The 72,089-nt window shown below is 40.2% G+C and overlaps 4 protein-coding genes across 9 annotated transcripts in view; all 4 read right to left on the bottom strand.

The window, feature by feature from the left end:
• Positions 1–18,069: 18,069 nt before the first annotated feature.
• On the bottom strand, positions 18,070–45,922 carry LOC144058719 (BTB/POZ domain-containing protein KCTD12-like). 2 transcript variants are annotated; one of them, XM_077577180.1, is made up of 3 exons: positions 43,261–45,922; positions 20,108–20,740; positions 18,070–18,517 (listed from the first exon to the last, which is right to left on the bottom strand). In XM_077577180.1, the coding sequence occupies exons 1-2, from the start codon at positions 44,111–44,113 to the stop codon at positions 20,145–20,147; spliced, it is 1,449 nt and encodes a 482-aa protein (XP_077433306.1). In that variant the 5' UTR covers positions 44,114–45,922; the 3' UTR covers positions 18,070–18,517; positions 20,108–20,144. The 2 variants fall into 2 exon arrangements, with proteins under 2 accessions (XP_077433306.1, XP_077433307.1); XM_077577181.1 differs by having other exon boundaries at positions 18,070–18,387.
• A 2,789-nt stretch (positions 45,923–48,711) lies between these two features.
• Positions 48,712–55,969, bottom strand: znf711 (zinc finger protein 711). 2 transcript variants are annotated; one of them, XM_077577178.1, is made up of 8 exons: positions 55,794–55,969; positions 54,757–54,835; positions 54,548–54,657; positions 53,468–54,295; positions 53,245–53,391; positions 52,985–53,170; positions 52,727–52,861; positions 48,712–51,332 (listed from the first exon to the last, which is right to left on the bottom strand). In XM_077577178.1, exons 3-8 carry the CDS (start codon positions 54,624–54,626, stop codon positions 50,152–50,154), a joined length of 2,556 nt encoding a protein of 851 aa, XP_077433304.1. In that variant the 5' UTR covers positions 54,627–54,657; positions 54,757–54,835; positions 55,794–55,969; the 3' UTR covers positions 48,712–50,151. The 2 variants fall into 2 exon arrangements, with proteins under 2 accessions (XP_077433304.1, XP_077433305.1); XM_077577179.1 differs by having other exon boundaries at positions 54,757–54,778.
• Positions 55,970–56,315: 346 nt separating this feature from the next.
• LOC144059183 (SLAIN motif-containing protein-like) lies at positions 56,316–69,930 on the bottom strand. 4 transcript variants are annotated; one of them, XM_077578117.1, is made up of 9 exons: positions 69,675–69,930; positions 68,654–69,378; positions 66,051–66,187; positions 63,700–63,822; positions 61,587–61,727; positions 59,525–59,854; positions 59,274–59,429; positions 57,666–57,951; positions 56,316–57,236 (listed from the first exon to the last, which is right to left on the bottom strand). In XM_077578117.1, exons 2-9 carry the CDS (start codon positions 69,280–69,282, stop codon positions 57,182–57,184), a joined length of 1,857 nt encoding a protein of 618 aa, XP_077434243.1. In that variant the 5' UTR covers positions 69,283–69,378; positions 69,675–69,930; the 3' UTR covers positions 56,316–57,181. The 4 variants fall into 4 exon arrangements, with proteins under 4 accessions (XP_077434243.1, XP_077434242.1, XP_077434244.1 ...); XM_077578116.1 differs by having other exon boundaries at positions 68,654–69,288; XM_077578118.1 differs by having other exon boundaries at positions 59,274–59,426; positions 68,654–69,288.
• A 2,000-nt stretch (positions 69,931–71,930) lies between these two features.
• The window catches only part of LOC144059308 (uncharacterized), a 10,699-nt gene continuing 10,540 nt past the window's right edge, over positions 71,931–72,089 (bottom strand). The window contains exon 13 of the mRNA XM_077578301.1: positions 71,931–72,089. This exon is cut by the window's right edge and continues 453 nt beyond it. The gene's annotated coding sequence lies outside the window, so the exon portion shown is untranslated.

Genomic DNA, 72,089 nt, shown 5'->3' with positions numbered 1-72,089 from the left:
TGAAAGAAGACCAAGGCTAGAGAGTATCAAGACCGAGACAAAACCAAGACTTTTGAAGCTTGAGGACGAGACAAGACCAAGACCGTTGGAGGTCGAGTCTGAGACAAGACCAAGGCTAGAGAGTATCAAGACCAAGAAAAAAACTGAGGAGACAGAGACAAGACTAATACTTAAGAGTATCAAGAGGAGACCAAGACTTTTGGAGTCTCAAGACTGGTTTCCAGACCAAGACCAATCTCGAGAACTACAACACCAGCTTGGATTTCAAATGGCCATGAAGTTGTGGTTGATAGTACACGTCCTGTTATTATCTCTTGCTAAGAAATCATTTTGGTAGCTTCAATTGAATGCTATTTCTGGGCGCTGAGAGGTCCTCCACTGCAGGTCTGAAAGTTTTTAGGGCCAGCATGAATGATTTGTGGCCCCAGCAGTACTGGCAGTAAACCTTAGTTTCGAAATATAAAAATGGCAGAAAATGAAAGTGGGATTTGGGCTGTCAGAGGACCCCCTCGCTGCAGGTTTTGAATGTTTCAAGAAAGCCGTTGACCTGAGAAAAAATGGCCAAACATAAAAACGGCAGAAATTGGTGCTTTTATTTGCCCCTCAGAGGTCCACCCTTAGAGGCTTTGGAAGGTTTTAAAACCCTGCTGCATGATTTAGGTTGTTGGCAGATACTTCTGTACTCCAGTCACTGACCTGAAAGAGTGGTCAAACATAAAAATAGCAGAAAATTGACCACCTCCTACCCCAAAGTGAGAATGGACGCTCTTTCGGTGTCTGTTGTTTGATTGAACCGGCAAACGTTACCCTTGACTGAGCAGGTGTTGCGGTAAACAGTTGGTTAGCAAATAGCTTAATGGAAACCTTAATGTGTGTGTCCATACATCTGTGAATTGATTCAGCGTCATTGGCAGTGAGTGCACTGTGCTGCCTTGATGAATCACTGTAATTTGGACAGCCCGCTGAGGGGCTGATTCCATCGACTATTAGATGGCAGTTGTGCATTGATTACCAAAGCAGATAATTGCCTGGGCGAAGATGGAAATCTGTGCTGATCTGGGCATGTTGTCATCTTTCAAAGCAAAGATAAATTTTGCATCCTCCCCGTCCCTATGTGAAAAGTCTGACATTGCCAAAAGACAAGCCGAAGCAGACCGAATCAATTCCCGCAGTAGGTTAATTGTTTGACTGCATCTGCTTCTTTCTGCACATTGGGGGTTGGTTTGTATTGATTTACTAATCGAGTAAGATTTAAATTTCCCTATATGTCTGAGGTGCTGTTGACAGTCTGAGGTTTGGAAATCAAATGAATTAATTAGGGTCAACCCAAAACTAATCCCACGGGAGAAATGTGTTATTAAAAGGAGTGAAATTATCCGACAGGCATTTTGAAATATAGATTGAATGATTTGAGATGAAGGACGCATACACTTCGTAAAATAAACACCTGTAGGCTCTTCCCATTACTGTATTTCATTTCTTTAAGTGGTAACCTTGTGTTGCTATTAATCGCTAAATGGGTCGTCCACTTGGAACAAACAAGAAGCTCTCAAAATCGATACTCTGCTTTCTCCCCTCAGGAAAACAAAAGATAGGTTGTCATTATAATGACTTCAATTGAAAGCACATTTATTCAGACACAAAAATGCTGAACCCATTTGAAATAATGAACAATGTTGACTGATTTTGCAAGGCCTGCCTGCAGAAGATTGTGTTCTATTGCTATAAAAACAAGGAACCTACCAAAAGAAAGATTACGGTATCTTCTTTCATCAGGAAAAAATGTATATTTGTATGTTTCCGTTCTGCAGCAATTAGCATTAGAATATAGCTAAGTTTCATCATTATTCACAAAACTGTTGAAAACACTGGCAAAAATAGCTTGATGCAACATTGCCCTGGCTGATCTCTTATTCTCTGCTGCCACCTGCTGGACGTTTTTTTTGTAATAACTACCGTTGCTTTAAGCGACCTCTTTAGGTCAGAAGCTGCATCAAAGCCTTTTGTATGCCGCAGCATTAAAAAAAACACATTTAAAACAAAAAAACGTATAAATACGTTTTTGGTAGTGAAGGACACACATTTGTACGTTTTTGGGATTGAATGAGGTAATTGTTGCTTGGTCCGCTTTGCAGGTGAGTAATCTATATCCTGCCACCACCATAACTTTATCAATAAAACATTATAACACAATTCGTAATGATCACAATTGGTCAAATTAAATGTTGTTCTTCTATTACAAATAAATTTTTCATTCCACTAGCGTCAATACTAAAACTCGTACTGAAAAGACGTGTGTGTGTGTGTGTGTGGGGGGGGGGGGGGGGGTGTTGCAGAAGAAAAGAATTAGCTTTTTTTCCCCTCTTTCAGCCCCGCATTAATTGCTTGTATTCATCCAGTGAGAGTTCCAGTGCGACAGTCTGATTAAATCTGAATAACTCCAGCATGTTCTGTTAGTGGTGGTTTTAATTAAATTCTGTCTGTTCATTGAAATAGCTGTGGCTGCAGGGGCGTGCGCTCCCCCCCCCATTCCCGCCACCCCCCCCCCCATTCCCGCCACCCCCCCCCCCCCAAAACTCACCTTGATGTGCCACAGGCCATAATAGAGACTTCAACAAGAGTCTCGGAGAAGAATACAGTAAGACCACAAGCACTTCAAAGCCACGTGAGAAAGTCTACATAATGGATGACACGCGGGCGGTCGGCTCTGAAGACCGTTGTTGCGCTCTCAATTCATTTAGAAGCAATTGGTGGGGAGAGACTTTTGAGAGACAGCTAACAGCATGTGGGCTGAGAATATGGTGATCATGCTAAAACAAAAATGCAATATCTGATGTGGAAAAAAAAACTCTCAAAGAAAGGTGGGTGATGACAAAAACCTGTTGTGTTTTGTGTTGAGCCGCCCGATATGAACCCTCACAAATAATTTTTTTTTTTTTTCAATATAAAGTACGATAGCAGAACTGCCTGGTGACGGAGTAGCCACTTCTAGACAAGGAACGAAACCTCCAACATTTGTTTTTTTGGAAATTGGAAGACAAAGTTAGATTGGGTTGGTTTTAGAATAAATTAGCGAAAAATAATGGCTCGCCTGCTAGCGGATTACAGCGTGTTAGCCATTCCACCGTCACAACAGCACATCTGTGCCATTCATCTGAATAAAAAAAAAGACAAGCAAGTGATCATTGCTGACATATAACATGGAAATAGATTGTAAGCAAAACATCAGCTACTAAAAGAACCTCGTTCTACAGAATTAGCATGCTAGCCTGTCGGCTACACAGCTACCATATTGCTAATGCTATATCAATATCCAGTCCCTTCAATGACCATTTTACCTAATTTTGAATCTCCACAATGTCTATTTTTGAGTCAATGTACCTGCTGAAATGTAAATGACGGCCATCCATGCATTTTACCCTTAATAGCATCTCCATTTTGACAAACAATTCATACATTCAAACTAGCTGCGATACCGATTAGGAGGCTAAAATCATTATTCAACCATTTATCCTGGATTGCAATCGCGTTGCTTTGGTCAAATGACAAAGAAAGGTTTGTGTCCTAGTGGTGCCTTTGGAGAACACTGCAGCTTTTGCCACCCAGAAGAACGCGTGACTAACTGGTGAAGTGTCCTTTATTTGCACTTGAGAACAGAAAACAGTAAATCTGATATAAGCAGTCCCAAAGACTGCTGTGGGTATTTCTGTCTAAGCGTGCTAGCGAAGCTCTTTTGTAGTTTTGAGTTTGAGTTCATTTTTACATCTCAAAAGCAAGCGTAGGAAAGGATTCACCAAAAAAAAGTTTGCTAGGAAACCCTTCTGCCTGCGTTAGCATCTCAGCACGTTTTCTGCCTTTTAAACACTTTCCACATGGTTTCTGTTTATAACTTAAATGCATTTGAAGTTGTGTTTATGCTGCAGTCTTTGAACCTTGAGGGAGATGAGCAGACAAGACACACACGCAGGGTACGAGAATTTACTGTATACTTGTAAGGTCAAGGTGCGTTCAAGGACCTTCCCAGCTGCACACAAAGCAGTAGAGGAGACCAGAGAAGTAACCTGACATGGCTTCTATTGTTCCGTGTAAAAAAATATCGGCTTCCTTCCAAAAAAGACGCTTAAGGGGGCGCGCTCGTCTAAACAATGTCCCCGTTGTTCATGTCAGTGTGTTTTGTTAGTTATTGTCTGCCGCCTGTGTCCCTGAATGCGCAACATTTGCGATTCTGCTTCTTTATTTACTTCTCCCAAATGAGGCTTTTCCCTCCGTGTGCTAAATAAGTCAGGAATCACAGTGAGGGCTTTGTAAAGCTGGCTGGTAACATTATATTGAATTAATAATAATAGCAAAAGAAGCTGTTGGATGAGATCATGACAGCAGAAACAGCATGTAGGTCTCTGATATAGTGAAATAAATTATTTTAGTTCTGTGACAGATATCACTGGGGATTCTCTGTAAGAAATTAGAGTACAGTTCATTTTCTTACGTTTGGATTGTATCTGAAATATTTGGGCCACACTATCCCGGGTTACATAAAAAATGCATGAACTTTGCTTCTGGGAAGATTCAAATTTGCCTTCCGAAAAAATATCAACAAGAATGGCATTGTTTTAATGAGCACACAATTATCTGCTGACAGAAGCAATAATCATCAACTGGCTATGGAATGTTTCCGATTACTCTTAAAAGTGGAAGTACTGTATTGTAGTCTGCCTATTGTGTTTGTTGGTGCTTGAAATGTGGGTGTGCACTTAAGGAAATGCTAAAACTAATAACATCTGTGTGATGCAGTCAAGGATCATCATCATCATGTTGTTGCCGCTCAATGAGACACAAGGTCTACAAGCTAACAAGGAACTTCCTGGTAGGGTTTAATGAAATCAGTACTGACTAATTGTGAGGTCAAGCTGTATCTGTTCTTTGCTCGGAGCAAATGCAGTACACAGTTGAATATAAACATGACTTTTTTTTACATGAAAGGTTGTGGCACAGGCCAAAGAAGAAACCATCTTTTATGTGGATGGAGTGATTCCAGGGATTTTTCAAGTGTCTGGCCTATGCAGCAGTCTGTGTCAGAAAAGTTCCAGGATTGTTGTCATTAACTCATTCACTCCCAGCCATTTTCACTGAAGCAACCCTGCTGTTTTACTGGATTTTGGCTCATTTTACAAGGCCCACATATTATTGTGTTCTGTTGCTAGGTTCTATAGCTAGGTTTCATCATTATTCACAAATCTGTTTAAAACTGTGGGTAAATGAGCTTTGTTTCAACATGGCCCTGGTTGATCTCTTATACTCTGCTGTCACCTGCTGGCTGTTTTTGTAATAACTACCATTGCTTCAACCATTCTCTTCAGTTCTGAGGCTGCATCAAAGCCTTCTGTATGCTCTAGCATAAAAAAACAAAACAAAAAAAAACCATAAATATGTCTTGGGTAGCATGGTAATGTTTAAAATAGAATGCACGTATTTGGGAGCAAATGAGTTTTGAAGATGTATGTAAAATCCAAACGTACATATTTTCCTTTCCTCTTCAAAGTAAGTCCAATTCTCATCTTCTCTGCCATGTCTTCATGGAGGGATTTTCCCCCAATCCTCCGCATCGACATCATCACGGCCATCTTGATGTCATCCAGTTCTTCAAAATGGGTTCACTTGATGCCCTCCTTGAGCTTGGGGAAAAAGCTGATTTTTTATTTTTTTTATAAAAAAAATAATAACAATCACACTGACTCATATGCTCGCTTTCACACTTACGGACAAGTTTTAGACTCAAATTTGAATACAGTGCACTAATGTTTCCTATTATAACCGAACCAGTCACCAACCTGGCAACACTGACGCTGGAGATTAAATAGGAACACGTGCAAAGCTACATTGACTCGCTCCTGCGCATGTTGACAGCAGATGGTCATGTCAGCATGTCAGCAGGGCATTTATTGCTGCGGAGAAAACATTTGCAACATTTTCGGCAATTTTCCACCGCGGAAAGCCCAGACGAGCAACTGTGGGAAACAACACCGTCAAATGAGCTACTATGAGGGCTATTACATCGCTCCTGTGAGTTTGGACCATTGTTACAAGCTCTTATAAATATATAATTCTCCTGCAGGAGGCTCACAGCCTGTTTGAAATTTGCTTCTATATTTGGTGCGCGATAATTCCCATGCACGGCAACGGACGCAAGCAATCACACAGCAGCTACTGCAAAACAGCAACAAAGGAAATGGTCTCCACATACAGACACGTGAAGCTAGGATATATCTTTCATGAATTGGATCTTGAGACATTTGCTACAGGAACCTGTTTTAATAATATGCCAAAGCACAACGACTAAGAATGATCCATCCATTAGCTACACCGCTTACCTTGTGCTGGGTCACAAGGTGCAGGAGCTGGGCAAGTAATAAGGTACAGAACAGTGCTCTGCTCTATATCCCTTACTTAATATCCAATATGTTCAAGGGTTGACAAGGCACATGGAAGGGGGCAGAATAGAACCTTTTCCACACACGCGCACACCCAGCATGGACACAAATGTGAAGGCTTTAAGAGGAAGTCAAGTGGAGTGACCTTAATGAAAAACTAGAAATGCGCGTGTGTGCCCCCGAGAGAGCGTATCGGAGGAGCAGTGAAAGCGAGTGCATGATTTTAAATCAGCAAAAGCGAGAGAGAGAGAGAGAGAGAGAATGGCGAAAGGGTGCAGCGGAGAGAAAATGGTGCAGAATTAGGAGATTAAAGTAGCGACGGGATTAGGCTCCAGGTTTTAATGATGTAAATGGAACAACTGTGACACATCATCGTGGCCTTGCTCTCCTCTCCACCGTCTCTCCTTCGAGCACATTTTCCGCTGATTGTACCCAGGCGACCTTTGGCGCACACTTGTTTTTAACATTCACAATTTCAAATATAGAAATGCTGTGTGCTGGGAGTAGAAAAACCTCGAAAACATGCAGGACTCAGGCCCTCGATGACCGGAGTCTGACACCTGTGCCTTAGAGGGTCGTGGGTGTGTTGGAGTCAGGCAGTAGGCGGGGTACACACCTTGAACTGGTTGCCAACCAATGGCAGACCCATCAGTGACAAGAGTATAAATGTGTCATAAAACAGGATAGTTTGCTCGACAATATTAGTTTGCATGGCTGTAGTTTCTGTATCAGGGTGACCTCCGGGGGTCAAAGTCAAAATACAGTGTTGAACCTGTTCATGAGTTTTTTCTAATGGCATGAATTTGTTGTTACGTTAACATGGTCAGGAGACTCTAAAAATATAACGCACTATATTGAGTTAGTTTAAAGTTAAAACCAGCCTGCAACATCAAAACGATTGTAAAACCTCAAAACCATTGTAATGAGCAAAGTAATGTAGAACAACAATACAACAATTTGATAGACTGTTATTTTACAGATATGTGGCGTTTGGATGCATATTACATTTACTCATTTGAATCGATTGTGCTTTTCCTTGACACTATTATCTCAAACATGAACATCTTTTTTTTAGTCAACAGAATAGTAATAGAGTCCTAATGATTAGATCATATGTTTCATCAGTCAGTCATGACACGATGTCACAGAGGTAAACATCATTTGAATACGTTGCGTGCATGGCAGGGCGGTTGTTTAATAGAGGATTTTTTTTAAATGCCTTACTTGACCCACTACACACCGGCAAGAGTAACACCTTTTTATTCATTTTTTTGTGATTGTAAAATAGGGTGAGACAATATGCCCATCTTTATGCTGGGTTTCGTTTTGGGTAACTGGCTCACTAAAACTGCAGAGGTTCTTCAGGAGCTTCTCTGCGAACCCAACGATGAGAGGAGCGAGCCTATTCAAGACAAACAAACTGATGATCCAGAAGATACACCTGGGCTAACAACTTCAAGTTCTTACATGCAAACAATAACTGGCGATGCAGTACGCACGGATCAAACCTTCATAGATCAACTGGATTCAGTAACATTGATATTAACAAGTATCCTGAGAAGGATTACATCTGAAGATGATTTACGTCCTGCTCCTGCTTTGCTTGATTCAGTTCCTCCTTGTGCAGCTTTAATGAGTAGCAATGAAAACTCTGCGAGCGTACCTCATAGTCCTCTTGGCAACGATACACAAGGTAAAGCAACCTTCATCATTTCCGACATGACTGACGATTTTAATCCCTCTGGAGATTTAGAAGCCTTATGTGTACACTCAGTGCCAGCTGTACCGAGCATGGCGGTAATAGACGGAAATGTGGACTCACAGTCAGGGCCGAAATATAAACAGGATTCAACAACTTGTGCCATGTCAAACATTCTAACAGAGATACATTGTGGGAGTAGCTTAGAACCCAACACCCTAACTACAGGCCCTTCTTCTGAACAACATGCTTTGACAACCCCCATGTGCCACAGTATATTCAATGATGCCAGTCTCACATGTGGAGATGACCGCGCAAGTGACCTTTCACATTTAGAAGCGACAGTTGCTACAAACTGTGAAACCGAGGCAGCGCCTTGCGATCCTACTTCCGGAGATGTACGGGATACAATTGAGACTGAATTCACTGACGGTTGCTATTTTCCAAGTGATACTGACAATGAAGACCCTTGTGATCCCCATACTAAAGACACATCAAGTCAACCAGATGATCTTAAAAGTACATGTTGTCTAGAAATTACAGGTGTACCGGATCTAATTGCGGATACTGTAATGGCACTAAAAAGTACTCATCCTATTCACGCTCATGAATCGACAACTCGCAACATATCAAGCATGCTTTATGAAGTTGATCCTATTGTTGGAACGGAAACCGCAAGTCCTCAGACTGTTTTGGAATTAGGTCTCACTTTTCAGGACAACCCTGATTCAAGAAGCAGTCCCACATCCGGTAAGTTGGAATGGCTCACGTCTACCATAGGTTTAGAAAATGTTTTTGAAAGCATGGAAGTTATAGGCAGAGCCGATGAGACCATGAATGAATCTAGTGGCCCCACTTCAAAAGAACCAGTGGATTCGTTTACCTCCGATATATCAACTACAGTAATTAATTTCAGTGATGGTTTAAAACCTTCACAAGAGCCAGATGCTGCACTGATTGTCAAAGACAACATGTTTGGAGTCCATTTTGGTTCTACTTCTGAAAAGCAACATGATCTACCAACCAGTCCCACATCAAACATGTTAGATTCAATCACATCCACCAGTGGTTCAGATTCATCAGATGCTGATGAGGACATGGACGGAGCTGACAAAGCAATGTCGGAACTTGCGTCTAAAGAACAATATTTAACTCCAGATGTTGAAATAAAAGCGGAAGATCATGACTCTTTCGAAGATGATTGTGGTCCTATTTGCAGAGACCAACATGATTCAATGAGTCCCATATCAAGTCAATTGGATTACATCATGTCCACCAGTGGTTTAAAACCAAGTAATGTGAAAAATTCAGAATCTTTGGAAACTAATTGTGGTCATACTTGCCAAGATCAACCTAGTTCAACAATATCCAAAGCAAGTAAGTTGGATAGGATCACGTCCACCAGTGGTTTAGAAGTGACTGAGGCTTTTGAACCCAAGGAAGTTATAGGAAGAGCTAATTATACCATGGATGAACCTAGTGACCCCACTTCAAGAGAACAAGAAGATTCAATCATGTCTCCTACTTCACCTACACTCAACAATTTCGATGATGGTTTAAAACCAACAGAGGAGCTACCCACCCCAGATCTTTCAGTAATTGCCAAAGATGACACTTTGGGAGTACATTCTGGACCTTGCCAAGCGCAACATGATTCCCCAACCAGTCCCATATCAAATATGTTGCACTGGATAACATCCACCAATGAATTTGAATCGGAGGGTGCTTTTGAAAACATGGGCAATGAGACCACAGTCGATCGAAGTATGGATCCTATGTCAACAACATTTACCAATTTTAAATCTGTACACATGCTACCAAATGCAGATGGTGCAACAATTAGGAGAGACGCTTTGGACATGTATTTTCGTCCAATTTGCAATGAGCGAAATGATTCACCAACCAGTTCCATGTCAAGTATGTTGGATTGGATTGTCTTGACACAAGAACTAGAGGATTCGGTTACCTCCCCTACATTAAGCACATTCGACAATTTCATTGGCAGTTTAAAAAGCTCCCACGACCTACCGACTCCAGCGTTTGCAATAATGGCCAAGGATGATGAAACTGATTCCGATTGTACTTGCCAAGAGTACCATGATTCACCAATCAGTCCCATACCAAGTATGTTGGATTGGATTACACCCACCAGTGGGATACAGTCAGTTGCTGTTGAAAACATTGCAGATATAGGGAGAGCTGTGGAAATCGTGGTAGAACCAAGTGCCTCACACTCCGATTCCATCGGTGGTTTGCAACTTGAACCTGTACTACCAACACCAGATCCTGCAATAGTACTCAAAGTTGAAGACTCTTGGGAAACTGATTCTGGTCCTACTTTCCAAGACCAACTTGATTCAGCAATAAGTCACATATCAAGTGTGTTGGATTGGATCACGTCTACCAGTTTAGAATCAGAAATTGCTTTTGAGAGCAAGAGGGTTGGTGGAGAAGCAGACTCAAGGTTTTCTTCTTTCAAAGAACCAGAGGATTCAAGTACCTCCCCTGTAACATCTACAATTACACATTTAGTTGGTGATTTAAAATCTGCGCTAGTTCTACCAACTCCAGAGTTTGAAGTAATAGCAAATGATAACGACACAATGGGAATAGAATGTGCTCATACTTTCCAAGAGCAGCATGATTCAACAATCAGTCCTATTCAAAGTATGTTTGATCGGATCACATTCAATAGTGGTTTGGAATCAACAGTTACTTTTGCTGACTCTACCTGCCAAGAACACGATGAAGTATCAAGAATCAGTCCTATATCAAGTGTGTTGGATTTGCCACAAACCTCAACAGTTGCAGCTGAAGACAACACTGTGGAAATCGATTCTGGTCCTACTTGCCAAGCGCTACAAGATTCACAAGTCAATCTCATATCCAGTTTGTCAGACTGGATCACATCTCCTAGGAGTTTAGACTCAGCAGCTGCTGCTGCAAGCATGGAGGTTATGATTAGAGATAATGAGGCCCAGGCAAAGTTTAGTGACCCTTCTTTTGAACAAAAACAGGATTCATCTCCCCCTGTTAGATTAGTAAACAATGAAAACAATTCAATTGATGATTTAAAAGATAAACTTGTGCAAGCAACCTCAGATGTTGAAGAAATAAAAATAGACAAAGATTTGGAAGTCCCTTCTAGTCATACTCGCTATGGGCAACAGGATTCACCAACCTGGGTCAAATCACATGTGCCTGATGAGATTAGCTATAGCGTTGGAGTCAAAACAGTAACAGTATGCCCAAATCCACTTGATCCATTTATGGCATCTGAGGCAATACCTACTTCTGATGTACGGCAGGTTTCAATAGCTAATACCTTTTCAAGTACACTTGACAAGATGAATTCAACTGAAACTTTACGAAAGCTGACTGAACTACCAACTCCCGGCATTTTATGCTTAGCAGCATTAGCCGGAAAAGCTCTGGCAGCAGCTAGTAAGCCTACTTCTAAAGGTTCACATTATTTGACAACATATACTATGTCCTGTACGATCGGCGAAACAAATCTAAATGAGGTAGAAAAATCTTCAAATGTACTGCAAAATCCAATGGTTGGTCCTGGTACCCAAAAGCAACATGATTCAATAATGTGGCCTATATCAAGTATTCTAGATGAAATCCATCTCGAAGATGATTTGGAATCTGCATTTTTACCAACTTTTCAGTACCTGGAAGTGTTACCTAGAGGCAAGAACACCCTTGAGCCTATTAGCAAAGGTTCACAGCTTTTGAACCATTTATATATGCCAAGTGCGCTTTCTGATTCAGAAGACGCAGATCTGGAAAAAACACCATGTGTTCCATGTATTGCCCTGCAAACTCAAGATGATGACACTTTGGAAGAAACTCTTGGTCCTCCTTTCCAAGAACAATTTGATTCAGTTACTGTTCCTTCAAGAGTGCTTGCCGAGATCACAACCAATGATGGATTAGAACCTGCTGCTGTTTTAGAAGATGAGACAAGGACAGTAACTAGTGGACCTTCTTTCAGGGATTCACATAATTCAAACGACTTCCAAATGTCAAGTAAGCTCTCTGAAACCTGTCCCTCTGATGGTTTACAAGCTACACATAAGTTTTCATGCATTAAGTTGGCTAAATATGATCGATTGAAAGAACCGTCTATTGTTAACTCTCAAGATCTTCATGATGACATAAAAAGTGTATTTCATGAAATCCCTTTAAGCGATATTTTAGAAGCTGGATCAATGCAGGCAACACTAGACGGTGGATGCATTGCAGTAATGAGTGAAGATAATGTCTCATTGGGAATGTTGTCTTGTTCTCATTTCCCAGAACAACCTGATTCATTTACTGTGGCTTCAAGTGCGCTTGATGAGATGAAATCCACAGATGGCTTCAAATCTGCAGCTGTTTCGCCATCTGCAATTCTTCATTACGTTGAAGACAGAAATGGAGACGATGACGCAGTGAGAGGAACTAGTGGACTTTGTTCCAGTGATTCTCAAAATCCAAATGACTTTCGGATTCCTAATGCCGTTTTTGAGACGTACGCCGCCGACGACACATTGGAAAAACTATTGTCTCTTAATTCCCAAGATTTACAGAATTCAACCTGGCCTACCTCAGGTGAGCTGGATGAGATCAAATCCACCGACAGGTTAGAATCTACAGCTGTCTTACTCCATGGAAGTCCTCAGTGCATGGAAGGCAACCCTGGAGATGATGAGGCAGTGGCAGAAGACGGAGAACTTTGCTTCAGGGATCCACAAAATTCAAATGACTTCCCCATTTTAAATGCACTTTCTGAGACATCCACGACTGACGGTTTAAAAAAGGCACATCAGCAAACAATCCAAGATATTCCATGCTTTGAGTTATTGCCTGAATATGAAGTAGAAGAAGAACTGTCTCCTCTTAATTCACAAGAGCTCCACGATTTAACAAGTTCATTTCATGAGATCAACACAAAGAATGATTTGGAAGGTACATTTATGACACCACCGACCAATGCTCCATGCATTGCAATAACGGATAAAGAAGATGTCACTTTGGAAAAGTTTTCTAATTCTCCTTTGCAAGAACCACATGATTCCGAAACCTGGATTGCACACAGAGTGCTTGATGAGATCACAGCCAAAGATGGTTTAGAATCGGCAGCTTTTTTACCAGACGCAAATTCTGAAAATATGGAACGCGGACTTTCTAAAACCAATGACACCGATGGTTTAGAAATGGCACATATGCTACCAAGCCAAGATGTTCCCTGCATTTCAAGACTACCTACATATGGTACATTTGAAGAACTGTCTACTGTTAAAGCTCAAACAACTTTCAACACATCAAATGGACTTTCTGAGACCAACACTACGGACCGTTTCGAAAATGCGCGCCAGCAAACAACCCAAGCTATCCCACGCTTTGATGTATTGGCTAAATATAACGATGTATTCGAAGAACTGTCTCCTCTTACTTCACAAGAGCTCCATGACATAAGCTCGTTTCATGAAATCGATTCCAATGATGACTTAGAAGCTGAATTTATGAAACTATGGAACAATGTTCCGTGCATTGCAATAATGGATCAAGAGGATGTCGCCCCGGAAACGTTTTCTAGTTCTCATTTCCAAGAGTCGCATGATTCAGAAACCTGGACTACACCAAGAGTGCTTAATGAGATCACAGCCAACGATGGATTCGAATCGGCATCTTTTTTACCATATGGAAATTCTGAATACATGGAAACTGGACTTTCGAAAACCAATGCCTCTGATGGTTTAGAAACTACGCATATGTCACCAATCCAAGATGCTCCCTCCATTTCAAGACCACCTAAATATGATGGCATATTTGAAGAACGATCTCCTGTAAAAGACCCGCAGGACTCAACAACTTGCAACATACCAAGTACATTTCATGATATTGAATTTGTTCAGGGTTTCAAAGCTGAATTTTTGCAACCAGCTCCAGAGTTTCCATGGTTTCCAGAAATGGATAAAGACGACACTCCGGAAACATTTTTTTGTTTCCCTTACCAAGAAGAACATTGTTTTGAAACCTGGTCTACTCCAGTGCTTGATGACATCAAATCTGCAGCTTTTTTCCCGCATGCAAATATTCAACGCATGGAAGCCATATCTGAGCATGACCCTGCCACAGCTACTAGTGGACCTTCTTCCAGAGAACCATATCATTCAAATGGCTTCCAAATTCCAAGTACACTCTGTGAGACCAATCCCACTGATTTAGAACCTGCACATGTGCTACCAACTCAACATATTCAATGAATTTAAGAATTGTAAGAACACGTCTTCTCTTAATTTCCAAGATCCACATTTCAACTTTCAACATATCAAGTACATGCCATGAGATCGATTCCAGTGACGACTGATTCATTCAACCAAGTTTCATGCATTCCAGTAATGAATGATGAAGCGACGTCTTTGGAAATTCTTTTCAAAGACATCGCACTTCCCAAGATGAATATGATGAAAAATCTCGCCCATACAACTGCTGGATCTCATCATACCACTTGAATATTATATGTCATTGAACAATCAACTTAGTAGTATTTTGGGTGTCCGTGTATAATTACTCATTATATCTTACTGTACCATTTACTAGTCAAACTTGCTGCAACAAGCTCTTATCATGAAAATATAGCTGTATGTGTACTAACCATTTTGTCAAATTAAATATTTCACTGTTTTGCATCTTGGGAAGCAACACAATTAATTTCACACAAAAACACATGTAGAAAAGTTTAGGTTGTTTTTGGAAGCAGTGCTATCAACTCATTCACTGCCATTGACGGCTATAGACGTCAAAAATTCATTTGAACTATTTCTATTAGTTTTAAAAATTTTCCAACTTTTGTTAACAAAAGTATGCGAACCTAGAATTCTTTTTTTTTGTATTAGAACAGAAATACAATTTGTGATTCATCGTGAGTTAACTAGTGAAGTCCTGCGATTTAATTAGGTTTAAAAATTGTAATCGCCTGACGCCCCTAATTTAAAAAAAAAATAAATCTTTAAAAAAAAACATTATTAAAAATTAAAAGATTTTTTTTAAAGAAAATATTATTAAAAATTAGGGTCATCAAGCGATTAGAATTTGTAATCGTAATTAATCGCATAAGATCACTAGTTAACTTACGATTAATCACAAATTTTATATCTTCTAAATGTACAAAAAAAATCTAGGTTTTCATACTCTTGTTGATAAAAATGGGGGGGATGCTAAACGAATAAAAAAAAGTTAAAATGAATTTTTGACGTCTATAGCTGTCAATGGCAGTGAATGAGTTAATAGAGATTTCTTCAGGATTTCATTTTTCATTGGGAAACTGGATACGTTAGGGTGGCCAAAAATCATCTTTGGCCGGATATGTCCACTTTAAAAGAAAAAGAAAAAGTACAGTTTCCATTGTTTTTCATTCTTTTGGATATCAAAATATGGTCATTCGAGGATAAGCACTAATGTTCAGTCATAAAGCAATAAAAAAAATCAAGATCTGACCAATCCAGTGACATTCTGGCTAACCAAAACATGAATGTGAGACTAATCAGCTTGAATCCATCAGGTGATCCAGATTTGCAGTTTGATCTCCCGTACTTAAAAATGTGCCCCCTCTTACTACTTTACCTCTTTAATTCAAAGGACATTTTAAACATTCTCTTTGTTGAAATGTAGAGGCAGCAGAAAACTTTTCATCATGCCCGTAAGTCTAAAGGCCAACATCAGAAGGTTGAAGCCAACAAAAAAGAATTCACAAGTGGTGTCATAGTGAGAGCGCCGAATGCAAATCAATTCAGTTTTGGACAGTAGCATGCAGCTTCTGCCACAGTTAACTACAATTTGAATAATAGCAACCCCCACCGCCCCCCTCCCCAATCCTCTTGCATGCATTCTAATGGGCTTTGATGAAACTGGAGAGTCTAGACAGGGTGCTGGCGCATCCCCAAGCCAATGCTGTGAGATTAGGAATGCGAGAAAAGGAGCTGATGAAGCAATACTTTATTGACCTGCCAAGTACAAACTTTTCAATGGATTTCTTTGCAATCAGCAGCCAGTTAGAGCTGGATGGAGTGTTGAAGGGAGTTTGAAGTGTGCATCACGTAGAAAAAGGTTGATCCCATCTTGCGGTTTGTAAGAGGAATAGCCTGCTTTTTTAGTGACTTTAGCCTAACTAAGCTTCTGGTAATCCTCAAAGCAAGACCACATATCTGTTGCACTTTAGCTGTTGAACGCTTCTATTTACATAGGAGATATTAAAAGCCCCCCCGTTCAAATTGTAGGCTTTTGAGATCTAAAAAAAAAATGAGATCAAGATAAATCATTTCAAAACACCATAAGGAAAACCAAAATAAAAAAATCATAGCTGAAAAAAAAACGAATCTTTTTAGAATGATAATTGCAGCAAATTACAGTTATTTTATATTGAAAAATGTCTTTTGTTTTGTGTATTTTTCAATGTCACACATTTTAAGTATTGCCTACCTCTCTTGTCTGTCAGACTGTGGGACGGTCAAATGTCCTGGGCTCGTCGCCCCCAAACATATGAAGAAGATGAGAAATTGTTGTGTGTACTCAACAGCCAGTAGCCTCCGTGAACCACTTTTCTTCCATTGATGGTTGAAGTCATGGGACACAGAGACAAGCACAAAATATGAATTTCTGGCATTTTAGTCACCCCTACCCACAACTATTAAAAAACAACAACAAAACACACACATCAAAATACTAGCTTGCTATTTGACGTATCAAAATAGATTTAGAATACAGTGGACTCTGCTGTCAACCACAGAAATGTAAACACAAACCATAAAGTTGAACACTACATCCAACAACAACGCTGCATTTTCTCTGGCAAAACAAATACCACCAAACTATTATAGCAGTAGAAATGATGCTAACACCAGCTTACCTGTTAGCTTAGCTTAGCTCCGGACACTGCAGGACTATAATTCACAAATTGCGCTGTGGATATCCATTTTCTGCTTCGCTCAGTCCCTCTTAAATTATATTTGTCTGATAACAGTGGCCATCAGTCACGTCAAGAAGAAGAAAAAGACAAATGACCCGTTTTGCCTTATTTTTGTTGCTAGCATGATACATGAGTGGAGAGAGAGGATGGAAATCTCACATCACACCACCTAACAAAAACGTCACAGAAATTATCAATTATATACTGAAATAATAAATATATTATCTTAGTTTACTCACACATTAACTTTTTATGTTCAGTAAAAGTAAAAAAAAAAAATCTATTAAATGAATGTCAACAGGTGCGCTTGATAGTTGTACGTTTTGCCACCTAGTGAAAGAACATGGAATTGTCACTACACGTCACTGGCATCGATAGATAGATAGATGAACAAATATATATTATTCATAGTAAATAATAACTTTTGGTTTGATTTAAGTGAAATTGGGTACTTATTATTTATAGTAAATAATAACTTATGGTTTGATTTGAGTGAAATCGGGTATTTTTTTCACGCTGCTGCACAGAATCACTACAATGCAGTCAACTATATAGCAGTGATTTAGCTCATGCTATTATTTATTCAACATCTTTATCCATTTAACTTATTATACTAACGACAGTTAAAAATATTAGCAGATACAGTACTAGTCTGCAGGTGTTAGATATAACTGTCCTAGTGTTTAATGGAATATAATGTAAACTATAAATAATTGTCATTGGAAAATGCGGCTAGCTAGGAGGATACAAATGAAATTATCGTGACAAGGTGAAAGGAAAAGCAGCCCTCACGCACACACCTGCTCATTCCCCACTGAAGGCGGCTGAATAGTTTATGCATTGGTTCACACAGTTATGTCATTATTATTCCCCACTCTGGCCCCGCTAAGAACCCATTTTGCTTCGCGGTACACTGCATTCTCTGGCTGAACGCTCCCCCATTGCGAGCTGGAAGATAATGTAATCACAAAAATGGACAAAAAAACGGCTCAGCCTTTTTAATCACAAGCATTGGAGACGGAAAAAGCTTTGAACTCGACAGTGGCGGCTTCGACATTTTGGATGATTATCAACAGGAAGTTCAGCACTCGAAAAAATGTACTTTTATCGTTTTTATCCTGCAGGCGTGCGCATTTCTTAAATGTTGAATGTGAGTCATCCTCGGAGGAAATGTGATGATTTGGTTGGTCACGTCCAGGCTCTTCAATCTTCTTGTTTTCTTTCTTAGAAAGTCTGTGAAAGTATTTTTGCAGATGCTGGACTTAAAAGTGTGCGGTTTTCATGTTCTTGATGTACGCCGTCTTCCTTGGACATATCAAAAACATGCATCAGTTTCATTGACGACTCCAAATTGTTCAAAGGTTCCGACGCCGGGTTGCAACCTTGTCCAGGAACCTGCTCTAAACCACTCAACATTTTTCCACGTTCACGCTTGAAAAACAAAACAGAGTTTTAAAATAGATCTTAGTTGGTTGTTACACCAAAATAATTCATGACATGGCGTGCATGTAAATGTCTAAATAAGAAAACTGGTTATACTGTAGCTCCTTTTGGACTCTATCCGCTCTCACAGTAGCAATTAAAAATGTATGCTATCATTTTTCCGCCCAATAACAAATCAAAATTTCAAGATAAGATGTCATTTTACAGGTAGAAGCTAGTATTTTTTTTCCCCAGTAAAATTACTGAAATAATGATGAACGATGTGTGAAACCATGGCTTTAGCTTCTGACATTTTAATGGGGTGCGTAAACAGTTACTAATATAATTTAATATTTTTGGGACAAATTAACTCATTCACTGCCATTGACGGCTATACACGTAAAAAAATCATTTGAACTGTTTCTATTAGTTTAACATGTTTTCCACTTTTGTTAACAAGAGTATGAAAACCCAGAAAAAATTATTGTACATTAAGAACAGATATACAATTTGTGATTAATCGTGAGTTAACTATTGAAGTCATGCAATTATTTACAATTTTAAAAAATTATTGCCTGACGCGCTAAAAAAAAAAGAAGAGAAAAGATTATTAAAAACTAGGGCCGTCAGGTGATTAAAATTTTTAATCGTAATTAATCGCATGACTTCACGAGTTAACTCACGATTAATCATACATTTTATATCTGTTCTAAATGTACAATAAAAAAATTCTAGGTTTTCATACTCTTGTTAACAAAAGTGGAAAAAAAATGTTAAACTAATAAGATAAGATCCACTGATTGTCACACCCACCTAAGTGGGGCGAAATCCGTTCTCCGCATTTGACCCATCCCCTGAGTGAGCGGTGAGCAGCAGCAGCAGATGCGCTCGGGAATCATGTGGTGATCTAACCTCCCAATTCCTACCCTTAATGCTGAGTGTCAAGCAGAGCGGCAATGGGTCCCATTTTTATAGTCTTTGGTATGACCCGGCCGGGAATTGAACCCACGACCTCCCAGTCTTAGGGCGGACACTGTACCACTCAGCCACTGAGCTGGTAATAGAAATAGTTCAAATGAATTTTTGACGTCTATAGCCGTCAATGGCAGTGAATGAGTTAAATTGGATCATGTTTCTGCAGCACTCCTGTCGATCACTCCAGTGCGTCAGGACAGATGAATTTTTTTTTTTAAATATGTGTGGAAATATGTCAAATTATTTACATAATAAAATATGTTATCCTCATGTTTTAATGTAATTAATTTAGTTACAATGAATTATCCAATTTATATGAAAAAATCATAATACAGTATTTATAAACTTGTATTCACATTAGATTAAGTAGCGTTTCTTTGCTGTTTTCCATCTAAAATTTCATTAACATTCGCTTTTCATTTAATTCCAAAAATATTTCTGTTTGGTCGTCCCTTTTTCAAATTTCTAGCATTTCCATTCAGTTTTATTTGTGCATTTCTTGAAAATTTGAATGAAAATGGGCGAATGGAAATCTGTAATTAAACAACTGACGTAAACTTACCAAACAGCGGTCACCAAAAAAGTGGATGCAAGCACCATGAAAATATTGCGGACTTTACTAACCGGCAGTAGAAAACGGCCATGTTGAAACGGACGCACGCTACGCGTTGTACTTCTTGAGCAAGTCATTTTGCCAGTGCCTCTTGCGGTCTGGAAACACTTTGGGCATGCGGATCTTTTTGAAGTCATCGATGCATTTCTTTAGATCCTCCTCCAGCATTTTTCTCTCCTCCTCATCCTCGGTCACCACCGAAGGAGGCCCTCCATTCTCTCGCGGGAGAAGCCGGGGCAGCGTCTTAAGGTGGAGGTTGGTCGGGCGCTGGGGGCTCCCGGCGGGAGGCGTGGTCGAGGGAGGACTGGGGGTAGGCGACGGTTTGGGTGACGGCAGCGGCTGGGTCGGGACAATGGGGGGCGGAGGGGGGAGTTCGGGGCTTCTTGGGGGAAGTGATGGAGGAGAAGGCAGTGGAGGGGTGAGGGGAGGAGGTGGGGAGTCGAGGGGTCGTGGTTCGGGTATATCCGGCGTTGGGATGCTGCTACTTTCTGGGAGGCTTTGGGTTCGACCGCCGTTGCTGATGCCGCCGTTGTTGCTGCTGGGCTCCACCGAGGCCGATTCAGCCTGAGGTTTGGATGTGGCTGCTTCAGGGAGAAGGCGGAAATCGGCAGTCGTGTTGGCCTTGGGGATCACTGATGAACCACCTGAAAAAGAAGAAAGCAAAGTTGTTTCACTTCATGCTCGTTTTGGGCCTCTTATTATTCATCAAAAAGTTGCCGAATAAATTAATGCATTCACTCACAGCCATTTTCACTGAAGCAACCCCCTTCGCTCCCGGCTGTTTTACTGCATTTTGACTGATTTTGCAAGGCCCACAGAATATTCTGTTCTATTGCTATAAAAAAGATTAGAGTCTCTTCTTTCTTCAGGTAAAAAAAGTATAATTCTATCTGTTTCCGTTTTGCAGCAATTAGCATTAGTCACAAATCTGGGGAAAAGAGCTTTTTTTGCAACATGGCCCTAGTTGGTCTCTTATACTCTGCTGCCACCTGCTGGCCATCTTGGAAATAACTACCATTGCTTCAAGCGTTCTCTTACGTTTAGAAGCTACATCTAATGCTCTAGCATAAATAAATAAAAAATCATTAAAAACGTATAATTACGTTTTTGGCATCATGGTATTTTTAAAAAACAGAATGTATTTATACGTTTTTGTGAGCAAATGAGTTAAAACTAACGATAATTATTAGGGCCCGACCGATATGGATTTTTTAGGCTGATGACAATTTTCGGCAGAAAAAAATAATATAAAAAAACTATATAACACATAAAATATTATTTTCTCTCCAATGCAAAATAACAAAAATAAAACTAACTTTAATGACAACTCCAAACTTTTATATCCCTGGTCACCAGCTTGGACAATAAACGACATCAACTTCCTTCCAAATCCCTTTTCCTTTTCTTTCTTTTTTTTTTTTTTAATTTGTGCAATTTGTGTGCGGTACAAGACAAAAAACACCCTTTAAGCCTATAATATTCAAGTTGTACCAATTATGACTGCCTCGTTTTTCATTAAAATACCGCAATGAAAATAAGATAACATTGTATAAGAAATTACAACGCGGGGAGATAATAACTGAAATTATCCGTCCATGCAGCAAGATTATAGATAATGAATGCGTTTTGCCTTGTTATAAATCAAATAATAAAAACATAATAATTGTTATTGTTTTGTTTGCCTAATCGAAGCACATCATGTGGCTGGAAAATAAAAGAGATATTTTGTCTCTCAGTGAGGGGGAAAAAGGAAGACTAGCAGGGAAAAATAACTCACCGGGGGAGAAAACTGAAGCAAGACAAAGGAAATGGAGGACCGCTGCTTGTGTGTGCGTTCACTATTCCACGGCGAGGTGCGAAAACCTCTCGCGGGAGCCGAATGAGACATTTTTCACGATTTGTCATCTTTGTGTGAATAATTGCATGTTGTGTATTTTTTCCAAGTCACACTTCATTTCCGGTAATCAGGTCATGTTTTCATTTTCGGAAACATTGAAAATAAACAGTAACGATTGCTGGTAAAAAATATTCTTAAAATAACCCAGACCAAGGTCCTTCCATGTCAAACTTGTTGACAGTGATGACACAACACAAAATCTAAAAATTTAGTTCAATCGGAGCAGGCTCTGTATGCTCTAGCATTAAAAAAAACGGCTTAATTTTTTTTACGTAAAAATACGTCTTTGGGACCATGGCAATATTTAAAATAGAACGTATTTATACGTTTTTGGCAGCAAATGAGCTAATCGCATGACTTCCCAAACCGATTTTTATATCTGTTCAAAATGTACAACAAAATGTACAATATTTTTTTAATATCAATTTCATACTCTTGTTAACAAAAGTGTGGGAAAAAGGTTAAACTAATAAAAATATGGCTTCATCTTTTAGTCATTGATAGTCATTTCCTAATAATTCATAAAAATGAGTTAAAATTAAAAAGATATAATGTACTGTAAAAATAATAATAATAAACGAGTGAGATATTATTTTGTGTTGGGGTCATTTTTCTGCCACTAGATGGCATAATTGCATTTGTAAGACATTGGTGACAACTAAGTGCATTTTTCTTTTCATATTAAGAGCTATATAATCGTTACAAGGAAGTAACATTTTTAAAATTGTAAAATACAACTTGACCCCAGTCAACACAAATACATGCATTATTATTATTATTATAATAAATTTTGACTTGGACGTTTTTTGCTGCGTTGCGACTGGAGTTCGTTCCCCCAGTACAGGCTTCCCAAGTAAGGTGTGTTTAAAAAAAAAAAATCTACGGCGTTGAAGAAACTTTAAATTAACTCACACATTTTGACAGCCCCTAATAAAAATGCATCAATTTTGTTGCTTATCTGATATTCCACAAATCAGAACGCGTAACCGACATGAGTCAAATCTCAGATATTGTGTGAGCGATTACTTGAATTTTTCAATTCCAACTAAGGCTTCATTTTGTTCCCGTCATACATGGAAGGGACAGAATATTCCATTCCACTGCAATAATAACCATATTGTAAAACCAATGCCTCTCTGTCAGTGTCACTCGAACCCTGAGCTTTATCGACACAACTCTTGCGGGTGAATGTCATTACATTGCGCAGGTATGTGTTTGTATATTTCTCGTGCCCCCCCCCCCCCCTCCCTACATCATGCTAAATGATAACGACAGCGGCGCATGCATACTGCGCATTCAGTCACATGATATTAAATCACATGTGCAATTTTTTATTTTTTTTTGTATGTGGGTAAAAAAAAAAAATAAATAAATAAATAAATAATAATAATAATAAAAAAATAATAATAAAAAAAAAAAAAAAAAAAAAAGGAGAGCAATGATGATGACATGTCAAATCGGTAAAATTACCGAATGAACAATACTGAGCTCTCCAGAAAAAAATAATAATAATAAAAAATCACACGTGCTAGCTGTGGAAGTCTATGAAAATCCACGAAGTGCTAATCTGAAATCGCGAGCCACTAGATGCCTCCACCAAAAGTGTGAAATGACACACGCTCACCTTCGGCTTCTCCGCCAACGTCAACATACGACAAAGTGCGGTCCCGCCTTATGTGTTTTGTGCAATTACGCGTGGGCACGTGCGGGAAGTTAGCATGCGAGGCCTGAGTCTGAGTCTGTGTCTTTTGTACTCTTAACCATGTCCAGGCATTTAAAAAAGTGGGACGGATAAAGACAAGACGGAAAAGGAAGGCGGAGCTGGCAGGAGCGTGTTCTCCACCCGCTGCTTCGGTGTGCGCGGCGCATTCCAAATCTGCTGTAATGAATACATGTGTTTGAGGATGCCTGGCCGTGGGAGTACGGGGGCTTAGCAGTGTCGGAGGAATAATCCACTGGGGGGGGATGGGCTCCATGATTTCCTCCATCGCTAAGCCTTGTGGAGGAGAACAGCGAAAGAGAGCACTCAACCTTTTTTTTTTTTTTTTTTCCTCTCCTATAGGCCACTTCTCCCGGGGATGTATGCAAAAGCCAAAGTAGTTTCTCACACATCCACTCTGGCGCTCTCCCATCTGTGCAATGTGACACACGGCTCGGCTGCCATCATTATTGCTATTAGCAGCGCCGACGTGTCAGCGCGGCTGACATTTAGCACCTTGATGTCACTGAACGTCCTCCAGAAGGTTTGTTAGGTTGTTCAGCCTGACTGAATGGAGATGTTTGACTCAAATAGGGCTGTAATCTTTTGATTAATCGGAAGAAATAAACGCGGTAGCCGCAATTAAAATTAAACACGTTTAGGTGGAGTAAATCAGAAATATAAAGATTTATTTGAAGCATTTGTAAGTACTTTTGAGGTTTGTTTTTATAGTGGAACCAATGTTCGTTATGTGCGTGTTGTATGGGGACGCTAAAGATTTTGACTTTGATCCTTCCTCGGGTCTCCTGACAACCTCACGACTCTAGCTGGAAGTATTCGGTTTAGGTGAACGGTGTGGGATTTTTAATAGGTTTTAGGTGAACTAATGAACACACACTCACACGCACGCACACACCCACATACAAAATAAAAATGTATTTTAATTATTTATTTATTTTAATAAAAAAGAGAGCAATGATGATGACATGTCAAATCGGTAAAATTACCGAATGAACAATACTGAGCTCTAAAAAAAAAAAAAAAAAAAAAAAGATTGACGCATTGCTACGTCATTCCTTCTAAGACTAGCGAAAGCCAACCAGAAGAGCTGCTGTTGTGGCTGTTGGAAGAAGCTAAAAAGCTACGGCCAATGAGGTAACATATTAGCAATCTTATGCACTCTTTATATTAGCATGGCTTTTGGAAGTAGTGTACTATCGTTAGCTCGCTAGAACGCTAGCGCTAGTCCATTAGCATGCAATCATCGTTAACGTGTTAGCAGGCTTATTTAGTGGATGTTAACAGGCCTATATGGCAAATGGAAGTTATTTTGGGATTGATTATATCTTTATGTTCTCTATAAGAATTATCCATCCGTCATCTGTCGCTTATTTGGGGTCGGGTCGCGGTGATATTCAGTCTTTCACGGCAAAATACTTTACTTTGCAGTATTTATTAATAATTTGCTCAGCCGAAAATGTGCCTTTTTTTTTTTTGGTCAATATTAAAAAAACAGAACATCTCAACTAGGGGTGTGAATTGCCTGGCGGTTCGATTCGTATCACGATTCATAGGTCACGATTCGATTCGATTAATCCCGATACGAATCTTTAAATTGATTATTGCGATTTTTTTTTAAAACTCTAATTTAGAAAATACTAATCGGTAAACTTGTACATGTTCACTGTAAGATTTGTATGAAAATGTATTTATTTATCAGAAATTTCAGGTTGCAGTCTGTTGCATGTTTGAACAGCACTGAAATAAAATATTAAGGCTTAATGTTCCATTAATATAACATTCTTCTATGATTCTTCGATTCGAGAATTGTGAGCTGTAATATCGTGATATATTGCCGAATATTTTTTTTCTAACACCCCTAATCTCAACTGTGTTTTCAATTGTGTCATGTTTGAACCACATTTTATTTGTTATTTAACTCTTTGACTGCCAAAAACGTTAAATAACGTTTAGTAAAATCCTAGGGAGGAGTGCCAAAGACGTTAAAAGACGTTTGTTTCAAAACAGAGGTGAAACTAACCATTTTCTATTGTTGATTACTGAAAAATGGAATAAGGTAGAAACAAACTTTTTTTTCTGATGAAAGATGAGAGTCCAATCTTTTATTTGGTAGTATGTGTGTTTCCATAGTCCAAACACATAATTTTCTGTGGACCTTGAAAGATCAGTCAAAATGCTTAAATCGGCTGGCACCCACGGCATCCCTTTTCTGAAAACGTCTGGCAGTCAAAGAGTTAATTGGTTCTGTCACTATACAATACCATGAAGTATGGTGTCAAATAAATGTCAAAAAGCTCTTTTTTTTCTTCTTCTTTTTTTTAAATCGACACCATCCAGACTAGTCTAACTAATTAAACTGCATGTTCGCAAACAGCACAGAGTTTGAAATGACTAATAACAATGCGGCACTATGCATGCTTTGCGAGGTTGAAATTCACATTTGCCACATTGTACACAAATGACCAGTCAATTAAATGTGAAGCACACACGCACGCACGCACTTTCTCCTATTATGAAGATAAAGGAACAGAGCGCTAATTACAAAAAAAAAGGTGCACCGGCAGCCCGGTATGTGCTGGCTGAAAAGGATGAGCAGCGCGTTGAATGGTGGCAACGTTTGAAGGGTACTTGCACGACACAATGCTCGGCGGGGGTCCGCAATCCACATTGTATCTTCTTTCATGCATCGGGCCTCCAAATGTCAGTCAAACAATGAAATATCTCAGAGGAGCGGTAGGCTTACAAGTAAAATGTTGGCAGTATTGGGGCAGTTTTCCTTAAATGCGGAGAGAGAGAATACAAACGGGGGAGTGTTGGGACCGCAATGAAAAGAAACACATGTTGAAATGAGACATTAGAAGAACAAAGCCATAATGGGATTTGATAATAAAGTCAGACGATTAGGAGAAACTCATTTCTTTTTTTTTTTTTGGAACAAGATAATGGTTTTAATTTTAACAAGTGAGTGTCAAAATTCCCACAGGAATCTGAACGTCACATCTTAGACAAGCAACCACCGCGTCTCTTCGAATGCTGCCTTAAACCAAATGGTTCCCAAACTTTATTGGACCAAAGGCACCAATTTGCATCCACTCCAGTGCAAACACGGGTTTATCGTATTATCTTCTGCTATCTAATGGAAGAACGTTTAATTGTGCTGAATGTCACTATATACCACTGCCATAGACAGCTGAACAAAGATATATTTGTAATTAATAACATTCTTAAAAGTGCTGAGTCTAAAGATACCCAAATTGGGTGAAATAGCTCATCCAACTGGGTCCAAAAGGGACAGAGCCAATGCTGGGTTATTGAGTGGGTTGAGGATTTGACCTAGCACGTTGGGCCAAGATTTTATTTTATTTTATTTTATTTATTTTTTATTCTCTCTTTTCAGTATTGTTCATTCGGTAATTTTACCGATTTGACATGTCATCATCATTGCTCTCTTTTTTTTTTTTTTTGGTATGTGGGTGAGTATGTGTATGTGTGTTCATTAGTTTACCTAAAACCTATTAAAAAATCCCATACCGTTCACCTAAACCGAATACTTCAGAACCCAGCCAGAGCCGTGAGGCCGTCAAGAGACCCGAGGAAGGACCAAAGAAAAGAAAGGAAAGTGAAATCCAGCACAGGGTAAAACAAGATTTTTGATCCAACAAAGGGGACGTTGGGTCAAGATTTTATTTTATTTATTTTTCAGTGTTGTTCATTCGGTAATTTTACCGATTTGACATGTCATCATCATTGCTCTCTCTTTTTTTTGATTTTTATTTATTTTGTATGTGGGTGAGAATGTGTATGTGCGTGTGTGCGTGCGTGTGAGTGTGTATTCATTAGTTCACCTAAAACCTATTAAAAAATCCCATACCGTTCACCTAAACCGAACACTTCAGAACCCAGCCAGAGCCGTGAGGCCGTCAAGAGACCCGAGGAAGGACCAAAGAAAAGAAAGGAAAGTGAAATCCAGCACAGGGTAAAACAAGATTTTTGATCCAACAAAGGGGACGTTGGGTCAAGATTTTATTTTATTTATTTTTCAGTGTTGTTCATTCGGTAATTTTACCGATTTGACATGTCATCATCATTGCTCTCTCTTTTTTTTTAAATTTTTATTTATTTTGTATGTGGGTGAGTATGTGTATGTGCGTGTGTGCGTGCTTGTGAGTGTGTATTCATTAGTTCCCCTAAAACCTATTAAAAAATCCCATACCGTTCACCTAAACCGAACACTTCAGAACCCAGCCAGAGCCGTGAGGCCGTCAAGAGACCCGAGGAAGGACCAAAGAAAAGAAAGGAAAGTGAAATCCAGCACAGGGTAAAACAAGATTTTTGATCCAACAAAGGGGAAAAACTACCCATATGGATGAGTTACCATTGGTGAAAAATGATGCTCATTTTATTACCAACATATTTTAACCTTTTGCCTGACCAGGGTTTGAACTCCAATCCCTGTACAGTATCCAAATACAGCACTCACTTTTTCTATGAATGTTACATTCAATTTACTTCAAGAGCCCAAAACGGTGAACCCAACCAGCTGGGTCAAAATGTTTGTCCAAACGTTGGGTAAAAGTAGCCCAATCTGCTCAAAATCCACAGCTAGGGTTAAGGTAGGAAAATAACTAGGGGTGTAATAAAAAACGGTTTGAACCGGAAACGATTTTTGATTTCAAAGAAGCGAGCGTATCGAATGGAACCGAATCGTTCCACTTTGGAATTTGTCAAAACACTACGACGACCTATCAGGGCCACGTATAAATATATATTATACAACATTCTGAGTAAAAAAACTCGGAAATTTGCCACTTTATAAAGTGGCAAATTTGCCACTTTATAAAGTGGCAGATATGCGAGAGAGAAAAAACTTACGAGAAAAAAACCTAGTGTAGCTATAGTCTAATATGTGAGGATTCAAAACTACTTAAAAAATGAAAAGGCAGGATGGAGACGGATTCATTCTTAATTTAAACTTTACTCGTCATACACGGCAGCTAGAGCGACAACACTTCCTGATCAGCTGACTAACACTAACCAACCAGAAGCTAGCGTACTTTAGGTAAATGAAAGTGAATGACGGAGAAGCAGACACATTAACTTTAAAAATTAAAAAAATACCAAAATGTATCAATGTGTAAATAATAATTCTGTAAACATAAATATACAAGTAAATATTTATTTTAACAAATTAACTTAAATGCTTGATCCTCAGGGAGTGGACCTTCGCAAAGCGTTAAAGCAATTAAATCCTTGTTGGAAAACCCGACCGAAAAGTATTAGCACAAACATCCGACTAGTTTATGAGTTTTTTTCTCGCAAATCTGCGACTTTATGAAGTGGCAAATTTGTGAGTTTTTTTCTCGGGATAGTGCCCCCACGCTCTAAAAAAAAAAACAAAAACACACATTGAATCCTCTTTTACTGGAGAGATATATCTTAGGAGGAAATTGCAAATTTACAGTACTGACAAGTTATTTCATGTGTATGTAAAAATAACTAAAAGTCATCAACATCATACCCTCTCGAAATGAGCCGTACAATATCCAACCGAAATACCAAACCGAGTCAAACCCGAATCGCTCCTTGAATCATGGAAAACCATCCCGAATCATCTTTTGTGGCGAGATACACGCCCCTGAAAATAACCCATCAAAATATCTGCCTCAAATAAAAACCAAATATCAAAATTTATAGAAACATGGTCTACGTATATAGAATTTTTTAACCTAATTCTGGTTACTTAATTCTGTCTGTTAGCGAGAGCCACTACATCGTGATAACTTGCATTGATGTTTCTGCATTTGGCAATTTATTATTATATTATATTATTAGTATGGGATTTTTTTTAATGGGCTTTAGGTGAACTGATGAATACACACACGCTCGCACGCACGCACGCACACACACACACACGCGCACATACACATACTCACCCACATACAAAAAAAAATATATATATATATATATATATATGTGTGTATATGTATATATATGTATATATATTTAAAAAAAAAAACATTTATTAAATTTTTTTAATTTATTTGTTTTTTAAAAAAAAGGAGAGCAATGATGATGTCAAATCGAATGAACAATACAAAATACCCACATACAAAAAAAAAAATATATATATATATATATATATATATATATATATGTGTGTATATGTATATATATGTATATATATTTAAAAAAAAAATTATTAAATTGTTTTAATTTATTTGTTTTTTTAAAAAAAAAGGAGAGCAATGATGATGTCAAATCGAATGAACAATACTGAGCTCTCCTGAAGAAAATAAATAAATAAATAAATAAAATAAAATAAATAAATAAAAAATAACCCATCATTTTTTTTCTTGTTTCAAACACATGAAGAGAAATAGTCTAATTTGCCACGGCGGAAAAACACAGTGTGTGTCCCTAATCTTTAAAGCAACATTTAATGAGCTAGGTTAGCAAATCAGGACTTTGCTATAGAAAACACAACATGTAGCCAGTGATAAGTCTTGTGACCTGACGACAGGGAGGACGGCAAACACAAAGATCACACCATCTCCATGGAAACGTCACTGTGGTGTGAAGGAGGCAGAGCTTAAGTGGATTGTTACGTGTCTACGAGCGATACGGGGGCCTTTCATCCGTATCTTGAGGTCTTACGTATGGCGCCTTCCACAACATTTTTGCCCCCCCATTAAATGTTTTACATGTAATTATTCATCTGGTAGCTGGCATATCTTAACATCCACTTTGTGAAATGATCCACGTGCTCGGCCTCGCCACCTCCAGACTTCACACTGACAAGCTTTTCACTTTGATTACCATCAGAGCGCAAAAAAAAAAAAAAAAAAAAAGAAAAGACGTGGGCGTGTAATTAGACATTTTGACGCTACGCTCTTTTTTTTTTTTTGCGGCTGAATTTACATGCTCAAGTCCCCTGCTTCAAAAACCCACTGGCGTGTACTTGCGAGTCCCGGAGCAATTACAAAGCTGTCAATCTACATAATGTCGAGGTAATGAGTGACAAACAGCAGGTGAGGCGGGAACGCTGCCAAATGGCGAAGCGCAGAGGCGGAGCGCCGGGTTGAAAGCAACCGGGATGCCCGTCATTTATAAAGCTAATGAAGCTTTTCATTGCTGTACCAAAAGCGAAAAGACGACTCCATGTTTGCACCAACTAAAGCTGATTATTGACATGTTTCATGCGCATCCGAGGGCTTCTGTCCAACTCATGCCGAGTTGAAGGCGAGGGGAGACAACCCAACTTGACAGCGGCGCTAAGGACAAAGCTGAACCTTGAGATTACTGATAATTAGACAGGCAGATTAGTCTCCAGATGGCTGCGAGGCGAATCCCAGCCTAGCAACAGCCAACGCTGACACATTTACAACTTGCCGCGTACACCTTTGTATACCTTTGACTGCTTTGGAGCATAACATGGTTCACAAATCTGCGCAGGGTTCAACGTTCAGCGCGGAGGAAAACGGAAAGTGCTGCCTAAAATCAAATCAGGTGATAGGAAAATAATCACAAGTGATATGTAGTAATTGATCAAATGCATAATTTGTTGATTTTGCCACATCCAACATGGCAGACGCACTGACATAAACGGACCATCCTGCTCTAGAATAAGAAAATGGATTTTTTTTTATTGATTTTCCAATTTATTTTTCAGTTCCTGACCACAATGTAATATGTCCCTCCTCGCTTGCCGTACTCTGATTGTACAACAGACGGTAAACACATAATGTAGAAAAGCTAAACGTTGCGTAATGTCTGAAAACTGCGATCAATTTATGGTTGACATGGTTTACTTATGCTCACGTCAACCTCAGAAAATATTATAACGATCGTCGCAATAATTTCCAATCGTCGCTCAATACAGAAACTTACGTCAGTCAAACGTATAATATAAAATTATTCACAGAACATACATTACTCAATATATGATGAAGAAAATGGGACTCTCAGACTCCGACATTTGTCTCCAATGCTTACAAAACACTACAGACACTTATGTTCATGCTTTATGGTTATGTACTCCGGTTATGTATTTCTGGACTAAAGTCTTAGAAAAATTTTCCGCTATTTTGGACTGTAGGATACCTTTATCTCCAAACTTGTGTTTGCTAGGTGACCTAACAACAACTGACTTACCACATAAACAATTTCAATCTACACTTGTAGCCCTTACTATTGCAAAAAAAAAAATTCTTGTTAACTGGAAAAATAAACAAACTCTGAATATCGACCAATGGTCTAACCTCCTCATAAATCACATTTTAATGGAAAAAATATCTGCCTCAAATAAAAACCAAATATCAAAATTTATAGAAACATGGTCTACGTATATAGAATTTTTTAACCTAATTCTGGTTACTTAATTCTGTCTGTTAGCGAGAGCCACTACATCGTGATAACTTACATTGATGTTTCTGCATTTGGCAATTTATTATTATATTACATTATTAGTATGGGATTTTTTTTAATGGGCTTTAGGTGAACTGATGAATACACACACGCTCGCACGCACGCACCCACACACACACACACGCACATACACATACTCACCCACATACAAAAAATGTGTGTATATGTATATATATGTATATATATTTAAAAAAAAAAAAAACATTTATTACATTTTTTTAATTTATTTGTTTTTAAAAAAAAAAGGAGAGCAATGATGATGTCAAATCGAATGAACAATACTGAGCTCTGAGAAAGAAAAAAAAAAAAGTCAAACGTGGAAAATGCTTTATCCGTAAAATCGAAACTATTCCACATACATTTTGGTAAATGATAATTGCAGTTTTGTAACATTTCATTTTCGACTGTCCTGTGTGCTGTCTACCTAGAGTACAGAAGTATTTTTAAATGGAATCATTATTTTAAATAATGAAATCAATTACGTATTAATATGAATAACTTTAAGAGAAGGACACGTTAATGCAAATCTGACAGTCTATGACAATAATGTATTGACAAAATGTATTGACAAAACATTTTCACATAATTTTTCTCTTGCTTTCACCTTCCCTGTTGCTTCTCTTGTTCTTCTTGACATTGTCTACGACCTTATATGTCTCTAATTGCCTCTTTATCACAAAATATGCCACCGGCCTGACTAAACCATTCACTTTGCCTAATGCTATGCTCGGCGCAGTCATAAATTTCACTTAATCACGCGTTTATGGTTCTTGAGGGGAAAAGACGCAATACGGCGGAGATGCCGGGGGAGTGTATAATAAATATCGTAAATATCAAATCTGCTACAAACCTCGTTTGTGCCTTCTCGAAATTGTTTCCTTTTCTTTATCATTATAATAAAGCTGCAATTTTAGGGCTATTTAAGATCATTTCTGAAGGTTCGAGACATTTTATCACATCATCAGCCAATCGCAAGGCACATTCAAATTCACAACCATTCACATGCGGAAATATGGACAATTCCGTCTTCAGTAAACCCAACATGAACATTTTTGGAATGTGGGAGGAAGGAAGAAGTCCCCGGAGAAAACCCACACAAACACATGAAAACGCCACACATGAAAAGCGGAGCCAAGATTTAAACCTCTTGACTGTGAGGCAGACGTACTAACCACTAGGCCACTGTGTTTTACTTTTATAGTACTTTTCACCGAATGGTTAGCACCCTTGCCAATTTTACATCATGAATATTTTCCAGGGATGTGATTTGACCAAAGTGAAATTATCTGAAAATTTAGCCGGAGCTCATGGGTTTTCCGTGTTTTTAAGTACTTTCAATGCACTCACATGACAAAGAAATAGACAAAACAACAGCATAAATTTTCAATGTATATTTAAAACTGCCATTTTATATGGGATAGTTCGTCAACTCAAAATCAGTCACATTCAAAAACATTGGACTGCCTTTGTTTTTAAAAACTATCACTGAGAATATCATCATATCTAACTAATGTGATTACTAAGTTAACACATAAATAATGTTGAAGAGTTCAAATTTCATGAACAAATAATTGTATCATGACCAAATGAAAAGTAACTCATATTAGAGCATACCACAAATGTCTTTGTTATAGCAGAAGATGTTATCTGTCGGAGTCATGTGCATACACAATGAACTACTACTACTACTATTAAAAAAATAAATAAATAAATCTGATTTTTTGTGTGTGTGTGTGTGGGGGGGGGTTAAAAAAGCGTAATTCCGCGAATTAGCGGAAAAATCACATCCCTGATTTTCACATATATACATACAGTATATATGTACAGTGGACCCCGCTTTTTGTGGGTAATTGGGACAAGGCCGGCTCACTGATAACAAAAATCTGCATATTAACAGCCATTATAAATGTCTAGAAAAAAAAGACTCAGATTATTATTATTTTTTAAACCCAAACAATTTTAGAAAAAAAAAAATGGGGATAGCACGCTAGCACTGGTCGGTTAGCATGCAATCATCATTAGCAGGCTTATGTAGTGGATTTTAACAGGCCTACAGGGCAAATGGAAAATATTTTGTTCTCTATGCGAATTATTTTGTGTTTAGCTCTTTAACTCATTCACTCCCAGCTATTTTCACTGAAGCAACCCCCTTCGCTCCCGGCTGTTTTACTGGATTTTGAGTGATTTTGCAAGGCCGACAGAATGTTGTGTTCTATTGCTATAAAAATATGAAAGATTGCCCTGGTTGATCTCTTATACTCTGCTGCCACCTGCTGGCCGGTTTTGTAATAACTACCATTGCTTCAACCGTTCTGTGGAGTTGAGAGGCTGCATCAAAGTCTTCTGTATGCTCTAGCATAAAATACATTAAAAAAAAAAAACATTAAAAATGTACAAATACGTCACTTAAAACATTTCAAATAGAACCTATTCATACGGTTTTGGGAGCAAATAAGTTAATATGGTGTTTTCTGTATTTTGTACAGTTCTCATGATATGCTTAACTGCAGTAAATGCCTGTTGTAACAAGAACCACTTGGACTAATTTTCGACGAGGGGCGTAACAGTTTTTTTTAACAGTTGTATTTCATAAGTATTTTATTCAAGGTTCAAAGAACGCTATTAGCACAGTCTTTGATTTAAATATAGTTTCTATTTGATTATTTTACACTAATTCCAATATTTTAGTCAAGAAAAATGTCTGCTACCAAAACGTGATTAATTGCGATTAATCGTAATTAATTATAGAAAAATATGCGATTAATGTGTTAAAACATTATGTGTGGATTTTTTTCCACCCATCCCAACAAAACAAAAACTGTAAAATCCAAGAACCAAACATCTTCCATGCAATAAGGCCGTCGAGATTCTTACGATTCCCGCACCCAACAGGACTGGATGTGAGAATGCCCATTAATCGCTGCTTGCAACTTGAGTTGCATGTTGACTTCCTCCTTGTATGCAGGCCAATATGTTCTCTAGCAGATGTATAGACCGTATGCCAAGAGAAGGAGGTGTACCCACGCTGGAGGACATAGCAGTGCGGTAGGTACACATCTGGCTCAATGCCTGACTCACTAAAAATAGTCCAGCGCACAATGAGATAAGGATGCTCGGAGCCAGTGTCGCCGCACCCGCATGCATGCAAGCTTACATGCAAGCGTGGGTGTTGTCGTCAAGGCTGACATGCACACTCAAAGGTTCTGACCTAACCAACGCAACAAAAGCGAGAAGACTTTGTGCGTCACATGTTGATGGAGAAAATAATAGCGCTAATGTACGCCCGGGGCGCTCTCTCGCTCCCATTTCCCACATTATTTGTTATCTCTCCTCCCAGTTAATAAGTAGCAAAGATGCTTTTCTTATTACCACCATCTCTTGATTATTACTGTCAAGAGGGAAAGGCGGAGGCAAATGGCGAGTTTGCTTGTAAACGCGTTATGAAAGATTACAATGAGGAGTGAAAAGAAGCAAGACAATCACGGCTCCTAATCGTTGGCTTTACTGCACGTCTTCCCTCCCTCTGCGTCCGTGTTTGTGTGTGTCTGAGTTTGTGTTGGCTTCATTGGTGCCAGCTGCCTGCTCAGCATAATGGCAAACTGGGGAGCGCATTGCCCTCGTGTGCACCCCGAGCAGAGCAAACATAGAATCTGCCCCCCCCCAAAAAAAAAAGGAGGCTAACCTGTTCTGTTGTGATGGGATGCTGGTCATAAAGTTACAGCTGAACAATTTGAGGGGCCATGAATAAGCAAAGAGACGCAGATGTTACAGCTGAGCACTTGAACGTAGCAGCGTGCTGACAACACATGAGGGTGCAGCCACTTTGAATCGTTCCAAAAACAACACAAAACTGATTTATACTGTTGAGGGTCAATTTCTGCTTGTGTCGTCATGTCTGAAGGACCTCGTCTGTTTCCACATCAATGGGCCAGTGTCTGTGGTTGAAGTCAATGTGTATTGGATGATATGCTGTAAAAGTCTTATCTACTTCCGGCTGTCGTCATGTGTATTGAACTCAGGGCTGAGGGCTGTTTCCAGGGTTTTTTTCAAGATAGTATAAGAATGCTGTGAGTCCGCTGTAACTACACACTTGCGAGAGGACTGCAGCCATTTGTCTGTAAACTTGCTTGTGTACGGAATATTCTGTAAAATAAATCCTTCGAAGGACCTGTTCACCGATCTCCAGTCTGTATTCAGAGAATCAACTTTCTCTCTACCCAACAACAACGAACACGCGGAAGACAAAGATAGTCTTCTAACAATACTTATTCACAAAACCTGGAACTTGCAAATGATAGTTTATGTCTGCTAATGCAGGACTTGGCAAAAAGGTCCCAAATGTTCCCAAACAGTGGCAAATAGTTGCTAATCTTTGCAATACTGTCCCAAATAGTTGCCATCTGTCTTTCGCAAACTCTTTTCCAAATATTCGAATGTTGCTAATTGTTGCTAAGCATCGCTAAAGCCCGTATCCCAACTGAGGGGGCGAACATTTGCGAAGTTAGCGAATGTCAATTTCATGTGATCGGGTCAAGGTCTCAATTATTCTTCACAATTCTCAAAATTTCGTTGTAGCAAGGATGTGGGCTTTTAGTGTCGTATCTTACTGAACGGTAGAAGCTCACAAGGATCTGCGCACATAGCATTTTTGTTGTTGTCAGGGTTTGTTCAAGGGCGCAAACCATCGTAAAGATGTTCGCAACAGTTTTAATGGTCGCAAATCGTTTATCTTGTTGCTAAGAAAAAACATTAAAACTGTTGGCTGCTCAGTGAGTTACGGGCTTAAAGCTTTTGCTTAAAATTAGCTTGCGAAGGTTTGCGAAGGTAGCGAATGTTGATTTGTCGCCACGGTTTGCTCAAGGTTCCAAACATTTTTCAGACATTCGTCAACAGATTTAATGGTCGCTGACAGTTTCTCTTGTCGCATGGACTATGTTCAAAACGAGAAAAAACATTAAAAGTGTAGCCCAAAGTCTGGTGAACCTTTGGCGAACGTTTACGACCATCAACGAACCCTGATGAGAAATCAACATCAGTGAATACAAGCTTTCAAAATGTCCTTATGACGAGAAAAAACATAAAAACTGTGAACGTTTGCGACCCAAAACGAACCCTGATGAACTCTAACGTCAAAATATTCAAACGTCAACATTGGCGTTGTAAAAAAAAAGCTCACAAAATTGTATCAAGAGTGACAATAGTTGGGTTTCCATCCACCAATTTTTATTTGAATTTTCATAAAATGCGAAAAAATAAAACTGAATGAAAACGCAAAAAAATTCGAAAAAGAGCCCAAAATTCACAAAATACGTTTTTACACTTAGATGGAGTGGATTTTGAAGCGTATCAGAAAAAGGAAAACGCAATTTTTGGCTATGGAAACAGGTTTTGCGAATAACCAAGACCGGATACACGTCGCACGTTTTGAGCGGATATACGTCACGCGTACGTTTGTCGTCCCATAGTAATGTCGGACGATAAGGTAAGGTATGTTTGGGGGGACGGCGAAACAGATTTTTTTTTGTAATGAATTAAAGAAGCGAATATTAATGCTATTTTAGATGGAAAACCGCAAAGAAACGCTACGGTTTCTCAAGAAGTACAAAAGAAAACTCATCACACGGCACAGTTGCTTCCTGGTCTTCTTATAAATTACTGGTGGATCACGTCTCTATTATGGTGTATACCGCCACCTACAGCAGCGGAGTCCCCTCTCAAGCTTCGCAAAAGAAGAACAGATGGAAACAGGAATAAGTTGCACGTCCGTTTTGCGCATTTTCAGTAAATTCGCTTAAAAAATTCCAAACATTTGGATGGAAACCTTACTAAAGTTGGGGGGAAAAAGCACAATATTGTTGGCTCCGCGGCGCGAAGTATCAAGGTCTTTGTAGTTCACAATGCTGTGTTCAGCTGAAGCCAGTGAAAAGTAATGTTTTTTGACAGAGGTATTGAAAAACATTTGCTGGTGTAACTGATTTATGGACGTGATAACTGCCACAGATGCCAAAACATTTCTAATTAAAATTAAACTGCAGTAATAAACTGCTTTTAATATCGGGACGACGTTACATCCAAGCTCACTGAGATACCAACTTTATTGCCGAACATAACCCCCGCAACGGAGGGGGGGGGGGGGGGGGGGTTACTGTATATCTTGTCCTAAAAATATCAAGTTTCTCATTTTCTGGCGGCGTAATCGCATTGTAAATCAATATGACTCGCATAACATGCGGGGTAATCTCATGGATCTATGTCTGTTTGGTGTAACACAATCACAGGCCCGTCAGTTTGAGCCCACTTCCTCTCTCCGAAGAACATACAGTAGTGCTCGTTCATGCAGGCATAGCTTAGGGAGAGAAGAAGAACCAAATTCTTTGCAAAACGCTCCCCCATCCCCATCCCTATCCCCACCTCGCCTCGCTTCTTTTTTATCTCTTTCCACCTCCTCCTCTTCTCCCTCGGCCCACTTTCCAGCCCCCTTTTCCCTTTTGATGTACATCCCCTTCCTGCTCTCTCCTCTGCTACCCAAATAGGAAAAGCGCTGACCCAGCTGGCTGAGAGACAAGGCGATCATACGAAAGGCGCGCTGCCATGTGGATGACAATGACAGCAGGGGGAACATGACGCGGGGCTAATCGCCGCCGGGAGGTAGCGAGAACAGACTGGTGCGCTCCACTTTTTTTCGTTTTCTTTTTTTTTTGCCTTGCAGTTTTACAGCTGAATCATGAAGTGCAACGCTTCCCCGGGATGCCGTTTTAATGGAACATGCAAATGTAGCTGTTGTGCAATCAGCGGTCAATAAAAGCGCGCGGTGGGTAGGGGTCGAAATGTTGCCGGGGCGTCGACGCCGCTCGCTCGTATGCTGTTGAATGTCGAGTCCCGCGACGACTCAAGATGGAGGGTGGCTAAAACACTAGGGCCTCAAATTTCACACCTCACGCATGATGACTCAGCAGCTTTGTGCTAATGACTTTCTCAAAGTAGCCTCACATGAATTTAGTCGGAAATCCTACAAATTAGTTCAGCACTGTAGAAGATATGGTCAGACAAGCATTTTCTTTACTGTGTATATTTTTTTAGAGACAACTAAATTAAAGAAAAATAGACAACCATTCGCACATTCACAACTATAGACAATTTCCAGCAGGGGTAGGCAATTAATTTTGAAAAGGGAAACTGGAACATGCTAACCTCAACTTTGTCTATACAGTGGACTCCCGCCGGCCAGCAAATAATGAATCCGTGAATAATTGACCCCATGAAAAACAATTAAAGAAAAAAAATTCTTCAAAAATGCTGATAAACATTCAATAGACGGGTATGTTTAAAATAAAAAATAAATACATTCCAAAAAATGCTGATAAACATTCAATGTTTTTTTATTTAGAAAATGGGGTCAAATTTGGTAAAAAAAAAAAAAAAGAGATTGTAAAAAATTTGGGGGAAAAAATTATTATGCGGATCTGCGAGTGCTGAACGGTGGTCAAATGTATTTTCTTTAAAGCATATAATGTTAAAAATATGTACTGTACTGTAAAAAAAATTTTTTTTTAAAAAAGTGTGATATTATTTTGTGTTGAGGTAATTTTTTGCCACTAGATGGCATAATTTTTAAAATTGTAATATACAACTTGACCCCAGTATCCACAAATATATCCATTATTATTGAATTTATTACTGCTTAATTTTGACGTGGACAGTACAGACTTTCCAAGTAAGACACGGTCATTAATCACGCATTAAAAAAATTAGTGGCACTTAGTGGAACTTTTAATTAGCTCAAAATTAATTAATTTTGAAATCCCTCGTAGCACCACTAGACACAAATAAAATTCCAGCTCAAATAGTAACAGAATTTCTCTCCATAACACCGTGGAGAACAAAAGATGATTCAGTTTCAGAAACAAAAATGGTTTCCTCCACTTTAATTTGTAAATATATCACATCAATTGTTCTCAAGTATTGTTTTTGATTGTTTTTGTTCTGAATGTGGAGATGGGATTCAGCTTCTCTTTGGAGGGGCGGATCTATTTCTAGTGGGAAACAGGGCTGCAAGCCACCCCAAAATCTGAAAAAAAAAATTTTTTTAATCCTTAACTATTTGCCTTATCAATGTATGATTAAATAGTTTCATCGTGTTTAATAAGTTTTCCCCATTGCAGTGTGGACCCGAGCACAGTGACAGAGGAATGCTGCCTGTTTGCTTTAGGCTTTGGAGACACTGCAGGCATAATACGGTCTCATTCCCAGAGGACTCTTTGTTTTCCAGGAAGGGAGCCATATGTATTTTGCAGCTGTTTTTTTTTTCTTTCTTTCTCATTTGTTTGTGTGCGAAGCTGATGAATGTTTTCATCTCAGACGGAGAGCTCAGGTTGAGCACGGAGAACTGCTCGTGTGTGATAATCTTGTGTTACATGAGTCAGAGGTTTACGAAAAGGATTTATCTCACCTACATACACCGCCGCGCAACTTGTTGTTCAAGTGGAATATAATACCCACTGTTTTGCCTGCTGCTGTTTTTTACTGACAGCAGGCAACATGTGCACTAAATGAGGAATTAAATGAATGGAAGTAATCTGGCCAACGACTGACTAAAATTGAGGTTATGTAATTTTTTTATTTTTTATTTTTTTACCTACAGCTTCTCTGTACTTTATTATGTCTCTGATGCCCAGTATTTTACAATCTGTTGGAAGTTTTTACTGCACCCTGCCTACACTTTTTATGCATTTATTTTTGTGTTATTAAAAACTTTATGCCTGCTGTAATTATCCTGTATGGCGCTTTTATGATAATTGTCTCTGGAAAGCACTTCATAGTATAAAGAAACTGGACTTGATTTGCTTAGTGCGAAATAGCCTTTTACGTCTTCTTGTCAAATTTGTGATGTTGACAAGTTGAGACAAACAAGACAGCGTCCAAAGGTACTGCTTAATATTTCACTAAATGGCTCACATTTCGGCAGTTCAGGGTTCAAAGTGTGCATGTTGCCTCTCATATTACAAAAACATGCACCTAACACTCTAAAAACAGTTGGGTCAAAACTAGTAACCCATTTATGGGTCAAAAAAGGGACTGATCCCATATTTGGGTCAATTTGACCCAACATTTTGGGTTATTCATTGAACCCCAAAAGTTGGGTCAAATCAGTAACCCACATTTAAAAAAAAAAAAAAAACTTTGGGGGGATTGTATTGTATGAAACAACCCAACTTTTTAGGTTATCTTATGGGTTATTCAGTTCACACAACTTTTTTTTTATGTGAAATTAACAACCCGAAAAGTTGGGTCAAATTAATAACCCACAAAACGAGATTTTGGGGGTTTATTTTGTACAAAACAACCTAACTTTTTAGGTCGTTCACACACATTTTTGAATGAAATGAATAACCTCAAAAGTTGGCCCAAATTGACCCAAGGGGCAGATTCGCAAAATTGGGTAAAAAATAACCCAATTCGGGCCAAAACTGGGCAGATCCATTACATGGGTCAGATTTAGCCAATTGGGTTTTTTTGGTACAAAATTTACTTTTTTTTTTTTTTTTGTGCAATACAGCCCATAAAACCAACCCAAATAGTGTATCTGCCCACCACCAAAAATACCACCCCAAACCCCTTTTTCTTTTTTTGTACACAAATTGGGATATATTTTGACCTAACTGTTTTTAGAATGTGTGAATGGTCTACATTTGGCACTCTGCAATTGGCTGGCGACCAGTCCTGGGTGTAACCCGCCTCTGGCCCAAAGTCGCCTCCTGGGATAGGCTCCAGCTCACCTGAGTTCCGAATGAGGACAGGCAGTACAAAATGGATGGATTGTATGGCTATAGGGTTGGTTTACTTTTTGACAAAGTGATACTAATACCAAAAACTGAGCTAAACAAAAATGTCTTCCTGCTTGAGCTGGAAGTCATCAGTGTGATTCTGTGACAAGATTTAGCATCCAAAATACATATGAAATAGAAAGAACATCCTTTATTTGACAAATCTTTTAGTTGAACACTTCATTTCAGCATTGTCTTTGAATCTAACATTTCGACGCGGGTGTTCCGTCACACATTTCACAACAGATGTCAGACAAAAAAAACCCTGAAGACTCCCAGTTTAAAAGTCCTCACACTCAATGTTTTGTTAATATTTTAACAGCTTCGACTATTTTCCCAACCGTGTGTTTTCGTGCTGTTCTGGCGCAGTCTGAGGTATTGTTGACGATTTGCAGACATTTCTTGAGCAGCGGCGTAGCTACAGCGGAGAGAAATCCTCAGATTGGGGCCGACTATACAGCGTTATTCAACCGTTGGTTTGGCGATTCACATCAACTAACTTCAAACAATACTGACATAAACCGACTGACGTGACGTGACGCAGTCGAGGTGGTTATCGAGCGACGGAATGTTAACAAAGCTACAAATATTGAGCAGCGCGGTCCAAGTGGCGCAACAAACCCCCCACCCCCCACGGGTCCTCGGCCTGCCTAGCGTGGGTGATAAAATTACTAAAAGGCCCTTTGGCTTGATCAATGTACACTCACCTACGACCTTTTTGTTCTGTCCACTAGGTGTGTTTATATTATGCCTTTCAATGACTTCTCATCGGCGAAAGGACCCAACAAACGGACAGTTCGGCTACGGCACAATCCCGGTCGCATGATACAGGACATAATATCGCAGGACATGTTGCTTCTTTTAGCGCTCAGGTCCCCCCTTCAAGGCTTATAAGAAGTCCAATTACGGCTGGAGTCGAGCTCGGAAAGTACAAGATGGCTACTCGTTTTGAAGCCCTTTTTTCTTAACGCCCCTAAACCGAGGCTTGTGATTGAAGATAGATCATAGAAAGAGTTGTGCTTCGTCGAGGCGGATGAAATATGAAGAGGGGTTGTGCATGGGAGGTCCGTCTTCTGCTAGATGAGATGGGGGATGGGGGGGGGGGGGGGGGGGCTCAAGCTGAAGGGGACCGGGGAGAAGGTGGAAAGAGTCGCTAGTGGGGAACTGTTCACGGGAGGGGTTGCGAGGGACCCCCGAAGCAGGTCTACAGTACATCTACGAGGCTTGAGGCTGGAAGGGGACATTTGCAGACAAGGTGGTGGAGGGGGGAGGGGGGGCGTGGTTGAAAGCGTCACTCACGGTAGAACACATATTCAGTGTAGCTGGTCCAGATCTTGTCGTCCGTCTGCTCGTGGGCAAAGGCGCAGGTGCCCGTGGAGTTACAAGCCACCATGTGGAACCCGGCGTCGGCCAACTTGTCGAAGGCCTGCTCCAGGAAGGTGAACTTGAGATAGTAGCGGGACGTGTAGCGCTCCGGCGGACGGTCCGGGTCTCGGCTCTCGTTCAGGGTCTCCCCGAAGACCTCTTTGGCCAGGGAGGTCTTCCCGCAGACCATGATCCGGGCCACCCGGCGGAACTTGGCATCGGTGTGGCTGTCGCGGCCTAAGGTGTACGAACCCCGGTAGCCGATGGTGATGAAGCCGGACCGCTTCCCGTCCATGGAGCTGGGCACGAGGCTGGCGCAGGCCGCCGCCGCCGCCGCCGCCACGCCGAGCGAACCCAGATTCCGGGCGGCGTCCACCCCGGGCGAGGAGTCCTCCGGGTCGCTCTGACAGCCGTCGTCGCCCAGGGAGTTCTGCTTGCTGATTTTAGGCGCCAGTTGCTTGACCAGCTCGGGCAGGTTGAAGAACTCGGCCTCCCGCTGCAGCCGCCCCCGTTCAGGGAAGTGGTCTGGGAGGACCAGCTGCTGGTCCCGCATGTAGTCCAGGATGTAGCGGAAAAGGAAGCCGTCCCGGTCCACAAAGAAACGCCCTTTGGCGTCCCTGGCCAGCCCTTTGGCCGACTTGCGGCTGAACATCTCCCATAAAAGAGAGTCCGGCACACTTGTGAGCGTGGAGTAGCGGGTTATGTACACCTGACCGCCGACGTTCAGCTCGATGATCTCCGGGAAGGGAACCTCCTCTGCCGATATGCCACTATCTGGTAGAGCCATTGCTGACTTCTTTTGCGCAAAGTTCACTTGGCAAGACTGGACCTAATCGATTGACTGCAGAGCCTCCCCAAAAAGTACGTGCAATTTTAAAAACTGGCAGGTAAACAGCCGTTACGCACACACTATACTAACAAGCGCTTTCAACATAACTACCAAAACATTGTGCATCTCAGGCTCGTATCGTTATGTGAAACAGATATCCTGCGGAAATCCTGCTGGCAGAAGAGGAAGCGCAAGAATTTCACAAGTGTCCATAACGACTCGGACGCGTGTGTGTGCGCTCGTCCTCGCCAACTTCAATGAGGCAATCCATAGTTGCTGAGCTCCGTGGGCGTCCCGTTGACGAAGAGCCACGAGATGAAGACGACGCTCCACAAGTAGTGAGACACGAGGAAGGTGTAGAGGAAGAGCTGAATGGTTTCCATCACTACGAGAGGGGAGATCGGCTGCTCGGCTCGCTGCGCTCTCCTGTCTGCATGCGCGTCTCACTGGAGCTCTTCTGCGGCTTAGCGGCGCATTATTCCGGCCGCTAAACCACGCCCACTGGCGATGACGTGGGAGTACTCCCACACGCACACACACACACCACCTACCCCCCCATCGTAACTTTCTTGTTATTAGATATTTTTCTTGATTTGTTTACCGGATGTCGTCATCCACCGCCATTTGTATCCTTCCATTTTTTTTTGTATACCATTTATATGTTAGTCAGCTAGAACAGTTCAGAAACAATAAGTAGCCTACCTGATATGACAAAAACTTGAAACACATCATATTAGATGATTATAAAATGTAATATGTGCAGATCGAAATGGGATGTTACGAGTTTTGCCTAATGATGAATTTGAAATTATTGATTAAATAAACAGTGCCTTAATTTAAATCGGACCTGTGCATTGACAAAAAAAAAAGATTTTTTTTTTAATTTAAATTGCATTTTTTGAATAATATATTTTTTTAATCCTCGTTGGCTTTTTATTTTCAATTCAATTAAATTCAATTCAATCAAACATAAAAGTCGCTACACTTTCCCCATGAAGTAAAGTAAATACATTTTCATCTTTATCACTAAACTAATTTCTAATGTATTCTACCTGAAATATATAATATCAAAAAATTTATAAAAGTGTAGTTTAATCACAGTTAAAATAGGTTGATACTTAATTGCACCTATGCTATCAATACCAACTTATAAAATACTGCTAAACATTTATTATACTGAAATTTAATTGTTAGCAGTAATCTAATTGAAATTAATTATTCCAAATAAAAAGCAGAAAGGACGTGAGATCAAATTGGTGTCAATGAGTAGAAGCTGCCAACAAAATCTGAACAGAATGTGATTATAGTGACATCTAGCGAGCACTATGCAATACTGTACCCGTGTCGATTAATTTGTCACCCCCAAAAAAAAGTTTGTTTGTGTTTTCTTCAAAAATAAAATAAAAAATCATGAATGATTCATCGATGGGGAAAAAAATAATTTCCATTCTAACTTTAGTTGTTACAATTAATTAAAATGTGGTAATGCATGTATTTAAAATTATATTTGAAGCTAAAGCCTTTTCAATAAAATATTTAGGTCAAATTTTTTTTCAACATGAGATAAATTAAATGTTTCTTTTCAAAAACAGATTGACCTTTTTTTTTTTTTTAACTATGGTAATAACATATTCATGTAGTTACATATTATAAAGCAAGTGCATGCCGGTTCTTCATTTGGAGCATTCCTCAATAGTCATTAGAATGAATCAATTTGGTTCCACAATCCCGAAGAGTTTGCACTTTCCTGGTGCATTTTATTTATTTATTTATTTTAGAACTTTTAAATGTAGAGTGACACAATTAAGTCATCAGGAGTGCCAATACATGAACACCCCCCCCCCCCCCCCCCAATCATTACAGCATTGTGATTTCCCACAGGGCTCTCCAATCTCGCGCTATTTGTAAGTAATATGACCTTGCCTGAGAAAATCTGGATCGGTCCGCTCTTGCTAAACGGGCCAGCGCAGGGTGTGGAATGTGTCAAGAGTGGCCTGCCAAAAAAAAAAAAAAAAGGCCTTGATGGCTAAAGTCCCAGATCCCTGCAGTTCCCGTTCACGGTAATAAGCACAAACATATGCTGCTGCATGACCCTGAATCACAGTCCAGAGACTCAATACTAATCCAAATATTTCGCTTTATGGATTTAAAATGATTAAATTACTCTTATCCTTGCACATCCACACATGTTACTGGATTTTCTCCTGGCAGGTGCATCATCTCAAATTTGCTATAAACCAAATATAAAATAAAGAGAATGACATACTGTGTTTTGTAACAACCAACTCTTGTCTTAAAGTCTACTAGCTTCATACTAACACAAATTTTAAAACGACAAACCAGGCTAACAGATAGCATTGGCGCTGCAGTGTTAAAGCAATGGGCATTTGAAAATGGCTGTATTATAAATGGCTGTATTATACTGCCCCCAGGTGGCCAGGGCGTTCACACCAAGAGGAGCAGCACAGTGTCCATTGAAGCAAAAAAAAAAAAAAAAGGCTAAAACTGTACTCAAATGATGTCCTTATTTTATGTTGTTGTAAAGTAAAATATAGTGCTATTTTTATTATTATAAAACATGTCACGCATTTTTTATTATTATCATTATTAGTACTGTATGTCTATTCATTTCATTGAGCGAAGACGATTTGTAATAAGAGTGTTTTGAGTTATGAGTATGAACACAGAAAAAAAAAAACAATCTCAAGGCTGTACTGCTAAAAACTAATTGGCCTTATATAGCGCTTTCCTAGATAAACAAAGCAACTATTTGCAACTAAAATAGTAACACGATTATATATAATTAATTATTAATAATTAATTTCAGGAGCAAAAATGCTTTTTTTCACCCCCACTTTCCGCCCCATGTCAAGGCCCAGTTTGTGTACATAAACTATTTGCCTTATCATCTTTAGCATAAAATTGTAACATAGAACTCTTACATAAACAATATTTAAGTGTTTGTTGGATTGCTTTTAGCGTGTTTAAAGTCAAAGAATTTCAAAGGGGCTTTTGCGTCCTTCGATTTTTCTATCCGCGACAGTAAGCAGAAAAAGTTTGGACACTTGGTGCTCTGAGGCATTGAGGTGGGCGTGTATTTGATGCTCTGCTGACTCCAAACAAGCAGATAATTGAGTTGCCACTGTGGCTCATCACATGGAGCGATGCTTCCTTACAAGACAGCCTCTCGCGCTCAACTCTGAGATGGCGCCGTGAAATAAAAGGAGGATTTATGACCGGGCATTTTGATCAGTGCAGCCTTGGCGGTTGCCATTGGCAACCGTGTCAGAATGCAAGAGATGTTCTAGGAAAGTGAACAGGCTGTTACATTTGTTCGTGCGTGGTGCTAGGGTGGACTCATTTCTCTTAGTTGTACTTTGCATCATATATTTCAGCTGTTTTGTAAGTTATGTATTTTCAGGGTCGCTGGAGCCAATCCTAGCTGGCAAATGGAAGACTACTTATGTACGGTAGATTTTTTTTCAGCTATCTATTATTTTACCTGATCTTTTTTTTTGGACAACTTTTTTACATTTATTCGAAACATTTTCACTGTGAACACAACTCTTGGGATAAGACTATCCTTAACAGTTGTGATGGCTGGTTGACACGAGGTCAGAGGTAAACTAAAGGGTGCAGCAACAGTGAGGCACTCAGACCAACCATGAAACAATTTTTTATGTGGTTTCTATTTTGACTGACCTTAGTACAGTGGACCCTCAAGTTGACTACAGTCCTTTGTGGCGCTGGTTTTCAATACACACTTTTCTCACAGGAAACTGAAGTGATAGCCTTTGTTCCACTACAGACAAACTCTCACCATCATAAACCTTTATAAAAGGTAAAAAGGAATCATTTCATTAATATTTCAACACTTGTACTTGTCAAACAAGTCTAAAAAATACATTACTCCTCACCGTTTGAAGATGCCCTCAGACATGAAATGGAGAGGGAAGTTTGCCAAGCGATACTGCCACCGAGTGACGTTTTATAGGCATGACTTGAATTAATAACTGTTGGCATGCAGTTTACAAACACATTCGCTTTGGATTTTTTTTTTTAACGCGTCTTTGTTATCATGTAAAAGGTACTGCTTACAACTTCCGGGTTTCCGAACATCCGGGCATTTCTTATATTTCCGCAGCGCAAATGCTTCCAAACGGCGTAGGCTATATTGCTATATGCAACTAGCATAAAAACCAGGCAGATTGTTATACTAGTCAAACGACATTTTACCACATTTTGAAGTAAAAATAATCCTCACAAGTCATATTAAAACGATAAAGCCCCAATGCTTTTCAATGCGTAAAGCTTCTAGTTGACCACCATTTTGACTTGTGACGTAACTTGGAATTGTCATTAGTGACGTCATTCTAAAAATACAGCATCTGACAATCCTTAACATTAAATGAGTTGCTATCAAGGTATTTTCAACAAAACTTAGAACTCCACCTAGTACTACTACAAGCCTGCATTGATAGTGTAAATTATCCAATTGACAAAAAACGTGATCCAGATTAAATGTGAGACTTCACTATCAGAAAGAAGACGAGGCATAAAAAGATATTTGTTTATTTTGGTTTCTTCCCCACCAGTAGTTTATCCACAACCAGACTGAAAGGAAATATAGACTAAGGTACATGAAATGCAGGGATTTTAGTATATACCACAATTTTATGGAGACAGCATATGTGCATACTTTATTAGACTAATGCCATTATGATGACCACCAACAAGAGTATAATCCCAAATGTGGGATTGGGCTAGGTTTACGCATAGGACTGCAGGATGAGGATCTGGGGGGAAACGTGTCAGTGAGCACAAACCAAACACAAAACCCGAACACTTCGCCATGGAACAGAACAATAAATGGTTTCACCCACCACTTTCCACAACAACTGTATTGTGCCCACTTGCTATAGAGAACATTTACCCACTCACGAGCCTGTGTAATCATTTATCCAGGTTTATATGTATACATATTCATATACATACATAAACCCCATACATGTAATTAAAATACAAGTTATTAAAGTGCCTTCTACTGACTCAACCGCAATCTCTGAGAGAATGGTATTGATAACAGTATGTTTGAGTAAAAAAAAAAGAAAAGAAAAGAAAATCACTTATTTTCAGATTGGCTGAGTCCATCAGTGCTTAAGGGAGAAAGACCAGCAGATGTAAGGCATGAATGCAACTGTATTATTAGCTGGGCACATCTGTGTCATAGTTAAAAATCACAGCACGATCTCAGTCGCACGTAACCAACAAGCAGTTAACGATCACAAAACCAACCTTTTATCCAAATCAAAACCCGTCATCGCATAGCACCATCTTCTTAAACTTGATTATTTTACGTTAGACCTGACTGAGCTGCCCAATCCCGAAACCCTGATTGAACTCTTTCAGACATTTGTAACGGACTGTGGTCATATCACACATTATTCGTTTGAAGAACTGCGAGAAGGTGGGACTAAAACTGTGGGTTTAAGGTGCGGCATGAATGTCAACATCACTTAAAACGCTTTCATGGAACTTGAGAACGGTGCAACACGTGGCAGTGAAAACAAATGTGGAGCTAAAAGCTAATTCATGAAGATACTAGTCGGTAGAATGGAGGAAACGTGAAATGATGCTTATGGATTTTCCAAGTTATTCTCCTGCAGCATTTCAGCTGAGTGGGTATAAAAATATAGACATTTGAAACCCTGAATATATGTTCTTACATAATTTTCTTCCAAAAACAAAAAAAACACACAATTTACACTAGTCCCACTCAGTGCGAACTGCCATTTTTTTTTCTTTTTAAATATTTCACTCCCGTCTAGAATGTGTTCAGGAGGAGGAGCTTTACATCCATTACAACACAGAACGGCAAATATAATGTTGTCGCCTTCAACAGCCTACACCATAGAATTTTTTAATACACTAAAATGACCTCCGAGTGCGCGACACAGATTTACGGGGGCGGGCGATGATCTTTAAGTGTGGTGGCGTTACATCAACATGTCTTTGTGGTGCCTGGCTATGTGCTGGCTCTTCTCCGAAGGCCTCCTGAAGCCCTTGGTGCAGTAGTCGCAGCGGTGCGGGTAGTCCTTGGTGTGGATGGAGATGACGTGGCGCTTGAAGCCGGAAGCGTCCGTACTGTTGTATTCGCAATACTGGCACTGATAAACCTTCCTGCCGCTGTGCGTCTTCATGTGCTTCTTCAGCTCCGCCGGCTGCCGGAAGCCTCGCCGGCAGCGTTTGCACTTGAAGGGAAGTTCCTTGGTGTGCAGGGAAAGGATGTGGCGACTCAGGGTGAACGTGTCGGGGGCGTTGAAGTTACAGTGCCGGCACTGGTGCACCTTGTTGCCCTTGTGCGTCTCGGCGTGCTTCTTCAACTCCGAGGGCCGGTGGAAGCCTTTCTCGCACACGTCGCACTGGTGCGGGAAGTCCTTGGTGTGCACGGAGATGATGTGTCGCTTCAGGTCGCTGGAGTTGGTGCTCTTGTGCTCGCAGTGCGGGCACTGGTGCGTCTTGTGCCCCTGCACCGTCTCGATGTGACGCTGGAGCTCCCGCGCGTCGGCGTACGCCTGCGGGCAGTGGCTGCACTTGAAGGGCAGGTCGGCGCCGTGCTTGCTTTTGATGTGAGTCTTAAGGTTGGACTGATCCGCGCAGCGAAACTCGCAGTGCGGACAGTGGTAGGGCTTCTCGCCCGTGTGGGTCCGCATGTGCTTCTTCAGCTCGGACGGGTGGCGGAAGCCTTTGGCGCACTCCACGCACACGTGCGGAAAGTTCTTGCTGTGCACGGCCAGCATGTGGCGGTTGAGGAGGCCCTGCTCGGCCGTCTCGTAGTCGCAGTACTTGCAGTGGTGCAATTTGGGCTCGCGGTCCTTGACGATGAGTTTGTCGGAGCCCAGCGGGCTGGACTCGTGGTAGCGCCGGGCGTACTCGGTGTATTCCGGCGAGCGCTCGCTGTTGTGGCTCAGCAGCTTGTGACTCTCCAAATGGTTGTGGAAACTGATCTTCTTGTTGGTGGTGAAGTCGCAGTCTGTGCACTGGTACTTCTTCTTCAGGAGGTGGTCCGGGTGGTTTTTCATGTGGCATTTGAGGAAGCCTCGCGAGCGGAACTTCTTTCCGCATAGGTGGCACGGGTAGACTGTCAGCGGCATGCCGTCGGGCCCGATGATGACAGCTGAAAAGGCAGTTGAGTAAAGTCATATTTATTTAGCCCGTCGGCAACGTGTTACCAAACCAAAAGGCAGAGGGTCATTCCCAGGGATGTGATTTGACAAAAGTGAAATTATCGGAAAATTTAGCCGGGGGGGGGAAGGGGGGGAGCATGACCAAATAATTACATCATGACCAAATGAAAAGTAACTCATATTAGAGCATACCACAAATGTCTTTGTTATAGCAGAAGATGTTATCTGTCGGAGTCATGTGCATACACAACGAACTACTAAAAAAAAAAAATAAATAAATAAATAAATAGTTTTTTTTGGGGGGGGGGGGGGATAAAAAAATTAGCGGAAAAATCACATCCCTGCATTCCGTGCCAAATCACAAAAAAATATATATATATATATTTTTTTTTTTAACAAAACAGATTTCAGGATTCTTGCAGGAATCAGTAAGTTCAATTTTAGACATTTTTTTTGAAAATCTGAGAGTATGGATCATTTGACTCCTTACTCCCATTAAACGAAATTACATCTCTGAAACTTTTCTGTTTTAGAGAACGTGTGAGAGATTAGGGCTGTGCAATTAATCGAAATTCAATTACAATTTCAATTATTACACTCCACAATTACAAAATCAGCATAATAGTAAAAAAAAAAGAAAAGATTATTAATACTAATTTTGAGTTGTTTAAATTTATATATTTGCACATTTTTTCTAAATGGCACTAAGTAGCACTGTTTTTATTAAGCATCAAATTTTATTTTATCTTTTTATCGTTATATAATTGTAGTATGTGAGGCAGGATTGGATGTTGATCTGAAAGCTGTTTAAAGATGAATTTCTGTTTATCTTGAAACAGACAAATAAAGTTCTATTCTAATTATATTCTTTTTTTAAATAACTAATTTAATAAAATATAAATTAAAAAAATAGGAACTTGCCTAATTATAGTGTTTCAAATAATTTTATTTGTCTTGATATTTTTTACGTTTAAACATTTTCTTGTTTTGTCCCAAAAAATAAATGATCGTCCTAATCGTGATTTCAATTATTACCAAAATAATTGTGATTAATATTTAATATATAATATATATTATATATTGTGATATAATAATTACTTTATAATCGAGGAGCGAGAGATTACAATTCATGAAAAATTTTGTTAAGGCCACATGATCCAATGTCAAAAGAAGGCCACGCTCCTTTTTGTCAGAAATGCCCAAATTTGGCGGGATGTAGCTCCCAAACATCTGCTCCGATTGACCTAAAATTTTGGGTTTAGTGTTGCCCCGTCACTATCAACAAGTTCACCATGTTTCATTAAATTCAAAATCTGCTCGGTTAAACCCACTGAATGACTTAGCACAGAACGACAATCAGAAGAAGCGCGTTAAGAGCTCTTACCGGTTTGACACGGCCGAGTGTCGCCTTTCTTCTTTTTCTTGGCTTTGGGTTTGAGGACACGGTTCGTGGGTAGACCTTCTCGAATTTGTAGAAATGGTGTGGATGCTCCGTTCTTCACCTGGTCTATAGTCTTACCTGCATAAAAGCCAGTATGCGCTATCATGAACACAATCATGCTATCTCTATGTTGGCTGCATCCATTTGATATTTAGTGCTAAATGCACAAAAAGCTTTAGCGAGAGTTCCACAACAACATACTGATGTCATCCTCATCACTGTCGTCGTCGTCGTCGTCGTCGTCCTCCTCCTCTTCCATTTTGGGCTGCTTCTTGACCGCCATGTAGACCATCTTGTCACGGCCAACTCCGAGTCTTCCGGATGAGGCAGCTTCAAGGTCAGGGTGGCCATTTTGGTAATCATCCTCAGCTATTACCTCTGTTCCGCCTGGAAAAAGAGGGTGGGGTTAACTCATCGTACTCACATGCGACAATCCACATAATACTCGATTGGCGACTTGCCCAAATCATCATCTGCCTCGGCTTTGAAAATGTAGACTTTGATGACTTCGGCAGCAGTGTCTTCCTTGCATTCCTTGTCTTCCATCACCTCAGTGCTAATTTCCAGGGGGGTGTCTCCTATGTCCAGCTTTTCTCCCACCTCGTCCACTAAACAGCAAAAAGATTCAACCTACAAAAAAAAAAAACTTGACAACGAAAAAACACTGATGGAAGACTATCTTACGGGAGATCATGAGGTAATCTTCGGAGCTGCTTCTCCCGTCATCGTCCTCATCCATCTGCAGAGGGTCACCCTCAGATGGAAGTTGCCGGTGGATGATGGTCTCCGCATTGGCCTCTGTCACCATCAAGCCCTCTGCTACAAGTTGGTGGTCTAGAGTGTTATCCTGGTGGTCCGAAAGAAGCTCTGCTACAAACACCTGATCCGACATGTCATCGTGGTGATTGGCATCCTGGATGAGGTCCGAGGTTAGCACGTGGTGGTGCTCCAAAGTCTCCTCTATTGCGACCTCTGTCCCCAGGATGTTGTCCGGCATGATCACACTATGTTCCGAGTGCACCATGTCCTCGCTGCCTATTTCGTGGCCGTCCACGTCCTGGGACTGCAGGCTTTCCATGTCCACCTCCAGACCCTCCACAACTTCTGCTTCTAAGCCCTCCACTTCTACTTCCTCCTCAAGGCCCTCAACAACATGAGCTTCCAGGTCCTCTACATCGACTTCGGTTTCCAGTCCCTCGACCACATGCGCCTCTAGACCCTCCACCTCGACTTCCCCTTCCAGACCTTCCACAACCTGAGCCTCCAGCTCGACCACTTGCGTCTGTAACCCTTCCACCACCTCCGCCTCCAGACCCTCCACATCTGCGTGTAAACTTTCGACAACTTCGGTTTCCAGGCCTTCCACGACCTGAGTTTCAAGGCCCTCCACCTCCAGCCCGTGCTCCAGGAGGATGCCCTCGTCCGTCATCACGTCAGAAAGAAGCATGCCCTCGGGCACGGACACCACAATGTGATCCCCGTCAATGTGTGCCAAGCCACCCATCCCGGTAACTGTTAAAATGAGAGATATTACTTGGAGGACAGGTCACACTTATGACAGAGGAAATACACAGTAGCACCTCAACTCTTGAACGCCTTAAAACCCATTAAATGTAGAGCTTGGCTAAAATTTGAGGAGTGCTACCGGGCTAATAAAACGCTGAGGAAAAGCATGGGTTTCATTCCCCTTTAATTATAACAATTTCCGCTCCACAATGACGTGCTACATTTATTTAAAAAAAAAAAATGCATGTTACCACCCACCAAAGTCTTGCATGATCATAGCGTGGGGCATCTTGAGCTCCTGTGTGTGTAACTCCAACACACCGCCTCCGTGATCCATGTTTACCCCGGGGGAAAAAACACCCTGAAAACTATAAGACATGATTATGAGCAGCGTAAAAGTGTGTGAATAATTAGTAACAATGTTGTGTACAATAAATGTAAACAAAATAAATCAATAAAATAAATACCTTCACATTTGATGCGCAGAACCTTAAAATAAAAACAGCATGTTAGATGTGCATCTTCCCGCCAATGCAATTGATCCCTCTGGCAAAACAAAGCCCAGCCATTAAAAGCCACAAATACAGTGCAATCAATATTAATAATATTGTATTTTCCAATTCTATATCCCTGGGAGACCATGTATGCTGTAGATGTAATTAATTATTGTGCAGGAAGCACGAAGTAGTGCACTAGGGAAGTGAGACTGTGTGGTTGACTGGCTCCGTCCTCTGTCAACCAATAGTACTACAGGCGCCTTGAACCTGGGTGCATTTAACTGTACACCTGGAGCTAGTTCAGCCTGATGGCGAGGTCTCAATTGAGAAAAGCGAGCTGCCCCTTAGGTGGGCAGGACAAGCCCGCTAGTCCTGCCACTATAGTGTGGGAGTCATCCTGCATGTTATGAGTGGGAGGAAATGTACTGTCGTCACATCATTGCTCAATACAAAAGTACGCTTTGTCTCAAGTGCGTTTAATGTGCATATTTGCAGTTCATGATTGCAACAGTGGAGCCATAGTTGCACTCTGGTCTGTGCCAGGAGACCGTCCACTTAAAGTACTGCAGATGTTGTGCAATGTTTTCATGAAAGCTGGCTACCGCTTGCTTCCCACCCAGCGGAGCTAACTAGCAAATGAGCTACAAGCCTACAACTGATCCGCCCGGCGCCATTTTGTTTTAGCTCCGAGGCTAATCGTCTACGGTCGTTAGCGGCTTTAAAAGACGCACATTCCCACTTAACGCGTTCGCAGCGGTACATGGATAACAGCGTCGCCGGGGAAGGCGACGGACTAACGTGTCATAACGTTTCAGTCGCAGGTGCGCTCGAACCAAAGCGCCCACGACCGACCGCCTGGCTAGCTAGCCTGCTAAGCTAAGTGGCGCCGCCTGTGCCGCATTATGTCCGTGTTGTTTTTCCACAAGGCTCAAAGAGGCCCGCTACGGCCGACTGGGCCCTTGCGAATTAAACCTCGTTCCATTCGGATTGGTCCAAAGCAAATTTACCTGATAACGTCGTCTTCGGACTCTTTTGGTGTTTCTCCCCCTCCTCCGTTTTGTCTATTATTGTTTTTGGTTTATTTTTGACGGTAAGCTAAGTGCGGCCTGCAGTTTTGGATCCCCGGGCACTCTTTGCTAGGCCTCGGCCAATCAGCTTGCTTCCTGACAAGCAGAGGGAGGGCGGGGGGCAGACAATGCGTGGCCTCGTTTACCGCTGATCCCTTACTATTTGCGTCATGCATAAGAGAGCAGTTACACTAACAGTCATTCTAATAATGGAGACACATTATGCGCACTTTATGTGCGAACGAAACGTGTGTAATACCACGAAAACATTTCCGAATTCTCTACTCCGACTTTTAGTTTAGACAGACGAGGCCTGTAGGCCATTTTGTGACGATGGGTGTGGTAGTTTTTTTTTTTTTTGGGTCACCCAACCAGGAAAAACAACATCCTGCTACTGCAGCTCCTCTTTAAATTGCAAATTGGTTAGCATGTGTTGAAAATAAACAAAGTAGTACAAAGTCATTAGGATTTAGACCAAGCTTTATTATACATTTTTAATTCTCATTTCTTTTCTCAAGTACTCTACAAGAGAGTGAAAGCTGTCCTAAGGCAGGAGGCCTGTATTGCATAAACAATTTTTATATCAGTAGATTTCAAAACACTGAAGCATCCCGGTCCGCCAATGGATACGCAATAATGCATCAAAGTAATGGTATCTTTGATGACAGGAGATAGAGATTTAGAAAAGTTGTTGCAGCTCAAATGCACCTTGGCACAAATCACACACATACGTATATATATATATATATTTGTCAATTTTAAACTTCAATGAGGGCAGTGTGATAACGCTGGAGTTTGCAATGTAAACAAAAATCTGATGATAATTTCAATGTGAACATTACAATGTCAGCATTCAGAAATTCTCAAGATTGTGCGACACACAGCAGACAGAATTTTCATAACAGTTACATACCAATGCGAAATGGAAACAAAACAATATCAAGCATGCGTTACTTAGTGCCTACATCTAGTAGGAATTCACACAGAAAATGGAAAAACTTCCTTGAAATCTTCATATCAATAACATCAAAAAGCAATTACAATGAATGAATATTACAGCAGTTTCTCACAATTACCATAGAAAAATAAGTAAAATTGACCTAAACAAATCATCGGGAAGCTGGAGATTGTCCATACAACATTTGTTGGAGTGTGTGCCTTCTTGTTTTCCAACGCATCCATGCTGGGTATTGTTGACAATGCTTCATGCAAGATAAAGAGATGAGTCTTGACTAAATCCAGTCCACACTTGCTTTTTACGCAAGATGTCGCTGAGGAAAGCTTAAGCAAAGATTGCAGCAGTGAACGCCTTTGTCGGGCGTCAGACTTCAGTAGCAGCCATCTTTCCAGGATTCATCGGAGATTTTAGCCATGCCCAACGACCTGTTGATAAAATCCAAAGTCTTTATTGCCTTTGTTCACAGGTAGTAATTGGAGGGTCATCAAACGGCAACTGTCAAAAGGTACAACAATGTGATGACATCATAAGCAGGAAAATGATCTTTGCAATTCTGTGTAAGCATTCTGGAACTGGCACCTCAGATGATGACCAGAAACGGCAAAGTGGCCAGTATGATGACTAAAGAACAAGATCGGCAATGACTATAAAATGCCACTAGGTGGCAATGTTGCTCAAACACATTCCTGTTTTTATTACATGTCTGTCAGCTGTCTTAATAGGATGTGGTTTTACTTTATTTGACTTTTACTTTATCATATAGTAGTTAGATTTCTTTGTACTCATACTATATAACCGTTGAGAATGGTAAAATGTCACTTAAAAATTTAAATACTGTATTTTCTAGCATTTACCTCCTGGCCGGCTGTGACAGTTTACTTCTGGTGGCTACGGATTGTCCTCGGCCCACCGCGGTCCGCCCGGCGCCAGTGGAGGCTCTGCCTGGTATGTAGGGTCCGCCGTTAGCAGAGCCGGCGGGCTGGACCCGGCGAGCCCCCGCAGCAGGAGGTGCTTGGATAACAGGCAGCCCCCTGGAAGGCTGGCGAGATGCCATCGAGCCCACGGGGGCGACGGCTTTCACTGGAGCCCGCAAAGAAAGAGGAGACTGGCCGTTGCTGCGCAGTCGACTACCTGCCATACCTTTAGTAAACAAGAGACAGTGTTTGTCAGTGGTGTGTTTATGGCACCTCGTGGAAGTGGAAATTCGGGAGAGAGAAAAAAAATTGTGGCACAGAAGAGTTTTTACATGGGGAGTTTTTACATGGGGATAAGCAGGGAAGTGAGATTGTCAGATACGGGATGTGACTAGAGCTGTGGCAAAGTTCACCAGATAAGGCTTCTTTTTTTTTTTTCTTTTTTTTTTTTAAACACACCATGGATTGAGTTTGTACTTTGAGATTGGTGGTTGATGTACAGATAACTGTTTGTAGTGTTTTGTTTTTCTGAATTTATTCCATGCAGGGCTCGATAATTCAAAAATTGGTCTCAATTTAATCCAGTTTTAGAAAAGTAGATGCAAAATAATAAATTGGCATTTTTAATGTTGTTTATAGTTTAATTTGAACTCATTCACTGCCATTGACGGCTATAGACGTCAAAAATTCATTTGAACTATTTCTATTCGTATCACTTTTTTCCCCCCACTTTTGTTAACAAGATTATGAAAACCAAGATTTTTTTTTATTGTACATTTAGAACAGATATAAAATTTGTGATTAATCGTGAGTTAACTATTGAAGTCATGCGATTAATTACGATGTAAAAATTTAAATCGCCTGACACCCCTAGTTTTAATCTTATGTTTTAGTCTAAACACGACATTTGCATAATATGAATAAAGCAGCAAAATCTATCCATTTTTAAAAAAAATCCATCTCAGGCGGCGGCCATTTTGCCACTTGATCGACAGAAAATGACATCACAGTTGCACAGGGCTCAGGTTACGACCAATCACGGCTCACTTGTTTTCTGAGCCTGATCTATTAAATGAACTCAAATTTTAATGTTGTTGTTTTTGTTCATGTTAATGATGTCTCACAATGATTTAACAAGGTTGCAAAGAGATAAATATCAATACTTGTATGTAACACTTGAAATAATCACTTTTACAACATTCCTCGGAAATCAACTTTGGGGGCCACCTGGTGCCCGTGCATACCAAATTGATGACACCTGCTTTGGGCAAAATGAGGGAAATGTGTTATCTAAACTACATATATTACTTTTGCTTTCACAGCTCACAGATAACACGCTTGTAGCTTATCTTCTTTTTTTCTTCCTGATAACAACACACGCACACACAAGGATGGGAGTCCTAATTCCAACAACTGAAACATAGTCATAAACGGCAGCCGGTTGGTGGAATGGAAAGACAAATGCTGACGGACAGATTACACAACAGGTAGGCGTGATTCTATTAGAGGGGGGGGGGGGGGGGTCCAGGGAAAAGACGGTAGGGTTACCTGAGGAGGAGGAGGAGGATGAGGAGGGAGTCAAGTGGGACATGCGGTTGCCAGAGCTCTGGAGGTTAGCCTCCATGCTGCGGCTGTTTCTGACTGCCTCCAGGGAACGTAGGCTGGTGCGGGGGGCCAAATTAGGCATGCTGTGCCTCAACTCTTCTGGTAGACAACACACGAGAGTTGGACGTCATCGCCTTGATTGAAATAACGCTTTGACCAGCTGTCCAAATATAAATCTGTAAAAACTCACATACCCTCACTCTTGGCGAATTTCAGAAGCTCCGCACTGGGGCCCTGGAGAGAACGTCTGGGGGTTCTTGCGCGAGGGGCCCCGAGTCTGCTGCCGTGTTCTGGACCGTGGTTGGAGGTGGACGGCGACAGACATCGAGGCGAGCCCAACGGCGAGGGGGTGTAGCGGTGGCGTTGTTGCGACACGGGGCTGAATTCGTCCTCTTCGTCTTCCAGGCTGTAGTTGTCAAATTCCTGGTCGCTGTAGGTGCCGCCCCGGCGGAGCGATTGCAGGGACGTTGTAGAGCTGCGACGTGATGCAGATGTGGAACTGGAAGCGTAATCCTGCCTCAGACCTGGTATTTAAAAAATAGGCACGTTAAATTCATGAATCCACGCAGAGTCATGATAACGTGATGATCTGAAATCCAATGAAGGACAGGAAGTTAGTAACTCATTCACTGCCAATGACGGCTAGACGTCAAAAATTCATTTGAACTATTTCTATTAGTCTAACTTTTCCCCCCACTTTTGTTAACAAGAGTATGAAAACCTAGATTTATTTTTTTTTTTTTTTAGAAATACAGATATAAAATGTGTGATTAATTAAAAATTGTAATCGCCTGACGCGACTTAAAGATTATGAAAAATTCAGGGCGTCAGGCGATAATTTTTTTTATTGTAATTAATCGCATGACTTCACTAGTTAACTCACAATTAATCACACATTTTATATCTGTTCTAAATGTACAATAAAAAAATATAGGTTTTCTTACTTTTCATACAAAAAATGTTAAACTAATAGAAATAGTTCAAATGAATTTTTGACGTCTATAACCGTCAATGGCAGTGAATGAGTTAAGCTTACGAAGAGACAGCTCTACTCATGGACGATTGCCGAAGCATCGTATGCAAGTAAGGTTGGGTGATATGGCCCCAAAAATAAAATCTTGATTTTTTCCCTCTTCAGTCATTCAGGACGATTATGATTTTAATCGATTTGATTGTAATAAACTCAACAAAAGGTTTCATTTATTCAAAAATAATTCCTGTGCAAAATGTTCAGACAACAATAATGTATACTGATTCTAAATAATTTTAACATAAACCTCGATTTCACTATTTAGCTAATTTTCAACGTTTTTTTGTTTTTTTTAAATGATGATTAATCAAATTAATTCGATTTATTGCCCAGCCCTATCTGTGACTTTTAAACACTATTAGATGTGATGTATGCATAATGATGTCAGTAAGTGTTTGTTTACCTTAAATGGGAAATCGCTAGTGTGCTAATTGTGGGAATGCGTTCAGCATTAAGTTTTTACTCCATTCTATATTCCTAATTCAAATTCAACGCAAGCTTTCAGTATATACTCACGTATTTACTACGATTATATACAATGTCACAGATTCTTCTACGACAGCAATGGCACAGTGGTTTGAGCGATTGCCTGCCACACCGAAAAACCTGGGTTCAAACCCCGCTTGGACAACTCTTCAGCTAGTGCAGTCGGAGCTTTGACCGGTAAACAGGAGGCGATGGTTCGAATCCCACCTTAGACAGATTGCAGTTCAGGTGTTACTTCAACTGCAATTAATACTTTGCAATTTTCACACAATTTATCTTTCAATTTACTTCATAAGCATTTGGCTTAGTTATTAGCATTCAGCTTAGTTATTAGCATTCGGCTTAGCTATTAGCATTCCCCTTAGCTATTAGCATTCAGCTTAGCTATTAGCATTCCGCTTAGCTATTAGCATTCCGCTTAGCTATTAGCATTCCGCTTGCAGCATTCCCACACAATTTCTGCAGAAATTGCACTTTGTCTAGTTCTAATCGTGATTGCTAACCGTTTAGCTTAGGCTAATTGTGTTGTGTTTAATAAAGCGTATGTACGTAAGATTAAAAAAAAAAAAAAAGAGTGGTTATATCCACCTAATTCAATTCACGTTCAACTTTAGTGGATTAAATGAAAACAAAACCAAAATTTTTTTATTGTATTTTTCAAATCTATAATCTTCATCTAGTTCTGATGTGGCAATTTTGTGGCTTTTGTACTTTCGGGACCAACTCAAGCCTCTACTTACTCTCTTCTTGTAGACGAGCCATGATCTGGACATCAGTAAGATCTTGCAGCTTGTAACCCATTGAGATGGAGTCGTCCGAAGTACTCAGCTCGCTGTCTATGGAAGACTGAGAGCTGAGGGCTGACGGCACACCCGAGACACCTGTCAGGTGGGATGACGTATTCAAAAAGAAAACATTCTGGATTTAGTCATGGAATGATACTTAAGTCATTATACAGTCCCCTAAGATTATATAAATTTGGTCGGGAAAAATGCCTCAGAAGTTGACATGAAAAATAAAGAGGCTGCATGTTTGTGGGTTGTTTTATTTTTCAACCCCACAAAATCCCTTATGTACACTTTAAAACTGATTTGACAAATACGACAAACCAGGAACAAATGGCCCGATCACAACTTCTGGGATTGTATTGGATCACCACACCACGTGCCATGCAAAAACGGTTACTTACAGGCTTTGACAACAACATTAGCAACGTGAGAAAATGTCAGGAAAATCAGGAGAGCAAATGGAACACCCATCAAGTCAAGTCGTGATACAGTGATGTAAACACTTTTTAAATAGCGGTGCATTTACACACCAAAGTATAAATCACACACACTTGAAACCATTACAAACTGAATTCCAAAGTTTTATGGTTTGAATTAAAAGACAGATCATCATAGCGACAGAAATGTACACTTAAAATTCTAGAGCATTTTGCCAACCACAATTATTCCTGTTAACTCATTCACTCCCACCTATTTTCACTGAAGCAACCCCCTTCGCTCCCGGCTGTTCTACTGGATTTTATTCGATTTTTCAAGGCCCACAGAATATTGTGTTCTATTGTTATAAAAACATGGAACCTACCAAATGAAAGATTAGAGTCTCTTCTTTCATCAGGAAAAAAAAAGTACATTTCTGTTTCCGTAATGTGCAGCAATTAGCATTAGAATGAGAAATAAGTTTCATCATTATTCATAAATCTGTTTAAAACACTGGGGGAAAAGAGCCTTTTTGCAACATGGCCCTGGTTGATCTCTTATACGCTGCTGCCACCTGCTGGCCGTTTTTTTGTTGTTGTAATAACTACCATTGCTTTAAGCGACCGCTTCAGGTTAGAAGCTGCATCAAAGCCTTCTGTATGCTTTAGCATAAAACAAATAAATAAATAAAAAACGTTTTTGGGACTATGCAAATATTTAAAATAGAAATTTTTTTATACGTTTTTGGGAGCAAATGAGTTAAGTGTGTGAGTGAATATGGTTCTTATATTTGCTTTTTTCTAGGTTGTGGCTGCGTTGGCAGCTGTTTATTTATTTGAACTGTTCCGCTTCCTGTTTTTGTTCCCCTTGCTGACAGACCGGTTTGAGTATTCTCACCCAGTTTGTGTTGTACGTTGTGCATTTTAATCTCGTTTACTCTAACTATTGTAGTGCTGTCACTATCTAATAGTTTTAGAATCAGTTAATCTATCGATTAATCAGATTCAATTCAAATTTGCATTAAAGTGTATTACAAAAACTTTTTTTCCCCTTGACTACTGTTTAATAACCAGTGATTGGTGGTTAGTTTGTACTTCGTGTTTGTATAGTGATTAAAAAAAAAGGGGGATTGATGTTGTACTATGTTTCCGGTTCAGTCATTATTTTACAAAGTAAAAACAGATGTTTGCATCTTTCATGAAGGACTATATAAATCCGTGAACAATTATTGTTGTTATAATTAAATAATATGATTTGGACAATTTCCAACAAAAAAAAAATGGCACCAAACGATTATTAAATTATTAAAATAATTGTCGATTAATTTGAGAATCGATTACTTGTCGATTCATTTTGACAGCTCGAAACCCGTCTTGCATTAAGTTTACTTAGGAAAAAGAACTATAGCCATCAATGGCCTGTGCATTGTGACATTGAAAATAAAGCAATCATTTCAAGTGTATGCGATTTACATCTGACCCAGTAAAACGTGCAAAAAGCCCTCAAGTGGACCAATTGTTGACACATTAGTGCACACATAACAAGTGACCCACTTTCCAGCAAAAAAAACAAAAAAAAACAGACATCAGTCCGGCTGGTAGTGTTTTACAGATCATGAGGAGCACAGCGTGTTAATGTCATGCCATACCTGAGCTGCCACAGGTTAGTAGAGATTTGTTAGTTGATTTGTGGTACCCGGGAGAAATCAGGCCTGAGCCTGCCGAGCCTGCCTCTGCCGACGGGCTGCTGTACATGTTCCTCCAGCGGGAAGCTGCGGGACAGATAGGATGACATATTGGTGGAGGACAGAAAGGTGGGACAAGCGTAATGGATAACTCGAGGCTATTGAGGAAATAACAAAAGATCCAAAAGGAAAAAACGGTGTACATTTCTACAATGATGCCGTTTCTAACATTATTATGTTTATTTTAGGAGTGGGGGAGGGGCTTATAAGGAGTAAAACGAGTTTAGACAACGCGGCAAAAATTGCAGTCTCCGCACAGGAAATGCTTTAACAACATATGGTAAACCTCCACACTTGAATTCATCTTAAAGACCGTTTACAGTTTCCACCCATTTTTTTCTGACCAAAGAATGAGACGTCTGTTTAGTAGTCATAATTTTTTTTTTTTTAAACAAGCGAACAAAACAGAGCAACTATAACAATTTTCACTTTTACTCTCACTTTGTGAAACACAGTAAAACAAAATATAGTGAACATGCACCATCGTCAATGAGAATTGCTGCTCACACTTAAATAGTAACTATGGTTTGCCAAAACATGCAGATTCACTCCTATTCCTGCCATTAAAGAAGGAAAGTTGGCCCCAAGTGAGTGACTCAACCCTTTTGGCGTCATTTTGCTCTGCGATGAATAGCCTTTTTTGTCTGGGTTCAGCAAAAGGGCGGAAAGTAGAAGCGGCACAAAGCTAAAATAATGAAAGGACACACCCTACTTATATCTGACAAATGTGCAAAGCAGCAGAGATAAGCAGGACTAACAATGTTCGCATAAGTAGGACCATTTTCTCAAATATAATCCTTAGCAACAAAATGTGGTAAGAACCACATGTTGCAAATATTAAAACAAGTTGGATCATGAATATCTGCTATTTGTAGTCCTTTATGTTTAATGTTCCAATAACATTCTGATAATGACTTATAGCACACGATTAACAGTTGTCAATGCAAATATGTCAAAATGAACCATTTCAGTTGTCTGGTGATGAGAAGTTTCATGGCAGAAAAACTACTCATTTGGAGTTTTTCAATTTTAAATGTTTTACTGTCAAAAACGTCAATTGACGTTAAGGACACGCCCACTTTATACCGCCAACTATGTTTTTTTTTGGGCAATGCAACGTCTTGCGCAGAGCTGCTTTTTCAATGGGGTGGGAACATCCCAAAACACACACTAACTATGGCCAGCAGATGGCAGCATTGTATCTCTTTTCAATGGGCTCCCCCTGTATCAAATTACATGAAAACATGGCGGATCTTAGGAAATAGTCACATTAAATCTAATTCACGGAACGTCACTAAACGATAAATATTAGTGTCAAAGTCACTGTTGTGCAGGAAATGTATCTTTTCACAAAAAGCTTGTTTTCTCCTTATTTTTTATAGATGTCACTCAAATGACCTATTTTTAAATGGTGATTACTAAAGAACGAAATAAGGTAGAAACATACTTTTTTTTCTAGTGAAAAAATGGAATCCAATAATCTCATATGGTATACACTATGTTTATGTAATCATAGCACACAATATTCTGTTTGCCTTGAAAGATGAGTGAAAATGCTCGAAATCGGCTGACACTGTCTGGGTTGTTGTTTGGATAACGTTTGGCAGTAAAAGAGTTCAAATGGGTCATTTTGACCCGGGCTATATTCAATGTTACAAAAGCATTCCGATAAACAACAGTAACCATTTTAATTGAAAATATGTCAACGTAAATAGCATCATAACAAAACAAACAAAAAAACGAATATTTGTACTTTTTCACCCATAAAATGGGTCACTTTGACCCAGAATGGTTAATATTCCAAAAAATCCCCCCAAAAATTGCCTACAGCTAATCATCTACCGTTTTCGATGAGCATATGTCCAAATCAACAATTTCTTTCCTACCTACGGTAGTCTGTTGATGTGAAGTTTGACAGCAAAAATGAAACTATATTTGTTGGGTCAGTTTGACCCGGAATATGCAAAATTTTTCAAAAGAATCCTGAGAAACAATGTTATAGCTCATTATTAACTCTTTGTTGAAAATATTTCGAAATAAACCATTTCTGCTGCCGCCAAGTTTCACAGCGTGTTGTTCGTTGTCATTTTGACCCACAACATAACAAGAGGGTTCAAATAATGCAAGAAGAATGTGCAGTTATAATATTAATATTTGATGCTCATCTATCAAAGTTTCAAGCCAAATTCACACAACAATATCAATATTTTTCACCCTTTTTTTAAAAAAAAAAATATTGTAAATGAAAGACATACTCTGGTCCAAACGGTTGATTAGGGTCCGACATGCCTTCTCCGTCTCTGGGCTGCGGTGGTCCAAAACCTGCCGACACCACTTCAAGGGAGATTCAGGGCCTGCGTCTGATACTTGTTTTTTAGGGGACACATACAACCTGCCGACAACAAAGAAAATCCATTGCTAGTAGAGCATGTGCTACTTGGGGACAAAAAATTATGTGAGTTGGATTCTCGCCGTTTGAGGAAAATGTCAGGGAGCAGAAATGTTCAGGAAAATCTGGACAATATTTGAATGACACTAGATAACAAATGAGTCCTGGGTATTGATTAAAAAAAAAAAAAAAAGTCCCTCAAAGGGAAGCCATGTTTCAATGCTGTCACAAGAGCAGCAGTTTTTTTTTTTTTTCCCACACGGACGGCAAACAGCCAGAAGCTTTCAAGTGACGGTCACATGGGCCGATCCTTTGAGGTGTGTGCACAAAAGACGCGGACCAACTGGTTCAGAAGCGGAATCGACCACAAATCATCTTCCCGTTGGACAAACACAAAAGGCAAAAAAAAAAATTCCCAGCGGAACGAGCAACAACACAAGGGGAAATATTCAGGTCGCCCGTCCCGCTGCTTCTCTCTGCGGTGGTCGGTTTCTGCACTCGGGAGACCCGTTTGCTTGCATTTGATTCCGAACATGTAGTCACTCACAAGCCCTCTGGCTAGAACAAGTCCAGCTCTGGTTTTAGTTGCAGTTTTCAACTTTTCAGCGGTGCAAAATCACATTACGTCTCAACTGAGTGACAGCTCTAATATGCAAGTATGAGATCATGTTTACTTTTGATTGACGCCATCAGAGAGGTCGTACTTTAACAACAGAATGAGTCGAGTTGTGGTTTACAGTGGTGTTAGAATAGCAACATGGCAAGCGTTCCCAAAAATGATAGTATGTCAAAATTCTGAATCTGCTCAGAATGGCCACTTCCACCAGAGTACAAATCACCAAGAATAAAAAAAAAAAATGGAAAATGTAAATAATGTGTTGCCATTTGATAAAGGTCCTATTTCAACAAACTCTTCCTATAAAAAGTATCCCATCGTCCTCAAACCGTGGATGTTTCATCTAAATACATTTTAAAGTCATTGAAAACCTTTCTTCCCGTTACATGCGGTTGCCGTGGCGATGCGCTGTTTGTAAAGACAATCGTTGCCGTTTTTGAGGGTCAAACCCCAACGTGGACATAGTTGCGAGTAAGGACAGACCGAGCGCCGCTGTTGTACATTTTGACGAATATCGATTTCTACCTTTTTTCAAATTCTGATGGCCGATAAAAGGTAACGCTAAAACCATTGTAATCTCAGGGAACGTCATCCATCCATTTTCTTTACCGCTTGTCCTCACAAGGGTCGCGGGGGTTGCTGGAGCCTATCCCAGCTGGCTTCGGGCAGTAGGCGGGGCACACCCTGAACTGGTTGCCAGTCAATTACAGGGCACACAGAAACGAACAACCACACTCACAATCACACCTAGGGACAATTTTGGAGTGTTCAATTAACCTGCCATGCATGTCTTTGGAATGTGGGAGGAAACCGGAGTACCCGGAGAAAACCCACGCAAGCACGGGGAGAACATGCAAACTCCACCCAGGAAGGCCGAAGCCCGGACTCGATCTCACGTCCTCTCCACTGGGAGGCGGACGTGCTAACCAGTCAGCCACCGTGCCGCCTCTCAGGGAACGATTTATTTAAATTGTATTTAATTCTTATTGTGCACAGTCAACTGTGCCCCCGCATTCCCTCGAGCTTGGACAGCCTCATTTCGCGCCAGTGTGCCTGTCCCAGTTGCAGTCCCGGTCACAGTTGGGGCCACGCGTCACATGCTGCGCAATCCCACCCAAAGCAGTTTATCCAGGCGGCAGCAGCCAGGCCAGGCCAGATCAGATTATGTTCCTACCAGGATTACTGGGTATTTTGGCTATGATGCACCTCGAAAGCACATATGGTACGGCTAATGATGAAATAAGTCGGAAATGGGCTGGCTGGATGGCTTTTAAGATGATAAATTGGCTAGTTTTTTATTTTTGTTTTCTATTGGTGCTTTAGGAAATTAGCAATTCAATTCCAGATGTTTTAGCTACTGGTTTATATTTATAGCTCGCATCCAATTTTGTCTTAGTTACAAAATATGGTCCTTTGCCTACAAAAAAGCAACATTGAAAAAAGGAAAATCTATTTTCGTTCCTGTAACTAAAAAATAAAAAAACTCCATCAAAACCTGTCCGACAGGTACAAAGTCAGTGAGCACTAACAGCCTCATGTCTACTCAACTTTCTGTCGTTTCGGAAATCTCTCCCACCAGCTGGCTACATTTTCTTTGCTGATAAATGTCAAAGATGGCTTTTGTGTTACTCATCCTTTATATGAAAAAAAAAGTTTATGTCTCAGAATTATGTAAAGTTCTAAATTAGACATAAAAGTCACTTGCCCTATGGGAAGAAACTCAGTTGCGAGGGTCCAACTAAAAATGCATGTGACTCATTTTACTGCAGAGAGTTAAATGATGAGATGTGACATTAATGCAGGGTACCAGCATTAACGCTAATGGGCTGTGTGGTGTCGTAGAGAAAACATACCAACTGTCTTCATCTTCGACTTGGGCACACTCCTCTTCCAGATCGAGAACGTCCACCTCATCTAGCGCCGATTGCTCCATCCCTGAATCGCTTTCTGCTAAAGTCTCAGACTCATAACTCTCTTGCGAGGGGCTGTCCGGCGTCTGGCATTGGCCCTGTCTCGGACCACCGCTACAGGTCAACGTGAGGAAGCCGCCGCACGGACCCACGTCCTCTGCTGCGTTTTCATCCTCTTCGCCCTCCAGTCTGTCGCCACCTGGAAGTGGGGACATGTCGTCGCTGCTGCCGAAGCTTTCCAACGGGGGTGACAGCTCCAAGTCTCTGCTTTCCAGGCTCCCCGTTGCACAACTTAACCTGTCATTGCTGTCGACGGGCAATGTGAGGTTGCTATCGCTGCTGGCTCCTCGGTTGATGATGTTTTTGCTTCCCCTGTTGCGCAGAGTCTCATTCTGGATCTCGAGTCTCTGAACAAGTTCCTGCAACTTCCGGACCTCCTCCAGCTCCACCCCCGCTAGGTCTTGCGTTCCCTCAATTTCCCCCTCGCACCCGAGCTTGGAGTCTTCCATGAGTCCAGGGGGACTACCATTGTCAGGCTGGGGGTCCGGGCTGGCGCTTTCTGGAACCACCATCCTCTTCTGTTGAGAGTTGCACTCACATAAGCATGACTATTAAGTTATGTCTGATTATTTTTTTTAAAGCAGAAGAACCGCTTTGACTCCTCTCGTCTGTTTCACAGAAAACAAATAAATCAGAATATAAATGGGTGACGAACAATCGCTAAAAGAGTCATGAATACTAGCAAATATCAACGAATCTACGTTCATATTCACCAACACGTTTACACCACTATATACTCGTTCACAAATTTGCAACACAACGCACAACATTACACGTAAAAACAACTAACATTACTGTATAGTGTTGTATCGAAAAAAACTAAATAACATCTAGCTCGTGAACCCGCAGGCACTCAGGTTGATGTTAGCGAGGCTAGCATATGCTAAGAGCAAAACAAATGTACCGGTGAGTGTTGCGTGTTGTCCTCGCGAGCCGTGACGACTCAAACAACTCCCCGGAACACCGACGACCGCATGAATAAGCCAGTGAATCTCAAGCCGCTGAATATCTTCGTGAATGGCCGCGTAAAAGCCTCGCTTGCTCTCACTTCGTGTCCATGTTGTCGTAATGCCAGCGAGAGTTCACTGGTCGCAGTCATTTCGCACGTCGCTAACTAGCTTGTTGATGGACTTTAGTTAGCATTCAGAAGCGATACCCGCAGAGCCCCTCCCCCCCGAGGGTTATTTCTCTGATATCGGGCGCCCTCTATTGGAGAGACGCAAAAATGGTGAAAAGACAGTTATTTTGTTTTACGGCCGCTAAGTGTCGCTGTTTACCACAGCTTTTGCAGTGGTAGTTGACTTGCCAGTTTGTTCGGTGACGTTTTCAGAAAGAAAAACAGCACTGTGTTGTCCATCCATCCATCCATTTTCTTAACCACTTATTCCTCACTAGGGTCACATAACATAAAAAAAAAAAAGGTGCTGGAGCCTATCCCAGCTGGCTTCAGGCAGTAGGCGGGGTACACCCTGAACTGGTTGCCAGCCAATCGCAGGGCACACAGAGACAAACAACCATACTCACAATAACAATTAAGGACAATTTGGAGTGGTCAATTAACCTGCCATGCATGTTTTTGGAATGTGGGAGGAAACCGGAGTACCCGGAGAAAACGCACTGTGTTGTAATAAAACATAATAGAATACAATTTTAATTGATTAATTACTGTTCATTGGTACAAGCTGAGTCACAACAACTACTTGTAAAGTGTTCCAGGAGGCGTGTCAGAAAAGTTCAACAACCTGTGTCGTAAAAAATCTATTTTAGGACACTAATGCAACACAACGTAACGTAGCATCCATCAATCCATTTTCCAACCGCTTATTCCTAACAAGGGTCACATAACATAAAAAAAAAAAGGCTTCAGTTTACCATGGAAAACATCTTTATGGAAGCATATTTGCATTCACTTGAAAAATATAAACCTGTTTTGTGACTATTTTTAGGGGGCTTTGTTTTGTTTGTTTCTTGTTTTTTGAACATTTTTTTGTATACTTTTCTTGTTTGTTGTGTTCTCTAAAAAAAACTGCATTCAATTAAAAATCTGGAAAAAACATTTCCGAAAAAAAGGGGCGGAAAAATCTGAAAAACAGCATTAAAAAAAAACAGAAGGAAATTAATCAGAAAAAGTGGGGGGAAAACTAGGTAAATAATATTCAGAAAAACATAAAAATAATAATTAAAAAACACGGAACAAATTTAATAATGCACACCTGGAAGAATATACTGGGATTGTCTCTTGTTACCGCCATCTTGATGGCGTCCATGCCTTCCACATGTCCCCCTCGGACCCTCTTCAGCTTTGGTAGAAGATAAAAAAAAATGGAGCCGGGTCAAATGAGTAGGGAGTTTTTGCCAGCACGGCGATGTTATTTTCGGCCAGGAACTGTCAGATGCTCAGGGCATTGTGAGCAGGCACGTTGTCATGGTATGAGGCATGCAGTCACTAGTTTTTCTACCACAACTCTCACCTCTTCTTGCACAGCAACTGCCTCAGGATAGTATAGAAAATTACTTTATGAACCCATCGCTCCTATTGTATTTGTAGTAGGGAATACCTACAATTTTCCTGTTATTTCAAATAATTGGAGCAAACAATAAACAAGCAATTCATTTGTATGCAACTTGGGACATGTGCATTGGGCCACAAAAATATAAATTTGGATAAATATAGCATCAAAATAAATGGAATCATGCATGAAGTGTGCATTAACAGCAATTTTATTTTATTTATAATTTTCATTTTTCTTTAATCAATATAGTCCGAAACCAACTCAAGTCTCTATCTCTGCTTTCAAGTATAGTTGCTGCACTGTGAACATGTTTATGCAAGCCTGTTGTGCAAAAATCACAGCTGGCACTATCTTAATGGAATCTAATAAAGTCAAATGTATCAAAACATACTCAACCAGTTCATGCAATTTCCCTCACTGGCTCTTCAGCCTTTTCCAAATGTGATTGTTGATTTTGCATTTGAAAAATAACACTGATGTCATCAATGCATGACACCTCCAGGAAATCCAATCCCTCCTGTGGGCTTTTTGGCCCGGTTGAAAATTTGATAGTTGGCTTGATTGCTAAAAGACGTGAATGTGAGCGTGATTGATCCAAAGCAAACAGGGATGAGGTCGTGCAGCACAGTAGAGAAAATAGACGAGTGTTACATTGAAGTTATTCACCTTTATTGTGTAAATTGGTACTTGACAAACATTAACTATTAAAGCAGGCAACGCATAATGAATCCAATAAAGTATGCTTGTTCTCAAAAGGATAATTTCACAATGTTTTTTTTTTTTTTACTTGCATATTCTTTTTTTTT

The sequence above is a fragment of the Vanacampus margaritifer genome, chromosome 10 (assembly GCF_051991255.1).
Source record: "Vanacampus margaritifer isolate UIUO_Vmar chromosome 10, RoL_Vmar_1.0, whole genome shotgun sequence".
Classification (NCBI taxonomy): Eukaryota; Metazoa; Chordata; class Actinopteri; order Syngnathiformes; family Syngnathidae; genus Vanacampus; species Vanacampus margaritifer.
This window is presented reverse-complemented; position numbering and strand designations above follow the sequence as displayed.

Excerpts from the sequence above, each read along its gene's own strand:
- LOC144059183 (XM_077578117.1), bottom strand. The coding sequence starts at position 69,282 with ATGGTGGTTCCAGAAAGCGCCAGCCCGGACCCCCAGCCTGACAATGGT. Across the intron at positions 63,823-66,050 it reads AATCAACCGTTTGGACCAGA|CTTCCCGCTGGAGGAACATG; the intron begins GTATGTCTTTCA and ends TCTGTCCCGCAG. Across the intron at positions 59,430-59,524 it reads GAAATTCGCCAAGAGTGAGG|AAGAGTTGAGGCACAGCATG; the intron begins GTATGTGAGTTT and ends GTTGTCTACCAG.
- znf711 (XM_077577178.1), bottom strand. The coding sequence starts at position 54,626 with ATGGATCACGGAGGCGGTGTGTTGGAGTTACACACACAGGAGCTCAAG. Across the intron at positions 54,296-54,547 it reads TATGATCATGCAAGACTTTG|TTACCGGGATGGGTGGCTTG; the intron begins GTGGGTGGTAAC and ends TCATTTTAACAG. Across the intron at positions 51,333-52,726 it reads CACTCGGCCGTGTCAAACCG|CTGTCATCATCGGGCCCGAC; the intron begins GTAAGAGCTCTT and ends CTGCCTTTTCAG.
- LOC144058719 (XM_077577180.1), bottom strand. The coding sequence starts at position 44,113 with ATGGCTCTACCAGATAGTGGCATATCGGCAGAGGAGGTTCCCTTCCCG. Across the intron at positions 20,741-43,260 it reads CACTGAATATGTGTTCTACC|GTGGTTCATCAGTGATCCCC; the intron begins GTGAGTGACGCT and ends CTTCTTTTTCAG.